At 40.5% G+C, this 72089-nt stretch overlaps 1 protein-coding gene and 1 pseudogene across 2 annotated transcripts; one reads left to right on the top strand and one right to left on the bottom strand.

Annotated features, from left to right (window-relative positions):
• Window positions 1–225: 225 nt before the first annotated feature.
• Window positions 226–26282, bottom strand: HPGDS (hematopoietic prostaglandin D synthase). Of its 2 annotated transcripts, none has more exons than XM_036281006.1 (6): window positions 26238–26282; window positions 16670–16811; window positions 13784–13876; window positions 10280–10389; window positions 4427–4525; window positions 226–526 (listed from the first exon to the last, which is right to left on the bottom strand). In XM_036281006.1, the coding sequence occupies exons 2-6, from the start codon at window positions 16800–16802 to the stop codon at window positions 362–364; spliced, it is 600 nt and encodes a 199-aa protein (XP_036136899.1). In that variant the 5' UTR covers window positions 16803–16811; window positions 26238–26282; the 3' UTR covers window positions 226–361. The 2 variants fall into 2 exon arrangements, with proteins under 2 accessions (XP_036136899.1, XP_036136890.1); XM_036280997.1 differs by lacking the exon at window positions 26238–26282 and adding an exon at window positions 25098–25177.
• Window positions 26283–57610: 31328 nt separating this feature from the next.
• On the top strand, window positions 57611–58547 carry LOC118640498 (annotated as a pseudogene).
• Window positions 58548–72089: the final 13542 nt, after the last annotated feature.

The following is a 72089-nucleotide window of genomic DNA, read 5'->3' on the forward strand; positions in this document are numbered from 1 at the left end:
TTTATACTTTAAGCAATAACAGTTAATACACCATGGTAACTGAAGTTCAAACCATTTTGGGGGGAAATGTGTTATTTAATAAGCTATCATGATTGAAATTCATATATGTCAGAAGCAGTGAAAGGCGAGGCCTGCCTAAAACTGTTTTTCCTCAGTTGTAAATGATGTGAAACTATTCTGGGAAAAGAAAAAAAAAGGATACTGGCCGACTAAATGCTCTTTTTTTATTTTCAAGAAGAATATGGCAGAAGTGGAAGTCCCGATGGAGCAGGGAGGGTGTACCCAGGAGGCAGGCTGATGTAGCTAATCTGATGGTTGTGTTGCTGTGAAGAACAGCATTGCTGGAGGCAGCAGGCATCACCTAGAGTCTGGTTTGGGGCCTTAGTTGCATCCAGTCAGCAATGGCAGGGATGGCTTGGACTTTCTTCCGTAGCATCACCAGCCTGGGATGGATGTCCAACAAGTCAGGTTTAAAGACCAAAAGTGTGGTGCTGCAAATTTCCCAGTAGAAATCTGCCCACGTTACCTAGTTTAAAGGAAACAAAAATTTCAACTTAAACATAAAAGGCATAACTTCTTAATCTAAAAATCACTTCTTTTTAATTCAAAGTAATATTTTGTTATTACAAAAGTGAGATGTTAGTGAGTCACATCTGGACTCCATCTTGACCAGAACTCCATCTTAGAGACCTTTCTGACCCCTTGCTTACAGTAAAATTTTGTAATTGAAATTAACCTAACCACATCCTTAAAGGAAAGATTGTACAATGGTAACATCCTTTCTTAACATCATATTCTGCAAAGTTGTTTTTTTCAAATAGTGGTAACTGGAATGTTTGCCCAAGCATTATCACAGGCCCATTGAGTGGTCCACTGACTGAACACGTCTGTGACTTCCCCAGGATCAACCACCACCAGATGACGGTCGTGGGACAACTGGCCTCATCCTCACTCCCAAGCCCTACACCCACGCCAAGGCCCCTGGTAAGCCATCCGCAAGAACCCCTCGTGGAGCTCAACTCCCTTGTGCACAAGCTCTTTCCATGACATTGAGAAGAATCTGGCATTCAAGGTCCAGTACGTGTGTGATAGAAAATGACAGCACCATACTCTCAACACCTAGAGGTTACTAATATTAACACGTCTGTGTACAAGGTATTCTGCGAGTGTGTGCATTTTTACTAAGATGAGACCTTAAAGAATATACTCTTGTAACTTGACTAATCTCCACCTCTCTGGCTATATTTTCATGTTATCTAATACCTGGTCAATACTTTTCCATCTGTTCCAAAAATGTTCTTCATAGGACAAAGCAGATTCCATTCCAGGACCATGCATTTCATCTCTCTAATTCAGAACAGTGCCCGCCCCCCCTGTTTCATGTCACTGAAGATTCCAAACTAGTCCTGTCCAATGTCTTCAGCAACTGTGGTATTCTCTCGTGTCTTGTTTACCCTGTTCTTCACACTGCAGGCTGTGAAGGGATAGGGTACAGACTGTCCCCAGAGAGCTCATAGTTTCAAGTTAGTATTTCTGGCTAACACATTATATTGCATCACATCAGAAGACAATATAAAAGTGTCTGGCTGTATGTGGAACCCTAAGATGGACCAAAATGATGGCCAGGTTTTACCTTTGTACACTTTTTGATCCCTTCGTGACTAGAAATTAATCTGGATGACGTTACTTTGGCTCAAAGAATGAAGTTTAAATGTGTACTAGTAGCTTGCTTTTTGTGTGGAATTTAACAATGCTTACTGTTAGTATTTTATGACCTTGCTTGCTGAACACCTGGCAGCAGGAGAGTGTTGGTGAGAGCATTCAGACTTCAGTGAACACACATTTCTGGAGCACCTACTGCATGCTCCGTATTGTTCTAGGTGACTAGAGCCCCTTCTCTGATGCAGCTCTTATTTTAGAAGCAGGAAGACAACTGTGATGATAGGGTGATGAAGAACTGAAGTAGGAGAGGGACTCTCACATGGTCGGGGAGGGGAGACCATCAAGAGGTGACATGGAAGCCACGGCTTGAACGATACAAAGGATCAGAATGTGCAGCCATCTGGGGATGAAACCAGGCAGAGGGAACAGCACATGCAGAGGCCCTTAGGTGGGAGTGGGTTTGTGTCTGAGGAATAAACAGAGCGCCAGTGTGTTTGGAACACTGTGAGGAAGGGAGAGGGTGCAAAGAGATGGGCTCAGGAGAAAGTCCCTAAAGGAACTTGAAGGCAAAACAGAAAAAACATTTCAAGTCCTTGGAAATGGTCCGATCAATAGGGCCGGCAGAGGAACATTTCAGGAAAGGCTGTTGAGGAGGGCTGTGTGGTGAGGTGGGAAGCTGTGTCAGACGAGGAAAGTTTGCTTCTCACCCCCGAAGGACCCAGCACACCGTGATCAGAGCAGTCACAAGAGCGCCACAAACAGAGTCTGTCTTATCTTCTAGTCCCTAAAGGCAGGGACCCTGACCTACCACAGCATGTAAATCAGATGTAGATTTGATTTTTTTCCCCACATAATTACTTCATAGATGGTGGTGTGTTCTTCTATCAGTCTATCCGTAATATCTGGTTGTCTCACTTTTTATGATATTAAAAATTATTGATACTCAAAGCCTTGATACATTAATTCACCAGGGGTTGGGAAATGAAGATATTTTAATCTCTCCTAACTTATTAACAAATGTTTTTATGAAGACAAAGTTTAGCCATCAATTTTTGTTATCTTGAGGTACAACTGGCTTTATTCAAACTCCCCCATTTTTATGTTCATTTTTAAGTTTTCAGAATAATAAATGTGTTCTGTAGCATCTTCTAAAAGTAACCAGTGAGCCCTGGCTGGTTTGGCTCAGAGGTTAGAGCGTTGACCCGCCGACCAGAGTCCTGGCTTCGGTTTCCGCTAAGGGCACGTACCTCAGTTGCAGTTTGTCCCCAGCCCCGGTTGGGGTCGTGTGGGTGGCAACCAGTCAATGTGTCTCTCTCACATCGATGTTTCTCCCTCTCTCTTCCTCCCTCTCTCCCTCTTGCTCTGAAAGTAAATGCAAAAGAATGTCCTCGGGTGAGGATAAAAAATTTTTAAAAATAAATAAAAGTAACCAGTGAAATTTTGGTCTTGGGTTTGTATGTGTGTTTGGTTGTGGTAGTGGTGGTTGTCATATTCATATATTCATTCATTTTGATTTGTTTCAATCCATTGCAGTTAACATTCTTATTATAGCTTGAATTATCTTTGGCCAGTTGGGGCATCATCAAGTTGACTTCTGAGACCTTTTGACACAACCCCAGTTGTCTTTGATGATTTATTTCCTGCTGGTATGACAAGGCAATCCCAGTTCATCTTTTACATTTCCTGCCCCAAATTGAGAGCGAGTCGCTCTATAAGAAGCCGTGATTCTATCTGAAGCCTAGAATCTAGGTCTTAGGGGTGCCCAGGACTACCGTATTTGTCATTGTTTCGAGAAAAAGAGATACTAAATGCATTTTTCTTGATCCTAAGATAAAGTACATCATGAATTTATACTGTTGCATCCAGGCCACATTCAGAAATAGAATGTTTACTTGACCTCACTGATCTTACATGTCATCTTTCTCCCACACTGAAGACCCTGCTTCTCAATGATATCCACGCAATTTCTTATTCCTTCCCCCCACAATACAGGTATAATAATGTCAGAAAAATAATACCACTGTACCAGTACCACCAAAAAATACAATCACTGAAAATAATGTACAACTTTTATTTATTTTTGTCCTGAGAGTATGTCTGTGAGATGTATAGTCACATTACCATGTTTTACATGTGATGCTATTTCTTAAAGTAGTTCTTCACTAATTGGATATGTAAGTACTTCTTTATATACTCTATGCATCAATTTGACATAGATTTGTTTCATTGTGCTTTGCAGTGAGAGCTTTCTAAAATGTTTTTGTGATTGTTGTTATATAATTATATAAAATATTTTAGTTTATGGTTTCAAAGTTAAGTCCACCAAAAATGGTTTAGTCACATAATTTTAGCTTTTATCTCTGCTCTCTTATTCCCGCCCTATGGGTAATGTTTTTTGTTTTTGTTTTTTTTTTTTTATCCTCACCCGAGAACATTTTTCCATTTTTCATTCAGGTAGAGTGGGAGGGAGAGAGAGGAAGGAGAGAGAGAGAGAAACATCGATGTGAAAGCGACACATCGAGTGGCTGCCACCCGCACGACTGACCAGGGCCGGGGACAAACTGCAACCGAGGTACGCGCCCTTAGCGGGAACCGAACCAGGGTCTCTCAGGACCGCAGGCCGACGCTCTAACCGCTGAGCCAAACTGGCCAGGGCTGGGTAACGTTTTTTTTTTTCATTACATGTTTATGTCTTTGGTTTATCTTCATATATATGAAGATATATATATTTACTTGAGTTTTTTAAGATGTACAACACACTCACGGAGTTACCAGTGAACCACTCTTTTTCCCCTAAGTACGCGTCCAAATCTCGCAGAAGGGGAGGTCCGTCGTGTGTAAGCAGCTCATGAAACATCTGCTCCTAAGGGGGAGGAAAAGACCACTTTAAGAATAAGAATAAGAAAAATACATAACATGATTTAAAAAGGAAGTACATTTTTTCTTTATTTTTCCACGTGAGTTCAGAGAGGACGAGATATAGTGATGTGTTAGTGTTTTTGTTTTGTTTTTTAATGTATGACGTCATGGAGATTCAGGTCTGATTCTCTGTAGATCTCAGTCATCCCTTTATCACTCATGGATCAAACAATAAATACTTTTGTCACCAGTTCTTATTTCTTGTTATATAATGACCAAACATCTCACCCATAAAATCTTTTCATGATTTTTACCTTACTTGTTGTTCATAGAAATGATTCTATTACGTTTTTACATTTCTAAAATTAATTTTATTCTGTAAGGCTAGATTCCTCCAGTTTGTCGGCCTTTCATTTCGCCTTTGCACCCACCAGAGGTAATCCGTAGTGACCCACGTGCTCCGGGCCTTCATGGATACTTTCTCTTTGGCTTGGTATTGGGCCTTAGTATGAGATTTGTCTGCCTTGAGTATTATCTACAAAACCCATCCTCTAGAGTACCCCTTTTGCTGCATTCTGTAAGGTAATATACAAACCAAATAAAATCCTTAGAAAAAAATTAACAGATATATCCATTAAAAAAAATATATCTTTGTGTTTTTACTTGAATCTTTGAAGACCAAATAATTTATGCATGGCCTATTTCTTGGTGTTTGTTTATATGTGAACATTTTGATTGGTTTGTATCCTGGATATGAAATATAAGTCAAACTAAAGAAATATTATTAAAAGTATATAATTGATTAATATTCACACACGACCTATGCAAGCACTTCCCTGGGGTGCCCTCTGCAGAGCGTGTTTTTAACAATTAGAAGGCATGTGGCGGCCGTGTTGGAAAAGTCTGTGGTGTCATTTTTCCAGCAGCATTTGCTTACTTCATATCTCTGCGTCACATTTGGTCATTCTTGCAACATTTTAAGCTTTTTCATTTTTATTATATTTGATATGGTGACCCGTGATCAGTGATCCTTGATGTTACTATTGTACTTGTTTTGGGGAGTCCCGAACTGCACCCATATAAAAGGGCAAACTTAATTTATAAAGTATGTCCTGACTGCTCCACCCGTCTTGCTCCCTCTTCCCAGGCCTCCCTATTTTCTGAGATACAACAGTATTGAAACTAGGCCAATTAGTAAGCCTACAGTGGCCTGTAAAAGTTCAAGTGAAGAGTTAGTCCAGCCCTAGCCGGTTTGGCTCAGCGGTTAGAGCGTCAGCCCGCGGTCTGGAGAGACCAGGGTGCAGTTCCCGCTAAGGGCATGTACCTCGGTTGCAGTTTGTCCCCGGCCCCGGTTGGGTCGTGCGGGTGGCGCCTACTCGATGTGTCCCTTTCACGTCGATGTTTCTCTCTCTCTCTCTCTCTCTCTCCCACTCTATCTGAACAAAATATCAAAAATATTCTCAGGTGAGGATAAAATTTTTAAAAAAGAGTTAATCCATGTGGCAAACTTCATTGTTCTTTTTTTAAATTTTATTTTTTTATGTTTTTACTGATTTTAGAGAAAGAGAGAGAGAGAGACATCAATCAGTTGCCTCCCATAAACACCCTGACTGGGGTCCGAACCCGCAATCTGGGCATGTGCCCTGACCGAAAATGAAACCACGACCTTGTGGTATCCGGGACAACACTCAACCAGGGTCAGTCACACCGGCCAGGGCTCACTGTTGTTTTATTCTAAGAAAATGACACAGCCACCCCAACCTTCGGCAGCCACTGCCCTGGTCAGTCAACAGCCATCAGCATCAAGGTAAGATCCTCCCCCAGCAAAAGATTATTTCTCACTGAAGGCTCAGATGAAGGTTTTTTGTTTGTTTGTTTGTTTTTAAGAGATAGAGAGATAGAAACATCAACATGAGCGAGAAACATCCATCAACTGCCTCCTGCACAACCTACTGGGGATGGAGCCCACAACCCGGGCATGTGCTCTAACTGACAATCGAACCAGGACTTCTCAGACCATGGGACGACCCTCGGTCCACTGAGCCACACCAGCCAGGCTCAGATGAAGCATTTTTTAATCAAGGTATGTACTTTTTTTTAAAGATATAATGCTATTACACATTTAATAGACTACAGTATAATGTAAACAGAATTTTATGCTCTGGAAAACCAAAATATTTGTGATTCACTTTATTGAGATACTCATTTTATTACAGTGGTCTGGAACCAAACCTACAATATCTCTGAAGTATGCCTGTAATAAAATCCAGCCTTTATTGAGGTAAGTTGGATAGTGGATAACTATCTCATCAATTTGTTGATTTGCTTCCTGTTATTATTATGACTCAGCAAGGTAATATAGGTTACTGTAACAATGCCTTATAGTTGTAGAGTACCATTTGCAAGAGCATCATTATATATTTATATATATTTGCCAGATTTTACAAACTCAAGCTGGAAATCTCGCTATTTTTTTTTACTTTATATTCTTTCCACTGGTCTATACCACTTGGTACATAAATTTCTCTCTGCCTGGTTAATATATTTGTAGTTTTAAATAAAACAGTATGAGTTCTTCTGCCCCTTACACAGACTTTCTGAGCTAACACAATGGGCCCAGAGCTGTGTGGCACCTGCCACAGCTCCGCTCCGCTCCGCTCAGCATTCGTGGGAAAGGAAATGCCAGCTTGGCTGCCCAGCACAGCCAGAACAGAAAGGGATGTCACCGCTGGACAGCTTTCCAAAAACTCCTGTGCGCTCACCTGGGTAATTCTGTTACTTTTTCTTTTCTTTTTATTTTTATTCTCACCCAAGGACACTTTTGCATTTATCTTCAGACAGAGTGGGAGGGAGAGAGTGGGGAAGAGAGAGAGAAACATCACCATGAGAGAGACACATCGACTGGCTGCCACCCACATGACCTCAACCGGGAGCCGGTGCAACTGAGGTACATGCCCTTAGCAGGAACGGAACCCGGGTCTCTCCAGACCGCAGGCTGACGCTCTAACCGCTGAGCCAAACCGGCCAGGGCCAAAGCATTGTTTTTAAACCCACACTACCAAAATCAGTACTGGAAATGGACATTCCTTTAATCCTGCTCATCCTCCATCCCACCCCCACCCCTCTTCTTCAGATGAGGAAACTGAAACAGAGACATTGTATAACCAAAGAAATGCTAGTGGTAAGATCAAAGATTATCAGGGTGACCAAAGTCCAGAGACATATTTTGCCTTTGAAATTAAATTTAAATTAATTTTTAATTCAAAATGGAATTATTAGTAATCAATACTAAAACATTTATAATTATGTATATTTGATAGATTTTTAAAGCACATGTAATAAGAGAACTATTATTATTCATTTTTACTGCATCAATATCCTGCTGTTGAAAATTTTACCTGACCACAAGGTGGCAGCAATGCAACCCATTACAAGGAGGCCAGGGGACCAAATACAAAAACCTACGCCGTTTCATTGTATACAGTACTAGCCAGGTTCTGCTTATTAATCAGACAGTCTGTAGTTATTTGCAATATTTCTGAAACAACTTCTCTCTTCATATAATTTACTCATGAGCTTGGATTATGTCCTGTGAAATTTTTTTTGAGGTAGATTTTATGTAAGAGCATTGTTATTCTCATACAAAAGTACGATATTACCCTCATCACAAACACGCAAAGAACTTTTTCCTTTGTGAGGTGGCCACAAAAGGGGACCAAACAGAGAAACAGATAAGGGCAAGCTTATACGTAGACAGACTGCCTATCAGTGGGGTCTCTGGCATGTGGAACAAAAGGCTTTAGAGAGAGCCCTGGCTAGTGTGGCTCAGCCATCAGAGCATCAGCCCACGGACCAAAGGGTCGAGGGTTCAATTCCTGGTCAAGGGCACATACCTGGGTTGCAGATTCAATCCCCAGCCCTGCTCCGGGTCATGCAGGAGACAACCAATCAATGTCTCTCTCTCACATCAATGTTTCTCTTCCTCTCTCCCTTCCACTTTATCTGAAAATCAGTGGAAAAATATCCTTGGGTGAAGATTAACGGGAGGGGAGGAGGGAGCTTTAGAGAGAAAATAATAGGTCACATACAAAAAGTCAGTAATTAGATTGGATTCAGAATTCTTGACAGCTAGCAGACCACAAATGTTTTCCAAATACTAAAGAAATATTACTTTCCACATAGAATTCTATATCCAGCCAAATTATGAACTGAGAATCAAGATGAAATAAAAACATTTTTAGACAAATAAGACCCCAAACTTTTTCCTAGGCTCAGTAAACTCTTAGAGGCTTTCTCCACAAAAACAAGGACCGAAACCAGGAGAATGAGCCCAGGAGAGGATCAAAAGAAGTATCCAAGATGACAACAAAGATTGTAGGAACCAAACCAGAGACACAGAGAGAGACATATCCATACCATCTGCCATCATCATATCCACTGTCATCAAACCTTCACTTAAACTTTTGGAATACTGGAGGGTGTGCCCCAAATAAAGGAGGAAATAAAGACAGAGAATGGCACCCGGGAGACAGGACTGCCCCTCGAGAAAGACACCCCTGGGATGGCAGTGAAGGGAACTGTGATGGCGGAAAACGCAGACAGCCCTGCAGAGGACAGCGGCAGGCTCTGGCCAGAGGCCTCCAAGAGAATGATGGAAATAATAGACTATCATAGCACTGACTCTGTGGAAAACTGGATTGGTAGGTTATTGGATAGTGTGGGAAGGTTTAACAAGAATAAAGCAAGTGCAAAAAGACAATTACTAACTTTGAAGAGGAAAAGTGAGAAAGGAAATATTATACAATGCATCTTTCTGTATAACGTTTGTATGGGGATATTAATATAACCACCAAATACTGATTTAACAAAAAAAAAAATTTGCTTTTTATCCTCACCTGAGGACATTTTTGCATTTATCTTCAGATAGAGTGTGTGTGTGTGTGTGTGGGGGGGAACATTGATGTGAGAGAGACACATTGACTGGCTGCCACCCACACAACCCCCAACCGGGGCCAGAGACAAACTGTAACCGAGGTATGTGCCCTTAGCAGGAACCGAACCCAGGACTCTCTGGTCCGTGGGCTGATGCTCTAACCGCTGAGCCAAACTGGCCAGGGCTAACCAAAAAAATTTAATATAACTATTTGGGGAGTTTGGGGGGAACAGGAAGCAGAGAGTATTACTACATAAGAGTTAAATTTTTATTACTATAATAAGAAGTCCATAGAATCTAAAATTGGTGGATCAAAGTGAGCCATTTTTTACATATTCTATAGAAATACGGAGATGTGAAAATCCTAAAGAAACAGCTAAAAGGGTTAAGAAGAGGGTTGCATTTTAGGGGTTACTGTGTTGAGATTAGGGCAGAGAATCCACTTTGTTGTAAACATTTAATATAATTTGACTTTTTAAAACTATAGGTTTGTCACCTGGCCGGTGTGGCTCAGTGGACTGAGCATCGTCCAGTGGACTGAGAGGTCTTGGTTCGATTCAGGGCACACGCCCAAGTTTCAGGCTCGATCCCCAGTTGGGAGCATGCAGGAGGCGGCCAATCCATGTTTCTCTCTCACATCGATGTTTCTAGCTCTCTCTTCCTTCCTCTCTCTAAAAAATCAATAAAAACATATTTTTTTTAAAAACCCAAAACTATATAGGTTTGTCTAACTTTGATTTTTTTAAAAAGTCCTTAAAAGACACCTAACCTAATGTCTGTCAAGTAGATATGATGGTAACAGTAATAGCAAACTGATCACATTACTTTTTTATCTTGTGTTTTCTCAGACCAAGGAAACCGTGACATGAAATCATCCAAGGTGTCCACAATAGCATCCACTTGACATTGTTCCAGTTCTGTTTTTCCAGCCAAATCTGTGGAATAGAGAGAGGCCATTTTAAGCCCACAAATACGTTCAACTTAATTTACCAAATTAAACTGTTAACTTTTAAATAGGCAATATATTCCTATGGCTTAAAAATACAACACAATATAAAACGATATCCAGTGAAGACTAACTTCCACCTGGACCCTATCCACCTCATTTCGCTCTGTTACCCACTACCATATTTTTTATTCATTTCTTTTGTTTGTTTGTTTTAAACTTATCTTTATTATTATTATTATTATTATTTTATCCTCACCGGAGGACATTTTTTGATATTTTGTTCAGATAGAGTGGGAGGGAGAGAGAAAGAGAAACATCGACGTGAAAGGGACACATCGAGTGGTCGCCACCCACACGACCAACCAGGGCCGGGGACAAACTGCAACCGAGGTACGTGCCCTTAGCGGGAACCGAACCCTGGTCTCTCTGGACCGCAGGCCGACACTCTAACCGCTGAGCCAAACTGGCCAGGGCTATTCATTTCTTTTGTATTCTTTCATTGTGACTTTATGAAAACACGAGTAACATCCCACGCGATATGTGCCTCGCCCCTTTGTCCTGGAGACTTCTCCTTCCGAGTCACTCGACTTCCTCACTGTTTTCAGCTCCATGGGTTCTTCAGTAGAAGTGCCACAATGTATGTACCCTCCGCTCATTAAGTTTGCTTCCAACCTTTTGCTAATACAAGCAATCCCACAATAAATAACCTGTGTATACACTTTCATTTATTAGATAGAAAGAAGTATTTTCACTTTTGCAGTTTTTGTCAAGAGCATTTGTTGCTAGAAACTATAAGTTTAAAATAATAGAGGTGTGTGTTTTCTCTTGCCATTCATTGATCATCATTTTGCTAAGAAATCATTGGTCTTCCTAAATATGTTCTCACTGGTGTCCATTTAAAATTCTTCAGCGTGGAAGCATTCTAAGATAGATTGCTTTTATACAATTGTGTGCATTTACTAAAAATCAAGGAACTGTGTACTGACCATGAATGAACTGTATACAAATCGCATCTCAGCAAAGATGTTAAAGGGAAAGAAATGCTTTGGTGATTTAGAGTCCTTCTGTAAACTTCCTGTATTTTATGTGTGTGATATTCAGAGGTTGATTCTTCTTTCTAACCTTGAAAAGTCCTTCCAGGACATCATAGGTTCTCTTCACTCATTTTCATTCATACTTTTACTTCCACGTTCAAGTTTGGGCTATGAATTTTATTCAGATGACTACTTATCAATACTTTCAGTCCTCAAGTCCAGGCCTACAGGCTCAGCCTCCTTTTGGGTAGTTTGCTGTGTATCCTTTTGGCCTTCAAACTTCTTTCAACACGTCCCCAAATGGTCCTTGCATCCTGCCTTAAACCAGCTCTTCCTTCTTCATTCATTCAACAAATAATTACTGGGCTCCAGCTGTAGATCGGCTGCAGTTGGGGCTACAGCAGTGAACAAAGAGATAAATTCCTTGTCTGCATGTCAGTTATGGCTGACTGGAGAAGACAGACATAGACCGTCAGGAGCCTGCCTGCCTGCCTTCCTTCCTTCCTTCCTTCCTTCCTTCCTTCCTTCCTTCCAGAGGAGGAGGAGAAAAAGGAGCTATGAGAAGGGCAGACCGTGTCCAAGCTGCCGTGTGCCTGGCCCACACCTTCTTGCTCAGATACACAGCCCTCCCCTGACAGTATCTGTCTTCTAGTCCTTCTGATGATTCTATCTCCACATTTCTCGGTTTTTTCTCCTTCTTTCCTGTTACTGTATGAAATATTTTAATGGCATCCAAGTGTGCACCCCCACCCCCAGTTGTGCTCATCAAATGCAAAGTACAGCCAGAACTCATAATAATAGTTATGTAGCTTTCTGGATAAAAACCTATAAAGGAAGTCAGGCAGAGAAAGCTAAATAATGTATGATCTCACTTATATGTAGAATCTTAGGAAAAAAACACACAAAACAAAGCAAAACTAAAAAAACCCGACTCATCAATACAGAGAAGAGATTGGTAAATGCCAAAGGCAGGGGGTGGGGGGAGTGTGGGCTGGTGAAATGGGTAAAAGTAGTCAAAAATTACAAACTTCCAGTTGTAAGATAATAAATCTTGGGGATATAACGTGCAGCATGATGACTATAATTAATAATACTGTATTGTATATTTGAAAGTTGCTAAGGAAATAGATCTTAAAAGTGCTCATCACAAGCCCTGGCCAGGTGGCTCAGTTGGTTGAAGCATCATCATTCTGTACAATGATCAGCACACATACCTCGGTTGCAGGTTTGATCCCCAGTGGGGGCTCTTACAGGAGGCAACCGATCAATGTTTCTCCCTCTCTCTCTTTCCCTCTCCCTCTCCCCCACTCTCTCTAAAATCAATAAACATATCCTCAGGTGAGGATTAAAAATAAAAATCATCTGCCCTGGCTGGTTTGCTCAGTGGTTGCAGGTTCAGTTCCCAGTCAAGGGCACGTAACTGGGTTGCACGTTTGATCCCAGGCCAGGTTGATGTGTCTGTCTCACATCGATGTTTCTCTTTCTCTCCCCTGCCCACTCCCCTACCTTCCACTCTCTAAAAAGCAATGGAAAAAATATTTGGGTGAGGATTGAAAAAAAAATTCTCATCACAAGAAATATTTGTTACTCTGTGGTGATGGATGTTAACTAGACTTATCCCAATGATCATTTATTAATATATAAATATATAGAATTATTATGTTGTACACCTGAAAATAATACAATGTTATTGACAATTATCTCAATTTAAAAAAACCTACAATTGCTTAAAGAATGACATCCATACTCTGAATCTTTCCAACCGGATCCCAATCTATTTTTCAATCTGTTTCCCTTTCTACTGTCCACTTTCCAAATGTCAAGTGCTTCTCTTTTTCTTATGCCATTTTCTCTCTGCCTGGAATGTTCTAGCCCAGGGATTCTCATTGTTGAGGAAACTGTTAGGAATGCAGACGTTTGGGCCCTTCCCCAGGACGACTGAGTTACAGTCTCTGAAATCGAGGCTGAGCATTTGCTGGAATGAGCCTCCGTACTGTCCTGATGCAGGGAAAGTCTGAGGGGCAAGCCCAAGTCCAAGTCTTCCTCTGGAAGTTCTAGGTGTCCTCTCAGCTCAGCTCAGATGTCGTTTTCACTCTAAGTCAAATGTCCGTGGAGTCAGAAGTAATCTCCATCTCGTCTGAACTCCCAAAGAATTTCACTTGTTGAAGTATGCGTTAGTGCAACAGAAATTTTTATATTTTTGACATATTCTCATTACTTTGGTTCAAAAATAAAGTTTTTTTAGTTCAGTCGTGTAAAGAATACTGTAGATAGATAGGTAGATAGATGATATAGATTATTTATTTTTCAGTTATCAAAAATCTTAAAACACACTACACACATCACCTGTGTTTTTGGTCAGATATCTCGCGATTGCCAGGCTCTGGTGAAGGTGAAGTCCGTCAACTTCCAAAACGGGGATTTTGCCAAATGGAAGAGCTTAAAATAAAATGAGCAAAGAATCAACTTTCAGAATAAAATCAAGAGTTATAATGCTTCCACTTTTTACTGATATTTCTGGAATTAAAGCATGATTTTAAAGTCGTGGAATTCTTGACTCTTCTAAAAGGGACATAAGCACCCTCTAGTGGAATCTACATTTTATGTTGTAAAAAGAGTTATTTGTTAGAAGACCTGCTATTAAGTTAATGACAGAACCAGGTCTAAAACCCAGGTTTACACTGGAACTCTATATTATACCATATATAATCTCATATACTTACATATGCTTACCACTTAATAATTTTTTTTTACAAAAAACCTTTCTTTTAAAGCTTAATTTTTAAGACCTTAATCAGGGATCACATTAATTATTTAAAACCATAGTCTGAGTAATATGCAAAGCTTGATTTACATGTTGAGTTATGGTAAGGAATTTAGCCAAAAATTTTTTTGATGAGGGGCATTTTGAAGTAGTACGGCAGCAAGCATATTTGTACCAATAATAGGACAGAGTGATAGCAGATATCATATCAATATTTTATCTGTAAGTACTACTATGTTTTGTTATCTAAACCTATTATATTTTTGTCAGAGAACAATATATATTATGGAAAAATTCTAAAATAAAAATAGTTCTACTACATAGTTATAACCATTTTAGTCTTTTAATTGCTTTCCCATATATGTTAAAAAAACAAAATTTTAGTGTATATAATTGGGCTTTCATGCAAAGGATATAAATTTTTATCCTCTTTATATCATTTTTGTGTTCAATTTCTGTTATTTGAAATTATATCCTAGCTATCACAAATGTTAAGATCCCTTTCAACTCTAGAAATATGTTCAGAAAATGTGCGATTCCATTTCCAATAACATAATGAAAAGGTAACATGAAATACAGCGTAGCACTCAAAAACATGTCTGAAAGGTGAAATTGGTTACATATACTATCTCTACAATTTGCAATCTATCTTGACTTAATTAGTGGATAAAATTAATTTTCACCTATTTTATGTCCACAAAATTAAAAACCCCATATAAAAATTCTGATATCGGAAGAAACATTTGGATATTAATGGCAAAATTTCATGAGAACAAAAAGTAAAATATTCTGTCTCACCAGAGAAGAACTCTCTGATAACAAAAAGGATGACTTTTAAGGAACTTATGCTTCCAAAAGGCAAGTAGCGATATTTATTGTTAATAGGCCATTTATCATGGTATTGTTGTTATTAGCATTATCTAGTGCAAGAAACTTGGGCCATAGTATTAAGCGACCTGTGTTTGAAAATTGCTACTGCTGTGAACTTGGAAAAATTGCCTAAACTCTGTGTGCTTCAGTTACCCCAACTATAAAATAGAAATAGTAATACATTTCATGTAGGCATGCTAGAGAACGTGCATAAAACAGAGTCTGCAGAGTGTCTACCAAGTGCCAGATGGTCTTCAAGGACCCAATAGGTATTTTCTTCAACTTCATCTTTATATGATTTTATAATAAACGAGTCATAAATATGTTGATTTTAGACATATAATTAATATTTAGTTAGTATTTACAGATAACATGGCAAACATCTGGAGGAAGACTTACAGCTCACTGAGAAACACACACTGTTGTCTGTTTAACGTGATGATATTTCCAGTTCTTCCCCATTGTCCGGAACAATAAGTAGCAGGTTTTGATTGGGTTCCTGCCCAGTTTGTCCATTTGCTCTCTGAACAAACAGACCCGTTTTGTTTATGTATCCACCCCTCTCTTACAGAATCCCATGCCTCATAACAACTGATTCCGCCCCCAACTTCACAGAGGGGCTGGATGGTTCCCAGGTTCTTCCCTTTGCCAGCGATTGATTCAGAAATGGACAAGTGACTCCATTTGAGTTAGTGAGACATGAGAAATGTGCTGAGGTCTTCTGGGAAAGTTTTCTTCATTCTTCCAGGAACACTTACGGACGCACTTCTCTCCCTTACTCCTTCCCATTGTATCTCCTCTTAATGTTGCTGTTCAAGGCTGCGAGGCTGGGACTGCAGCAAACACATGGCTACCAGCCTCATGATGCAGCCAACAGAGGAGGAAGGTGGATAGAGCCATCCTTGGAAACCTGTTCTACCTCTGGATTTTCAGTTATGTGATATAGTTTATTTCCTTATCATTCAAGTCATTTTCAGTTTGGTTTTCTGTTAGAGAAGTACATCTGATCCACTGTCAAAACATTATAGAGATCTGTGGCAAGCCCATCCAACTCCACTGGTCAAGAATATTGACTTCAATATCGCCAGTTAGCTCTAATGATAAAACTTCACATTGGGCCCTGGCCAGTTTGGCTCAGAGGTTAGAGCATTGGCCTGCAGACCAGAGAGACCTGGGTCCAATTCCCACTAAGGGCACGTGCCTCCGTTGCAGTTTGTCCCCGCTCTGGTCATGTGGGTGGCAACCACTCAGTGTGTCTCTCTCACATTGATGTTTCTCTCTCTCTTCCTCCCTCTCGCCCTCCTGCTCTATCTGAGGATAAATGCAAAAATGTCCTTGGTCCTCGGGGAAGGATAAAAAATAAAACAAAACTTCACATCGGTTTATCTTTGTATTCTCTTTCTGTGGTGTTTGTATTTTTACCTCAAATAGAAAATTTTCTGGGTCACTGCATTTATTTAACTTTTCGGAACTGCTGTTTCTCAATATAAAGCTTTGTAAAATTAAAATCTTATATTTTTTTATTATCCTGAAGAAAGAAAGCATTCTAGAAACATATTTTTCCTACGTGTTCATCAACTATCATTTGTGCTACTTACTTGGTTTGATTTCAGGCCAATCAGCTAGTTCTATTCTGTGATCTTCATACTTTATGTCCAAATATGCAAATATGTAACGAATAATTTCTGCTCTCCCCCTCATATTAAAATAAGTGAGTTTGTAGCTTGGCATTGTGTGATTCTGGAAAGAGAAAAATGGAGGAATTATTTTTAAAGCCCTCTAGAGATGTTTCAACATTTTTCTTTGGGACATTTTGAAAACTTTATGGCATCTTTTAAGATAACTAGAGACATTAGAAGATATTTCAAAACCAGAATTGTAAATCACTATCCTAATAACATATGGGAATGACTTGAAATAACATCATGACTCTTTTTAAGAACTTGCTGGAACATTCCAGTGAAATACCCAAATTCAAATTTTATTATAAAAAGACTTCCGAGTAAAAGGCTATCTGCACACCAACCTCCAGAGGACGGAGTCAGAGCTTTTCATTTGAAGATGCCTTTGCTCTGCCTTTAGTCACGTGTGATGGATGGTGTCTGACACGTGGTTTGTTGTTTGCTTTGCTGACACAGCTGGGTTTGTGAGGACAGTTGGGTACGGGTTGCAAGGGCAGGGCACCTGCAACAGGAACGTGAGCCACCAAGCCAACCTGCCATGCCCTCTCTTCCCTCGCCCCTGGCTTTTCCCTGCAGGAATAAAAGGCTGAGGAAACATTGCCCTCCTTTCTTTCTTACTGATCCATGCTGCTTGGCTTTCTTGGGTTGCTTGCACCACACAAACATACCCCATCTTGGGGACCTCTGTTGAGATGGGACAATGGTGAGTGTGTTCTTCCATTCTCTCTGTAGAGGAGCAAGGGAGAGAGAGCAAACTTTCCTAATATTTCAGGGAGTTTTCTAACTCTAGCTATGTTGGCTAGATGTACATCGTTATAATTTTGTGTTTTTTGTGATTTGTATAATTCCATTTCCATTGTTTTTAAACAATTATTTTACACACTAATTGTAGATTGTTTTACAGTAATTAGGCAACTGAGAAAGAAAAAATTTCATTTGCAATTTAGTTCTTCCATGTAGTTAGTTGTGTATTTTTGACCTAGTCAACAAAATCTCACTGAATTTTAAATCCCACTTTTTATAGATCAAGATACTAATATGGATTTGGGGATTTAAATAGGTGATACATGTAAAGCATTTAGAACAATGCTAAACACTTAATAATTATTAGCTATTAATAATAATAACTTTGAACTGGTTCTATAGTAAAGAATAAACACTGTGAATGGAACACACTAAAATAAATAATTATAGTAATTACGTAAATAAAAATCTTAAGTAACATTTATTTAAACTGGCAAGTTTAAATATTTTATTCCCTGCTAAGAAAGTCTTTCAAAGATATTATTGGAATATTAGATAAAAAGAAAAGTTGGGCTCAAGCCTCAAAATTTCATCTGAAATCACATCACAAAAAAGGTCAAACATAAATCATAAAAGCCTAGATTTCTGCATGGCTGGTGTGGCTCAGGGGTTGAGCATCGACCTATGCACCAAGAGGTCGCTGGCTCAATTCCCGGTCAGGGCACATGCTGGGTTGTGGCCTCCATCCTTGTTGGGGGACTTGCAAGAGGCAGCTGATCAATGTTGATGCTTCTCTCTCTCTTATCAATGTTTCTATTTCTCTCTCCCTCTCCCTTTCTCTTTGTCTAAAAAATCTGAAAAAAATAAAACAACCCTAGATTACCAAACTCATATTTCAAGTCCATGCATTCATGCTATCTATCTGTGGAGAGAGGATGCCTGAAAACCACTGTCTGGTCGCCTATCTAGAACCCTTCTGGATCCAGAAAATGGTGGTGATGGTGCTTCCTAAGGTGTCTGCCTCTGGGCCCAGGTTTGCCATGTCCAGCTGTGGAGTGGAGACGGTGCTCCTTGCTAGAAGCAGTCACCCTAATAGGTCTGTGCACTGTCCCTCTCGCTCGCCAGTCCAGACGCCACCCAAGTGAAATGTGGTACATGTCACACATAGCAATGCGTGAGGGAATGGTCTCTGTAGAGAAAAGAATTCACTGGAGTAAACGAATAAATATTCCAAGATTAACAGCCCTAAATTTCTTTGGGAAAGAAGTGTGCATACAGGAAGTTCAAAGTTGGGGAACTAAATGAATTGCCCATCAGAACAATGAGACTATTCTCAAGTCCCTTAGAAATGCAGAGCGTAGAAATAACTAGTGGGACAGACAGGAGAGCACAAAAATGTAAATTAAAAATGTGAAGTAGTAGATTTCCTTCTGAAAACGGAAACATTGTATGTGATCATAAAGGAAAATATTTTATCTAAGAAATAAAAAGTGTAATTTTATACCTTAATCTATTTGTTTAAAATCTCAAACCGAAATAAAAATAAAAACTTCAGAGTAGGAAAAGTGTCATTCCTTGTTACAGTTTCTATTTGAAAGTACTTTACACAATTTTTTTTTTTTTTTTTTTTTTGGTACGTGCCCCTAGCAGGAACTGAACCCAGGACTCTCTGGTCCGCAGACCGACACTCCAACCGCTGAGCCAAACCAGCCAGGGCAGATTTTACATGGTTTTTTAAATTGATTTTTGTTGTCATAAGTCTGTGGTTCCACGGCAATAAAGAAATGATATATTTTTCTTATAAACAGTATTTGTATAAATAGATTCCTATATATCCATTATGATCAACATTAAAATGTAAACATATAACCTCTCATTTGGTCAAATGACACACTCCTCAATTCTGCATGAAAACAAAGGGTTGTTTGTTGTTAATTTGCAACATTATGCTATTTTATATTGCATTTCACTCAAGTAAAGAAGATATTTAAAAACTCTTGGCATAAGTTGGTAGTTATCTACATTTCTCTGCAAATATATCTTTAAATCTAAGACTTGGCAAAGGTCTGTGAACATCTGACAAATGCTTATCTTTCCTCCCAGAACATCCTTTCAACAGTCAGAGCTCACTGATGAAGCTGTGCTGGCACATCGTATTCCTGTAGTGACTGCATAATTATGTTTTCTACTGGACGAGGGTCTGTTTTCTTGATTTCTGCAGCTACAAATCCCAAACTTGAAGACTTTTGTCTTTCAGGATGTATGTGCTCTTTTTTTATAGCCAAAAATAAAAAAGAGTAAAGGTAAATGCAGTTGGAAACATTTACTAATTCTAAAAATCCTTTCTATATTTTGTAAAGCTTTTGCTCAAAGACTAACATTAGGAATTTCAAGTCAATGTTTCTAGATGGCCAGTGAAAATAGATAAGGACATTTACCAAAGAGGCTGAAGATAAATAGAGGATAGTGTCTAGAATAATATATATTTTCCCCTCTTCCTGCGTTTAGCACTATATCTCTGTCACAAGAATCTCACTTTATTATTATTTTTACAATATTTTTTCTTTATTGATTTTAGAGAGAGAGGAAGGCAGAGGGAGAGAGACAGAAACATCAATGAGAAAGAACATGGATTGGCCGCCCCCTGCATGCCCCCCACTGGGGATTTGGCCCACAACCTGGGCCTGGGCCCTGACCGGGAATCGAACTGGCAATCTCTTGGTGAATCGGTGAGCTACACCAGCTGGGCCAATAATCTCACTTTATTAAAGACTTTATTTCATGAGGATGATGGACGAAAAGGACAAAGGTAAAACATATCTCAGCCCCCACCAAGGGATGCAGTGAGGAAGGTGCGGCTTCGGAGTCAGCCCCGACACTACCTGAATGGTCTTGGGCAAGTCGCCTGTTCTTAGCTTTAGTCTCCTTACCTGTAAAATGGTAATGAAAGTATTATGTGTAAAATACAGTGCTTTGCACATAGTACGAGTTGAGAAAAAAGAAAATAAAAAGGGAGAGAGGGGAAGAGGAAGAAAGGGAGGTACTATTCCCGCCCTAGGAGAGGTGAGCGTCCAGCTTTGTGTGATTGGACCGAACTCAAACCCTCAAGATCGTGTTCTTTGATAAACCCATCCTGCTGCAAGCACATAAAAATAAAAAATGAAGTAAAAAAAAGAAAATATATACCTAGGATTAAAAGCAAGATAAACTTTGCAGCCCAAGTGAACAGAAACAAATGCAGTGAGCAAGAGTCCAGATTCTAAGAGAGGTGGGCCAGCCTGGAGTTTAGTTCCTTCAGGATGAAGGAGAATAAAATCCTTACACAAGATGGGAGACTGGAGGGATGTCGTGCTTGAAACTAGGGTCTAGCAGCTAGTTCTATACATTTTTATTTTTTTAAGGTCAAATTGCAAATCTCCGGTATAACTGATAAAGGGAGAAATATGTGAAAAGTCACAAATAATATTACAAATAAAAAGAGGTCATAGCAGCAGATAGAGCAGATCATTAGCAATTTATAAGCTACCACGACAAATAACTTTATGACACTGAATCTAAGCCCTTAAATGGGAAGTTTTTGAGAGGTATATAAACTAGCACAATCAAATGAAAAAGAAACTGAGAGCCTGCATTTAACAATAATCAGCGAAGAAACCCAATTGGTAATTAGTTACATTCATGAAAGTTAGAGGACCCAGATAATTTTACAGGTGAATTTTACTTAATTCAAGGGAGAGGTAATTCTTGGCTTTTACAAGTAGTTTCAGAGAACTGAAAAATGAATAAAGTTGGTAGATATTAAAAGAGGAAGTTTATAGATTAATTTTACTTATAAACTTAGATATAAATACCCTAAATAACTTATTAGCTATTCAAATTTAGTAGTGTATGAAAAGAAATAAAATACAATGACAAGATACGGTTTATCCCAGGAATGGAAGATGTTTCAACACAAAATATCTATCTGTATAATCTGTATAATAGTAATAGATTAAAAAAGAAAAATAATAAATCATATTACCTTCTCAGTAGATGCAAATAAACACCTTTTAAAAAGTGTATAAAATTAACCACTCATTTGTGATGAAAAATCTTAAAAAATAAAAAAACTCTTAGCCAACTGGAAATACAGAAAAACTTCCTAAATGTACTAGTCTCTACAAAAAACTCAGCGTAAATATCATCCATAATGGAAAACCAACAGCAGCATTTTCTTTAATGTCAGGAATAACAAGAACCCCACTGTTACCCTTACTATTCAGCATAGTCCTGGATGCCTAGTTAATTCATTAAGATACGAAAACAGTAAATAACATATGTAAGGAACGGAAAAGAAGAGACAAAACTATCCTTATTTGCAATCAAAATGATTTTCTGTATTCAAAATCCAGGAGAGTCTACAGATACAACGGGTCCTAAATTTCAAACGGAAACGCTGAGGACCAAGCTAGCCAAGACAAATGCAAAGAACCAAGGAAAGGACTGGACCGACCAGATAGCAAGACATATAGAAAACCTTGCAATTCAGGGAATGTGACCCTTTGTTCAGAACTAGACATACCGAGGAGCATAACATCTCAAAACAGAACCTCCGACACACACAGTAGACATGACCTTACAGTGGGACATGAAGGGACCAAACTAAAGTGGTTCTGAGACCAAAGAGTTAAATTAGACACAGTTAGATTCCAACTTTACATAATACGTGGAAGTAACATCCAGGTGGATTAGAGAGCTAAGCATGATTTGACTGGCCTAGGCAAATTCTAGGGTCCCGCTGGCTCGTGTTTCCCGCTGGCCCGGTTTCCGAGCCCTCCGGCTGTCATTCTGTGTTAAGACCCCGTGTGGACAGGGACAGTGGCACACATTTCCTGAAATGATACAGAAACGGGAAGTTTCAAAGTTGATGGTGCTTAAAGATCTCCTTTACTCCTGAAACTAACCACGGCCTGCCTTCCGCTGCAGAGAAAGTCATGTCAAGTTCCTGAGTCAGCAGGCAAATAAAAGGCCCTCTTAGCATTCTGTTTGAAAAATAAGATATATAGTGTCTCAAAACAAAAAACATGAATAAGGACTAATAAATACCCTGGAAAGAAACTTTCACGTATGAACTCATATGAATTTAGTCATTGAATGCAAAAGAAGAGTTAGCTTTAATATATGCTAACCTAGTTTAGAAAGTAAACCTTTTACATGGAACAAAACAGTGTTTTTGAAAAGTTCTGTCTTAGGTATTTTCTTTCTTTCTCCTAGGTTTGTAGCTCTTTTTACTTCATATAACAATGGTATATTTCAGTGCAGTAGTTTGATAGTTTATTGTAGTCATAGTTTGATAAAATACAAACTATCATAATAAAACCATTTTATTTTAACTAAGGCAATATTTTATTCTGCACATTGTTGTAAGAGTAGAGTGAAACGGTCTCAGAAATTCTAGTGTTTATGTTAGAAAGGTGACAGCAATCCAAACGTAACTCTCTAGCGAAGGAGGCTAATATTCAATTATTTTGTTACGCGCCTTAAAGATTTCAGCAGGTAACTGAAGAAAGGGATGGAGAGTAATTTTGATAGATAGAAAATTTACAAGTAAGGAATTCTTAACCATTTTACAGTTCAATCCAGAAGCTAACTGCTACTTATCCTAATTTATTTTATTCATGAAAGTGTTGGCCTACACAAGCAAGCTCTTATTCTTAAATAAAAGGAACTTCAGACATACTCAGGAATTCTAGATATAGTTTTATATATGCCTGTGGAGTTTATTTTCTTTTTTTAATGCCTATGAGTTTTAAGTATGAAAACAAAGATGGCTTGTGAATTTGCCAACAGTTCTTTGTTACAACTTAACTTGACTGTAATAATGAGAGTACAATCTGCGTGCTCTCATTGCACAGACTGCAGTGTTTTGAAATGCAACAATTAGATTCAGAAAGCAATCACATGAGAGGTTATTCTCCAGGCGAGAATTTCTTGAACATACTGACATTAAATAACAGCAGTGTACTACCCACTAACAGTTGGTGGTAAAGTATGCTCATTTCCCTCATTCTCAGTGTGCCTGAGCATTTCCAGTTCAGTTCTGGATAAGTTGCCAAGTTGGAGTTAAATTGTAGGACAATAAAGAAACATAAGAATTTTTGTTAACTGAGTAAGTTACGAATTTTAATCAAACACTAGATGTTTAACTTTGAATTAGCAAGGCAAGATATCTATTTTCCTATCAAAGACCAAGTGAATAATCATATTAAATGGTTGCCTCAGCCCTGGTCAGTTTGGCTCAGCGGGTTGGATTCCCAGTCAAGGGCACATACCTGGGTTGCAGGTTCGATCCTCTGGAGGCAACCAATCAATATGTCTCTTTCACATCTCTCTCTCCCTCTCTCTTTCTCTCTCTTTCTCCCCCCGTCCCTCCCTCCCTCCATTATACTCTATCTAAAAAAATCAGTGGAAATATCCTTGGGTGAGGATTAACAAAACAAACAAACAAACAAAATGATTGCCTCATATTAAATCCAAAGCAAGAGGAATAATTAAAATATCCTTTGGGAGCTGTGAGTTCAAATTTCTGAGCTGGAGTAAACACCTTAAATGATCTTTGAAACCAAATGACAATAGAATGCAATTCTTGGCAAAACATGGGGACACATCAACAAAATGAGCTTTAAAGTGATAGAAAATATTATAAATAGAGTACTTTTTTTTTTTTGCTTGACTAAAAGAGGCCCTTCCTCTCAAGGAGTACTCAAAATCTCCCACAGGTGCAGGATCAGCATTTGCTGCCCTGAGAGTAAGTGTCCCCTTAAACTGTGCCCTGGGTGCCTCGCTTAGCCCCAGTCCTGGCCCTGGAGGAGAGGACTTATAACAACGGCAATGGCCAAGATTTACTAAGAGTCACTATGTGCTAGTCACTGTGCTAAGAAAGAGCATTTGATGTGTTAAAGAAAGTGGAAAACTATGACATTCTCTACTGCCTCACACACTGAAAACATCACTTGGGAAAATTCTGGAACAATTCACAAAACTGATTAGGACAGGATTTTCCCTCTGGTATTGACTGTATTTTCTAGGTTAATATCCACTTGAAGGGTCTTTTAGAAATCTCTTAAAATTGCCCTAGCCGGTTTGGCTCAGTGGTTAGAGCATCGGCCTGTGGTCCAGAGAGACCTGGGTTCGGTTCCCGCTAAGGGCACGTACCTTGTGTGCGGTTTGTCCCCGGCCCTGGTTGGGTCGTGCGGGTGGCAACCACTCGATGTGTCCCTTTCACATCAATGTCTCTCTCTCTCTCTCTCTCTCTCCCTCCCTCCCACTCTATCTGAACAAAAAATGGAAAAATGTCCTCTGGTGAGGATTAAAAAAAAAAAGAAATCTCTTAAAATCTCCTGTACCTATATTTCACTTAGAAACTACCCTTTGACTTAAACTTGGCCACCAACATAGAGAGGCTCCGAATGAGGCCAGGTGCACGTGAGTGAAATGACATGAGTCAGGACAGCAGCTCAGTCACACACAGACTAGGAAAGTAATAAAAATAAAGCCCTAGAGTCAAGAGTAAAGACTATCTCGTTTCTTATCTTTGTAGAGGGCAATCATTATCACTTACTTGTGCTATGTCTCTCTGGAGTCTCTAGTTTCTTCTACGCCCTCGTGTGTGACTGCACTTTGAGTTTATATGATGAGTAACTGAGGGTGACAAGCCAATGAGAGAAGAGGTGACTTCCTTCCACCTAAGTCTCTTCCTCCATTTCTTAGATGAAATAATGCCTGCCAAACAGTTCAAGCCTGCAAAGACTTCTGGTTATTCTTGGCATTTTATAGGATCTCTGTGTATGCATAACCTGACCTATTTGCATACAGTGGGTAAAGTCAAATTTAATGGTGTTGAGTGTGCCCATTGCTACTCGTGCATTTATTTTTAAAGTCTCACACGTAGGCTCCTGGAGAGTGAGCAAATGTTAGTATGAGTGAACCCTCTTTATAGAGATGCACATGGTTTACCTCCGTGCTTCACTGGGTCTGTTTGGGGAAATCTTGGCTCACCACCTCCTCACCAGAATCCTCCTCCCGCAGTCTCATCCTTTACCTGCTGTATGTTCCTTCATCACTGTGTCTGACAACAGGGGGCATTTTATTTGTCTGCCCCAGTAAAATGTAAGCTCCTTAGAGCAGGCACTTCATTGTTTAGTTTACTGTGCCATCCTCTGAATCTAGAGGAGAGCAGGGACATCATCAGCACTAATATATATCTGATGAATGGATGGTCTCAACTTATATTTCTTTTATTTTCTTTATTGATTTTAGAGAGAGAGGCAGGGAGAGGGAGAGATGGAAACATTGATGAGAGAGAACATCGATTGGCTGCCTCCTGCATGCCCCCAACTGGGGATTTGGCCCACAATCTGGGCATGTGTCCTGCCCCGGAATTGAACTGGTGACCTCTTGGTGTATGGGTCAACGCTCAACCACTGAGCCACACCGGCCAGGCTCAGTTTATATTTCCCCACAATTTTTACAAGGACTCTGAATTCACATTGCTGCTGGTGTATTTTACTCACGCTCACGTCTCAGAAGGGCCGTATCGTTTAAAGTAAACCTGGAGGGGAAGATTCCAGTACAGCTTGTTGATCATCTTTATACTGATTGGTAACCAGTGCGTAAATGTTTTTTAAAAATATATTTTCATTCCTTACTGCAGAAATTAATTCCAGTTAGGACAGCTCAGTGAACAGATCCAGTAACATACCTGCCTGTGCACTGCTGGGCTTGTAGATTATCCATGAAACTTTTCATCACAGGCTGGCTCTCAGCTTCCAGGAAGTTATACTCATGGGCAGCAATAGCAACCGATCAGTCATGTAATTTTTCCTTTTTCCAAGCACTTTAAACTTTAAAAAATGTGCTTGCACCCATTTACTGTAAACCTAAGAAATAGAAGTAAATATAAATGTTAGTCTGTACAAAGTTTAATTGCAAAGGCATAGTTAACTCCTTACCTGCCAAAGAGATGTATGTAAGTCAAAATCAAGTGCCAACGAAATGGGAGCTATACAAAATCAACACACTATATTTATGATCTTTCACTGAGATTTAACTTACATTTAAAAAAAAAACTTCTTGCCCTGGCCGGTTTGGCTCAGCGGTTAGAGCATTGGACTGCCGTCCAGAGAGACCCGGGTTCGGTTCCCGCTAAGGGCATGTACCTCGGCTGCAGTTGGTCCCCGGCCCTGGTTGGGTCATACAGGTGGCAGCCACTCGATGTGTCCCTTTCATGTTAATGTTTCTCTCTCTCTTCCTCCCGCTCTGTCTGAACAAAAAATGGAAAAATGTCCTCGGCTGAAGATAAAAAAACAAAAACAAAACTTCTTGCCCTTACCGGAATCATTTTGTAAAAAATATGTTTGTATTGATTTTTAGAGAGAGAGACAACAATGTGATGGAGGAACATCGACCAGTTGCCTCCTGCACGCCCCGCGACCCACACCTGGGCAAGTGCCCTGACTGGGACTCGAACTGGCGACATTGCAGCGCACGGGAAGGTGCTCACCCAATGGAGCCACACCAGCCACGGCCCAGCATCATTCTTCATCCCCATCTTATAGATGCGGAAACAGAGATATGGGGAAATTAGGTAAGTTGCCCAGGAATTTGGGGTGGACGAGCTAGTGCCCTCAGTGCCTTGCTTGGCGGGTAGTTACTGCTTGATAAGTATCAGTGGCTATTTCCTATCTCTTTAATAATGGAAAGCTAAATATATATATTTTTAAATAGCCTACATGTAGTTCCTCTTTATTTGTTTATTTTGGTAAAGGGGAGTGTTCAAAGGACCCACTGCTACTTCGTCTGGCTGCTCCCGTGCAAGCCGGAGCTCCCTCCCTCAGCTTGTCCGCCTCCAGCCAGTTCTTCTGACACTTTTAAACCAAAGTGTTTAAACCGGGGTAGAGGAGGCAGGAAATGAAGGGTGTGTTTCTCTTTCTGCTTCTAACCTACCTGGGTAACTGAAATGTATTTGTAAATCTTTAGTGTCTTTGTTCTCCCCGATTTCAATAGTGATAAGGCTATTTTCCTTATTTTCAGATGCTGTGAAGAATGATACAGTGTCTCCAAAGTCGTGAGTAAATATTTTTTTCTGCTCAGCTCTTTGGCTAAAAGAGGATTCCCAGATGTAAGCAAATAATGGTCATATAAATAGCTAATATTTGTTAACTGCTTCCTGTGGGCCAGACATTGAACCAAGTGCGTGCCATACTTTATCTCATTTAATTCCCACAAAACAACATTCCAGATGGTGTGCACAGTCTTGAATACAGGTATGTCACCGACTGGGGCACGCCAGGAGAGCCTTTCTGGATGCGCAAATTCTTAAACATTCGAATCGTATTCATGAGATTTCATTTTCGCTCTTCTGTTAAGAATGGGGAAAGTAAGCATTCAAGTTAAATTGTTTGTCAAGAGTGTTCCAGAATCAGTGACTGTTGCCTCTGGGTCATTCTAACATCCTTGGTCGGAGAATCCCGCCTCTGCCTTTCCCTGTCCTAGAACCCGAGGAGTCTTGTTTCCTCTCGGTCCTTGGAAAATAAAAGAGTTGGCCTAGTTACCTCTGAAGTCACTCTCTGTTCTACTACTCAATGATATAATCCCCCTCCCCATGCCCAGGACATTTCTTTGTCTTCCATGAAAACAAAGTCCAAAGACACACAGAGTTCTTGTCCCCAGACCTAGCAACAAGGACCAGATACTCAGATCGATGGAAGGCCCCCCTCTCTGATAATCCCAGGTCACAGCATAGACTTACTTTTTACAGGCTAAAGTAATGCAGACAAAAGTGTAATTCAGGAAAATTTTTTTTTGGTGAGGTTAAAGTACTTTCCTAGAAGTTATCAAGAAGGCAAGCAGCCCTGGCCGGTTTGGTTCAGCGGTTAGAGCATCAGCCTGCGGTCCTGAGAGACCCAGGTTCGGTTCCCGCTAAGGGCGCGTACCTCGGTTGCAGTTTGTCCCCGGCCCTGGTCGGTTGTGTGGGTGGCAGCCACTCGATGTGTCCCTTCGCGTCGATGTTTCTCTCTCTCTCTCCTTCCTCTCTCTCCCTCCCACTCTACCTGAACAAAAAATGGAAGAATGTCCTCGGGTGAGGATTAAAAAAAAAAAAAAGAAGGCAAGCAACCCAAATGTATCTTATAGAATGATTTGTGCATCTGTATTTTTTATGTATTTGGAAAATATGTTAATCTAAAGAGGTGTGTTTTCCTCATGAAATCTAGAGAGAGAAGGTATTGGAGAATAAAAATGTATTACAAAACTTCCAGGACAACAGGGGACTAATAATAGCAAACCCTGGTATTTGTGCTGCTCGTGTACCCGGTGCTCAATGCTTTCATTTGCCAAGGTCTCAAACTCACCAGGCAGCAGATCCAATATTTGAGTGTGAGCGATATTTACATGTACGTGTAGCTTTCTTTAGCCTGACAATACATATCAAGCAAATTTCTGATCTAAATCCTTTCTTCTAAGCAGGTTTTTTTTTTCACCATCTATTCTAGAAATTGATTTTGCATGCCTTCATATCAAACACGTAGGATTTCTGGCAAAATTATTTCAAACAGGCCTGTAATGCAAAGAGAGGAAATTGCTTCGAACAAAGGCAATCTTGTTTCGCCGACTCCAGTAACATCTGCTGCCCCTGCCTGCAGGGGAAACAGCCTAGTGACAGGAGAGTTCTAAGATGACCGCATAAGTTGGATGAAGCTTCAATCCTTTACAGAACAGACTTCTACAAGAATATTTTTAAAAATAGTTTGTTTAAGCAAAGAAGAAATAGTTTTCATTTATACCCAAGTAACAAAAATTTCCAGAAAATAATGAACACAGTTATACTAAAAATATTTTTCTGGCCTCTACGATACATTTTTGTTACATGAGTACTTTGGTTCTTCGTGAGTCTGAGCCATATGGATAGAAAATATCAGCTGTTTCCAAAATTCTGGGACCTAGTCCACGAAGGCTGGAAATGGTGTTTCCTGGCAGTGCGTACATTTTGTTGATGGAAACAGTTTCGATAGCTCATAGGAAGCCACAACCTCAATTAGGATGAACCGCCATAGTCCCGGGAAACGATCCAGGCTTGTCACTAGGCCTGGGGTTTAAAGAATTTATATAAATGATTAAAAATTTGTCATCTGTGAACATCAACTGAAAGATTATGTGTAAATGTGAGTCTGTAAAGAGCCGAGTGCTTCCTAAATGTTAATATGGTTTCTATGGCCCATGGCGCGTGTGTCAGGCAGACAGGTGTGGTGATCACGGCAGTCTGCCGTTCCCTAATGTGGTTTTGAGCATTTGACCATTCACTTCCTTCCTCAAAATCCGTTTGATTTCTTCTCCAAGTTTTATGTCCTTTCAAAGAGCAACCTGCCTCCACCAAATACTTCTGTTTAATCAAGGAATGAAAAGTATACACATACGTGCGAAATTAACATGAGATTGTCACTCAGTTAACATTCATAGCAACCAACATGTACTGAACACTGGTACCATCACGGCAAGGTGTCTCCTGTACAGATTTGTTTTTATGACATGTGCTTTGGGTATTGGGTAATTCTTAAAAGAAAAGAAAAAACTCGGTAAGACCATTTTCGGGTTCCCATCACTACGATAGAAGGTGCTGTAACAGGTGAAAGTATTCCCTTTCCGTGAAGACTTATTCTTCTGTTGATTATGCTCTTTGTTAACATGACCCAGTTCTCTATAATTTGATGCAACACTTGGAAAGACAATTTGCTAAGAATTTTGTGATTTATTTCTTAGTACATTCTAATACATTTTCACTTTGGTTTTTTTAGTGGTTCACGAAATATTGAGTGACCTCATTCAATTTCCAAAATGGCCAGACCAAGGAGAGCATACCTTAGCTTAATGAAAGTTTACTAATTGCAGACTTCCTGTTAGTCCCAATTTGAAAACACAGGCTTTCTTTTGCACAAATAATAGAAATTCATATGAAACTGTATATTATATTGACCTAAACTTTATATTAATATGCTACTATGTTTTATAAATGTCCAGAATCAAATCTTTGTCTTCCATTTCTTTGGATGTCGTGATAATCCTATTTGATTTAAAATTTCTTTATTTCCTGTTTTAATTAATTAATTTATTTTTGTTACAGATGTTTCTCCTTTTTCCCCCACTGATTCTCCTCTCCCCCCCACTCTGTCCCCAGCTTTGTTGTCCATGTCCATTGTTCATGCATACATGCATATAAGTTCTGTGGTTTATCTCTCCCTCACCACCCCCTCTTCGGGGGATTGTCAGTCTGTACCCTACTTCCACGTCTCTGGGACTATCCCATTCCTCAGACTGTTATGTTCATTATATTCCACAAATAAGTGAGATCATATGATACTTGTCTTTCTCTGTTTGGCTTGTTTTGCTTAGGATAATGCTTTCCAGGTCCCTCCATGTCGTCTCAAAGGATAAGAGATCTTTCTTTCTTACAGCTGCATAGTACTCCATTGTGTACATATACCACAGCTTTTTTAGCCATTCGTCTACTGATGGACATTTGGGCTGTTTCCAGATCTTAGCTATTGTAAATAGTGCTGATACAAACATGGGGGTACATATATTCTTTCTGATTGGTGTTTCAGGCTTTTTAGGGTATATTCCTAGAAGTGGGATCACTGGGTCAAATGGAAGTACAATTTTTAAATTTTTGAAGTAACACTATATTGTTTTCCATAGTGGCTGCACCAGTCTGCATTCCCACCAGCAGTGAACTAGAGTCCCCTTTTCTCCACACCCTCGGCAACACTTGTTGTTGGATGATTTGTTGATGGTGGCCATTGTGACAGGTGTGAGGTGATACCTCATTGTTGTTTTAATTTGCATCTCTCTGATGATTAGTGATGCTGAGCATTTCTTCATATGTCTGTTAGCCATTTGTATGTCCTGTTTGGAGAGGTGTCTATTTAGTTCCTCTGCCCATTTTTTTTTTTTTCCCCCTCACCCGAGGATATTTTTCCATTTTTTGTACAGATAGAGTGGGAGGGAGAGAGAGGAAGGGAGAGAGAGAGAGAAACATCGACGTGAAGGGACACATCGAGTGGCTGCCACCCACACAACCAACCAGGGCCGGGGACAAACTGCAACCGAAGTACGTGCCCTTAGCGGGAACCGAACCCGGGTCTCTCCGGACCGCAGGCCGACGCTCTAACCGCTGAGCCAAACCGGCCAGGGCCCTCTGCCCATTTTTTAATTGGGTTCTTTGTTTTCCTTTTGTTGAGTTGTATGTTGAAACAGCAGGCTAGAGAGCAGAGCGCTGTTCAGGGACACAGCTCAAGTAACAGGGTTCTGCTGCACATTAGCTACCAAGCTTAAGCTGCTGTTCATGGTTCATTTTTTTTTAGTTTTAGCAAATGCAAAGTATTACATTCTTTTTTTAAAAAATCAAAGGCATCTTTTATCTTTTATCAAAGCCAAAGGCATCTTTTAGCACCCCTTGAACTTCAAAAAGGAAAGTTTGAACTTAAGCCAGTTGACTGTTTAGTCTTAGTTTCCATTCTTTGGATCTTATTTATTAAGCCCTGTTTATAAATTCAACAGATAAGGATAACAAAATTCCGTTAAAAATGTGCTTTAAAAAATAAGTATTTAAGATTTTTCCTGCATTGTCTTAAAGATCATATGAAGGAAATGATCAAAGTAAATGTATGGATTGATCTCCAGAAACTGAAAGGTTACAATTCTTATACATCTTTTACTTGACATTTTTAAGATTCTGTGCTCTTTCTTACTATTCATATCTTGTTTAGATCCTATTGTTTAAATTTCCAAATTTCCAACCTGGTTAAACATGGCATATTCATAATACAGGATAATGTCTTCAAGCCCCACTAAGAAAAAGAGTAAAAGTATGCACGAGGTACAGTCAGCAAGGATAAAGAAACAAGGGAGGCATCAAGAGTGTAAGAAGCATTTCAAAAAATAATTTGGCGCCTGGCCGGTGTGGCTCACTGGTTGAGCATCAGCCCATGCACCAAGAGGCCACTGGTTTGATTCCTGCCCGGCCAGGGCACATGCCCAGGTTGTTGGCCAAACCCCCAGTGGGGGGCATACAGGAGGTGGCCAATCAATGTTCTCTCTCATCAATGTTTCTATCTCTCTTTCCCTCTCCTTTCCTCTCTCTCTAAAAATCAATAAAGAAAAAGAGAGAGAGAGAGAGAATAAATCTTAAAAAAATTTGGCAAGTGGAGGAGTGGCATTTGATGGAACTCATATAGTCAAAGTTATGACCCAAGTTTTCCTGAAGGTGGGGAAGAAGTCATACATAGAGGAGAAGCCATCCCAATAACCCTAAAGAACCCATGTGGTACCAGGTCCCCAAGACCCACAAAAGTGTACTTGAGATTCAAGACCAAAATCAAGGGGGGTGGATAAGAGTCAGCAGAGAAGTCACTGGACCCCTGTTGCTCTGCCCTTTCTCAAACCCCCCTGCAGACTCACCAACCCCGCAGTCAAAAGCAAAGGAGGGGGAGAATCTTGGGGAAACAGAGACCATGCAGGATAGAAGATATACAATTGAGAATTCTAATTATTGAATATGCTTCTTATAAATATGTAGTTTTGGAGAATAATTTCCATAAAAATTTAAATAAAGTGAGAAAATTACAGTCAATTCAAATATTTGCGGTGCTTATTTCATAATAGTGATCGTTGGGGGGCTCTTTAAGGCACACAGCACATCTGTAATGCAGACACTATCAGACCCAGAAGAGAAAATGAGGGCTTAGAGTGATTAAGCAGCGCACCCAAGGTCATACAGCTGTCAGTGATTCGAGTGCTCAGATTCAGCTCTGCTACTTCACAAAGACTCGGTTTCTAACCACTCTGCCGGATGAAGTTTCTTCCGGATGAAGAAAGACACGCTGTGGAACATTCCTTACAAGTTTAGAACTTCTAATTACTTCATTGTTTAATTAGACTGATAAACTTGAAATTTAATGGCTGGTATAAATACTTCCAAATATCACTTTTTTCCTTGTGCTGCAAATGCACAAAATTAAATTTAGAAATACAAATTAAATTGAACAATGTTGGACAATCTTACCAAGAGTTGCTTATCTTTTTTCCGTTAGTCATTTCCTCTGAGACTGTTTCTCTCTGAGCCTAATGTGTCCTGAACTTGTCCCCTTATCAAAGTTTTGCTCTGGCTAGTGTTGGGACCAAAGGAGTTAGTATGATTTCTACCCATTTAAATAGGAGCTTGATATTTTTCGTATTTTTTACCAACCTCTGTCGGGTAGTAGAAATAGAAATTTACATAGTCACATATGAAAAGTTCTTGTTTTCTCTTTATGAATACTTGGGCAGAGCCATCCCTTAGGAAAGTTGGGCTGAGGCTGGGGAGAGGGGGTGGAGAATTGTAGGATGGATGGGGGCATGCATTTGTGGGAAGATCTAGAAGGAAAACTTTACACCAACTCTTTTGTTCATCTGCCACATCTAGCATTCTTTTAAGGAAGATTAAATAAAATAAAAAAAGATATCAAAAATACAAGTACAAAGGGAACAAATTCTGCATGGCAAAAGGTTTTGTGAAGATAATATGAAAATGGGGGAGGGGCAGTGTTACCTGGTACAACTCGGATGATTCTTGACACATTCCAGCCTCAGTTGCCTGTTAGCAGCAACTGGGAAGCTGTTCCTTCACCACCCTTCAACATGTTTGCCCAGCTGGGAAGACCCTCAACCTGGACTGATCACCGCAAGTCACTTCTTTCTCTAAACTGCTTAAAAATGCTCTACATCTGCCCTGGCCGGTTTGGCTCAGCGGTTAGAGCATCGGCCTGCGGTCCTGAGAGACTCGGGTTCAGTTCCCGCTAAGGGCACGTACCTCCGTTGCAGTTTGTCCCCGGCCCTGGTCGGTTGTGCGGGTGGCAGCCACTCGATGTGTCCCTTCACATCGATGTTTCTCTCTCTCTCTGTTCCTCTCTCTCCCTCCCACTCTACCTGAACAAAAAATGGAAAAATGTCCTCCGCTGAGGATAAAAATAAATAAAAAATAAAAATGCTCTACATCAATTATTTCTTCCATTCCAGCTTCAAAATATCTACTACACAGATTCCTCACCACATGTGTTAGGTGCTAAGGTTTGCAAATCTATATGAAATGCTGTAAAATGCAACCTTTTCAAAGGCCCACGATGAAACCCAGAAAGCATTTTAAAACGAATTTCCTGATAACCTTTCTCTTTTCATTTTTTTCTGTTTTATCTTTCTTTTTCTATCTTATTTTCTCCTTCACGTAGAGATATTTTTTAATGTTTCTCAGTGAAAGCATATTTTTTTTAGTGCGGGGAAAAAAATTTAATTATGTTGGTGGTGATTAATTTGTTACTTTATTGGTAAATTCAATCTACTGTGTCACTGTGCAAAATTTGTGGGGGAAAAAAATCAATTTGGCTCTGTGTGCATATAATGATAACGTTCAGGCAAAAGCAAGAGAACAAAGAACTTCAATTCCTTTGGCCATTTTTCCTTTCTCCCGATAGTAAATATTTTAAACATAAATCTTTGTGTGATTTTTTTAAAAGTGTACTTTCCCACCGTTTGATTTAGGACTTGGCTGTGTGATTTCCTGTGCCCAGGGTAATGCTAGCAGACGTGAGGGTTTAAGTATGCTTGCGGTTTGACTTTCCCTTTTGAATTCCTGTGCTTTGCCATGAGAAGAACACGCTCTGGGTAGCCAGTGGTCCCAGAATGAAAATACAGAAAGCCTGAAGCGAGCTGGCCCGGTTGCCCTCTAGTCTACTCATGAATGAGGATACGAAAGTGCCTGTTGTCGGCCGCTGCGGATTTGTTACATGGCAGTTTGGCAGCAATAGCTGACAAATAGTTTAGTGAGGGATTTCTCCAGATATCACTGTGATTCTGTCAGCTAAGTGCAAGAAGGAGAGAGAGCACAGAGAAAATATACTGGTTCTTTTCAAGAAAGGAGGCGTCCTAGGAACACTTTGCCCATAAATATTTGCCAAGATTGGCAAAAGAAGAGCTTCCGGCAAACCAGCCAACGTAGCAGAGTGGATGAGAGGCCGTCGGAACAATCAATGTGGCGGGCTGGCAGGGCGGAGGCCAGGAAGTGCCAATGCTGCAGATAAGTCCAAGCCATCTGCTAGAGAATTCGTTCTTGCTCAAAGAAGCCAGTCTTTTTGCTCCATTCAGACTTTTTTTTATCCTCACCCAAGGACATTTTTGCATTCATCTTCAGATAGAGCAGGAGGAAGGGAGGGAGGAAGAGAGAGAGAGACATCGACGTGAGAGAGACACATTGAGTGGCTGCCACCCACGCGATCCCAACCGGGGCCGGGGACAAACTGCAACCGAGGTACCTGCCCTTAGCGGGAACAGAACCCGGGGCTCTCTGGTCCGTGGGCCGACGCTCTAACCGCTGAGCCAAACCGGCCAGGGCTCCATTCAGACTTTTAATTGACTTGATGAGCCACCCACATTCAATGGGGTAATATCCTTTACTCAAAGTCCACCGATTTAAACGTTAACACCATCCAAAACCAACCTCACAGAAACACTTGTAATAATGACTGGCCAAATATCTAGGCACCCAGTCAAACTGACACATAGATTAGTCATCACAGTAATTTGAGATTAATAGTGATCATAAACCTAAACTTGGTGTAAGCAGGGTATGTAGCAAGACAAGCATTATAGCCCAACCAGTGTGGCTCAGTGGTTTAGCGTCAACCCCTGCACCAAGAAGTCACCAGTTCAATTCCCAGTCAGGGCACATGCCCAGGTCAGTGGGGTGCATGCATGAGGCAGCCAACTGATGTTCTCTTCTGTCGATGTTTCTACCTCTTTCTCCCTTTCTAAAATCAATAAAGGAAAAATATTTTTTATAAAAAGACAAGCATGATAGAAGGGTATTGAAGTCATTGATATGGAGAAGACTGGGTTCTGGGTCAGTCAGTGTCCAATAGGAGACTACATGCCAGTTATATTAACAGAGAAAACTTAAGAAAAAAAATACTACCTGGGTACTGAAGGACTAAAAAGGCATAGATTACCTTAAGGGACCAAAGGAGATGGCAGTGGAGCAGGTAGATGTTATATTCACCTCCTCCGAGGACCAAACTGGAATTATAACTAAATTACAGAATAATAAACCTGGATAACCAACTGAAGAGTAGCTGAACAGAAGTCCTATAACCAAGGATTTACATTGAGACTGGGAGGAAGGACAGATATATATATAGGGGTGGGGGGTGGGGGGTAGTACCTGACATCCCTGAAGGATATCTAAGCTGCAGAGTTTCTCTCTGAAGAGCGAGGGGTCTCGATCCCATGCTGGCCTCCCCAGCCCAGAGCACCAATGTCAGGAGGAGGAATCCACGTAACATCTGGCTGTGAAAATCAGTGGCGATTTCATCCTCCAGGGAGAGAGAGGCATCTGCAAGAAACCCAGGTGCCCTCTTTATTTTTTAATTATTTCTTTTTTCAGTATGTTTTTATTGATTTTTTGGAGAGAGAAGAAGACAGAGAGAGAGAGAGATGGAAACATTGATGTGAGAGATATATTGATCGGCTGCCTCCTGCACACCCCCTACTAGAGATCGAATCTGCAACCTGGGCATGTGCCCTGACTGGGAATCGAACCCAGATCTCTCAGTCCATGGGATGTCACTCAATCCACTGAGCCACACCGGCCAGGTCCAGGTGCTCTCTTTAAGGGCCAGCACACAAAATCTCGTTTGTGGCCATTCACCCTGGGATCTGGCAGGAGGGAAGGTGGGAGCAGACTGGAATCATGTGAGGGTAGACTGAGTCGTGTAGCTCCAGGGAGAGAGCGGAAGGGACAGCCATCAGGGTCCCTGTGCTGAGTCTCTTTCCTGCATGGCCCACAGACATGATCTTTTCTGGGTCAAGAACTTTCCTCCAAACTGTATCAGCCTGGGGGGACTGCACACCCCACCATCCAGACTTTCTGTTGCTGTGCCCTGCGGAGGAGTCATGCCTGAACCTGAGGTGTAGACTTCCTTTTTTTTTTTTTTTTTTTTTAACTTAGCTTTATTGTTGAATGTATTACAGATGTTCCTCATCTTTCCCCCATTGACCTCCTCCTCCCCACTCCCGCCCCCCTCCTGCTTTTCCCCCACACTGTTGTCTGTGTCCATTGGTTATGCATATATGCATATAAGTTTTTTGGATTATTTCTTTCCACCCCCCAAACTCCCTTCCCTTTGAGGTTTGTCAGTCTAGCAACCAATTTGTACTTCTTAATCCCTTCACCTTTTTCATGCATTTCCCCAATCCCCCTCTCATCTGGCAACCAACAAAATGTTCTCTGGATCTATGAGAATGTATCTGTTCTGCTTGTTCATTTTGTTTCTAGATTTCATTGTCGATAGATATTTATTCATTGCCATTTTGTTTGTTCATATTTTTTATCTTTTTCTTCAAGAAGACCCTTCAACATTTCATATAATACTGGTTTGGTGGTGATGAAATCCTTTAGCTTTTCCTTGTCTGGGAAACTCTTTATATGGCCATCAAGTCTAAACAACAGCTTTGCAGGATAGAGTAATCTTGGTTGTAGGTTTTTGCTTTTCATCACTCTAAATATTTCTTGCCACTCCCTTCTGGCCTGCAAAATTTCTTTTGAGAAATCAGCTGACAGTCTTATGGGAACTCCCTTGTAGGTAACTAACTGCTTTTCTTTTGCTGCTTTTTTTTTTTAATCCTTACTCGAGGACATTTTTCCATTTTTTTTGTTCAGATAGAGTGGAAAGAGAGGAAGAGAGAGAGAGACATTGATGTGAAAGGGACACATCGAGTGGCTGCCACCCGCACGACCCAACCAGGGCCGGGGACAAACTGCAACCAAGGTACATGCCCTTAGCAGGAACCGAAACCGGGTCTCTCGGGACCACAGGCCAACACTCTAACCGCTGAGCCAAACCAGCCAGGGCTGGACTTTCTTCTTAAGTCAAGTTGTTGCTGTCATCATCTCTCTCTTACTGGCATACTTTCTGAATTCTTGTAAATTCTTTAAGTGACAAAATCTGATGAACTGAGCTAATGCAAGACTTTATGAGTTTCTGAAACATTTCAAACTGGCCAGGGCTTCTCTTGCGGCTTTAAAGATTCTCTCTTTGTCTTGAACCTTTTGCATTTTGATGATGATGTGTCTTGGTGTGGGCCTCTTGGGGTTCATCTTGTTTGAGACCTCTGTGCTTCCTGGACTTGTATGTCTGTTTTCTTCACCAAGTTAGGGAAGTTTTCTGCCATTATTGTTTCAAACAGGTTTTTGATTTCTTGTTCTCTCTCTTCTCCTTCTGGCACCCCCAAGTTGTGAATGTTGATATGCTTGAAGTTGTCCCAGAGGCTCCTTACACTCTCCTCATTTTTTTTATATTCTTTCTTCTTTGTGCTGTTCTGATTGAGTGTTTTGTTTGTTTTGTTTTGTTTTTGCGTCCTTATATTCCAAATCTATGGTTGGCTTCTTGGCTTTACCTACTCTACTATTGAGTCTGTGTAAATTATTCTTTATTTCAGTTAGCGACTCCTTCATTTCTGATTGGGCACTCTTCATTTCTGACTGGTTCTTTTTTATGCTTTTGATGCCCTCACTAAGTTCATTGAGCATCCTTATAAGCAGTATTTTGAACTCAGCATCTGTTAGGTTGCTTATCTTCATTTCGCTGAGTTCTTTTCCTGGGGTTTTGTTCTGTTCTTTCATTTGGGACCTGTTTCTTTGTCTCCTCATTTTGGCGGCCTCCCTGTGTTTGTTTCTGTGTATTACTTAACAAGAGGTATGGGGCTAGCTGAGACCAGATGCTGCTTGTTTGAAAGAATTTAGGAAAACCTGTGGCAGGATCCAAGACAGGCCAATCTTATGGTAAAGCAACTGGCAACAGCTTGGGTGGGCCTGAAAGTTGAGTGGGAATCACCAGGGCGGGGCATCGGGGAATCACGAGGGCGGGGCTACCAGAGTGAGCCAGGTTGCTGGAGTCCCAGGTATGGGGCTGTCTGCAGCCCCAGGGAAGGGCTCACCAAAGGAACAAAGGCCTCTGACAGCACGTCTGTCCTGGAGAAAGCCCTTTCTCCAGCCCTCTCTCCAATGCCAAACAGCTGAGTTCTTTCCTGTATGTCTCTGGCGCCCCTCAAGCTGCCTCCCTTTCGAGCTTAGAGGAAGCAAGTTCGAGTAAATTTGTGCGTGGGCCCTTTAAGTGGAGCTGCCTGGGGCTCCAGCTGCCTCAGCCTCCCTGAGCCTCAGTTCCTGCTGCTTTTCCAGCCAGAAGTGATGGGGATTCTCTTCTTGGCACTGGAACCCTGAGCAGGGCTTCTGGTATGGGACGGGGACCCCTCAGTCCTCAGGGAGGACCTTCCCACCGAGGTACCCTCCTGATTTTTATCTGCCACACGTGAGTGTGGGACCAGCCCATCAACCTCTACCCTTCTTACCAGTCTCAATGCAGCTTCTTCTTTAATTTTGTGGTTGTAGGACTTCCATTCAGCTTGATTTCAGGTGGCTTTGAATGATGGTTGTTCTGTAGTTTAGTTGTAACTTTGATTTGGTTGTGGGAGAACATGATACTGCATTTACCTATGCCCCCATCTTGACCGGAAGTCAGTGTAGACTTTCTTGAAGGCATCTTGAGGGCAAACTTGTGAGGAGTCTGAGACTAAATTGTGTGGCTAAGGGGCAGGGGCCATTTCTCCTGCCACCTCAAATATGAACAGCAGCACTCTACCCTCCCACAGGAGACCCATTGGCTCCACCCTCCTGACTCCCAGTGGCAACACTCTTCTGAGATTTTGCTCTGTAATGTTTTCAGTGGGTTGTGGCCATCCTGGTGCCAATGATGCAGAAGATTTTCCACGAGGTCTGGGCAGACATTGAGAGAAACTGACCTGTATGGCTCTTGGGAGGGGCCATTTTCCCCTGGAACACTCAACCAGCATCACCATTCCTGTGAAGAGCCCTCCCTTCACATGGCCAAATCTTGGTCTGTTTGGGCCTGATGAATTGTGCTGGTCTCACCCTGATGACTTCCTGAAACCGTACCCCACCACAAATGTCTACAAGCCCTTGGTAGGTGCCAGCTGACCTTGGTGTACCCTGACACTGTTGTTGGATGGCCTCGGACCCAGCATTAGCACTAGATTTGGATCTGAATCTCATAAATACCATTCACCTCTACCTGGCGACTCACTGAGAAACTACCTCACACAACTCGTATGCTGACAGAGACTCTGCCAATGACTGAGCCTAACAGGCAGCAGGCAAGGAGAGGTGGATCTCAGAATTCCCTGAGTCTTTTGCTGACCTGTCCCCAAGGTTTGGTACTAGTGGAAACTGGCCTAGGTGCACAGCTTGGCCCCTCCCATGTACACCCAAGCCCAGCAGAGGCAGCCACAAGCTGTGGATCATTATGTAGCTCCAAACAGGATCATAGGGCCAGTAATAGGTAGAACCTGACATTGACCTCTACTGGAGTCCCTCAAGTGGCCCTAAATCAACAAAACCAGTAGCAAGATTCATATGACATCAGAGTGTGACCCAATTAGCTCCACAAGTGACATACCCAAAGGGAGATCTCAGCAAACACCAGACCCTATTGGGGAAAATTCCAATTTGTGGAGTCAGCCCCTGAATAGCAGTTCATACATTATGGTCTTGGTCATTCCTGATAACCCACCATAAGGGCAACCCCACCCACATTCAAGTGAACAGCAAACAAGACTCAACTATAACAGGAAGGCTTACATTTCCCACACAAGGGACATTCCTGGAGCACCTAGCTCAGATGATCTGAGCCCCACAAGACACTTACTATATAAGGCCATGATACTAAGACTGGAAGGCATAGCAGATATATCTAGTACATAGAAACAAATGCAGAGAGGCAATCAAAATGGGGAGAGAAAGAAATATGCCCAAAATGAAGAGCAGGACCTCCCCCGCTTCAAAGAACTAAATGAAATGGAGGCAAACAAGCTATGAGATACAAAGTTATAAGGATGCTCAAGGAACTTAGTGAGAACTTCATAAAAAAGTTAGCAAACATAAAAAAAAAATTAAAAATCACGTAGAAACCACAATAAAGAACCAGTCAGAAATGAAGAATTCAATATCTGAAATGAAGAATACACTAGAAAGAATCAACAGCAGGCTAGATGGAGCAGAGAATCAAATCAGTTATTTGGAAGACAGGTAGCAGAAAATAACCAATCAGAGCAGCAAAAAGAAAAATAAAAAATTTTTATCTTCACCTGAGGACATTTTTGCATTTATCTTCAGATAGAATGGAAGGGAGAGAGAGAGAAACATCGATGTGAGAGAGACACATCGAGTGGTTGCCACCCACTCTACCCCAACCGGGGCTGGGGAAAACTGCAATTGAGGTATGTTCCCTTAGCGGGAACTAAACCCAGGACTCTCCAGTCCATGGGCCAATACTCTAACTGCTGAGCCAAACCAGCCAGGACAGAAAAATAATAATTTTTTAAAAATGAGGATAGTGTACAGATCTCTGACAATATGAAGCATAACAACACTCATAGCATAGGGGTATCAGGAGGAGAAGGGAGAAAGCAAGGGATTTAAAGAAACAATAGTTGAAAACTTCCCTAACCTGGTGAAGGAGAAGACCAGTTACAACCAATGAAATCAAAACAGTAATTTAAAAAACTCCCAGCAAAAAAAGGTCCTGGTCCAGATAGCTTCAAAGGTGAATTTTACCAAACATTCAAAGAAGAACTAAAATCTATCCTTCTCAAACTATTCCAAAAAATTCAAGAGGAAGGATGACTCTCAAGCTCATTTTTTAATTAGGCCAGCATTATCCTAATTCTAAAACCAGATAAAAACACTACAAAGAAACAAATTTGTAGGTAAATATCCCTGATGAACTTAGATGCAAAAATCCTCAACAAAATATTAGCATACCAAATCCAGCAATACATTAAAAAGATCATACACCATGATCAAGTAGGATTTGTTTCTGGGATGCAAGGTCGGTAAAATATCCACAAATCAAGTAACATGATACACCACATAAACAAAATGAAAGATAAAAGTCATATGATCATATCAACAGATGCTAAAAAAGCATTTGACAAAATCCAGCGTGCATTTATGATAAAAACTCTCAGCAAAGTGAGAACAGAGGGAACATACTTCAACACAATAGGAGCCATATATGATAAACCCAGATCACACTCAATGGGGAAAAACTATAAGTGTTTTCCTTAAGATCAGAAACATGGCAGGGATGTCTACTTTTCATCACTCTTGTTCAACATACACTGAAAATCCTAGCCACAGCAATCAGACAAGAATGAGAAAAAGAAGCATCTAGATTGGAAAGGAAAAATTAAAACTATCATTTGCAGATAACATGGTACTGTATATAGAGAATCTTAAAGATTCCACCAAAACCTGCTAGAACTGATAAATGAATTCAGGATAGTAGTAGGATATAAAATTAATATTCAGAAATCAGTTGCATTTTTTACACTGATGGTGAACTATCCAAAAAGGAAATTAAGAAACTGATCCCATTTACAACTGCATCAAAATATAAAATAAAATACCTAGGAATAAATTTAACCAAGGAGGCTAAACACCTCAGAAAATGATAAGACACTGAAGAAAGAAATTGAAGAAGATACAAATAAGTGAAAGCATATACCATGTTCATGGCTAGAAGGACTTAATATCATTACAATGTCTTTACTACCCAAAGCACAATTCCAATCAAGATACCAATGCTGTATTTCATAGAACTAGAACAAATATTTTGAAAATTTATATGAAACCACAAAAGACCCTGAATACCCACAGCTATCTTGAGAAAGAAGAACAAAGTTGGAGAAATCACAATACCTGATATCAGACTATAGTCAAAACAGCTTGGTATTTGTACAAAAATAGACATATTGATCAAAGAAACAGAATATTGAGCCCAGAAATAAACCCATACCTAAATGGCCAACTAATATTTGGGAAAAAAAGGCAAGAACATACAATGGGGTAAAGACAGTCTGTTCAATTAATGATATGGGGAAAATTGGATAGATACATGCAAAAAACGAAAGTTAGACCACTTTTTAAAAAATAATTAATTAATTAATTTTGTTACAGATGTTTCTCCTTTTCCCCCACTGATTCCCCCCTCCTCCTCCCTCCCTGCCCTGTCCCCAGCTTTGTTGTCCATGTCCATTGTTCATGCATACATGCATATAAGTTCTGTGGTTTATCTCTCCCCCACCACCCTCTCTTCTGGGGATTATCAGTCTGTACCCCACTTCCACATCTCTGGGACTACCCCATTTCTCAGACTGTTATGTTCATTATATTCCACAAATAAGTGAGATCATATAATACTTGTCTTTCTCTGTTTGGCTTATTTCGCTTAGGATAATACTTTCCAGGTCCCTCCATGTCATCTCAAAGGATAAGAGATCTTTCTTTTTTACAGCTGCATAGTACTCCAATGTGTATATTTACTATAGCTTTTGTATCCATTCTAGACTACCTTCTTACATTATGTACAAGAATAAACTCAAAATGAATTAAATATTAAATGTGAGATTCCCAAATTATAAAACTCCTAGAAGAAAACATAGGCAGTAGAATTTCAGACATTTCTCTTAGCAATGTTTTTTCTGATATATCTCCTTGGGCAAAGAAAACAAAAGAAAAAAATAAACAAGTGGGACTACATCCAAGTAAAAAGTTTTGGCATAGCAAAGGAAACCATCAACAAAACAAAAAGTCAATTTCTGAATGGGAGAACATATTCGCCAATGATACATCTTCTAAAAGGGGTTAATGTCCAAAATTTGAAAGAAACTCACACTACTCAACACCAAAAAACAAAACAATTCAATTAAAAAATGGGTAGAGGATCTGAATAGACACTTCTCCAAAAAGGACATACAGATGGTCAATAGACATGAAAAGATGCTCAACATCACAATCATCAGAGAAATGCAAATTAAAACCACAATAAGTTATCACCTTATACCTGTCAGATGACTGTCATCAATAAATCCACAAATGACAAGTTCATATACCATGTTCATGGATAGAACTGGCAAGGGTGTGGAGAAAAGGGAACCCTCATGCACCATTGGTGGGAATGCAGATTGGTGCAGCCACTACTGAAAACAGTATAGAGGTTCCTTAAAAAATTAAAAATGAAACTGCCTTATGACTCAGTGATTCCACTTCTGGGTATTTATCAAAGAAACCCAAAACACTAATTTGAAAGAATATATGCACCCTTGTTTTATTATTTACAATAGTCAAGACATGGAAGCAAAACAAGTGCTCATTAATAGACAGTTGGTGATGAAGATGTGATATATATATGAATATTAATTGGCCACTATAAAGAATAAAATCTTGCCCTGGCCAGTTTGGCTCAGCGGTTAGAGCATCGGCCTGCGGTCCGGAGAGACCCGGGTTCGGTTCCCGTTAAGGGCACGTACTTCGGTTGCAGTTTGTCCCCGGCCCTTGTTGGTCGTGCGGGTGGCAGCCACTCGATGTGTCCCTTCACGTCGATGTTTCTCTCTCTCTCTCCCTTCCTTTCTCTCCCTCCCACTCTATCTGTACAAAAAATGGAAAAATATCCTCGGGTGAGGATAAAAAAAAAAAAAAGAATAAAATCTTATCATTTGCAACAGTATGGATGGACATAGAGGGTATTGTGCTCTGTGAAATAAGTCAGAGAAAGACAAATAATACATGATTTCACTTATATGTGGAATTTAAAGAATAAAAGTAAAAGAACAAATAAAATTAAAACAGACTCATAGACACAGACAGTGGACTGGTGTTGCCAGAGAGGAGGGGTGTTGGGGGACTGAGTGAAAGTTGACAGGATTAAGAAGTATAAATTGGCAGTTACAAAATATTCACAGGATGTAGAGTACAGCATAAGGAATGTAGTCAATAATATAGTGATAACTACGTATGGTGACAGATGAGTGCTGGAAATATCAGGATGGGGGAGGCACCTTGTAACGTATACGATTGTCTTAGCACTATTTTGTATACCTGAAGCCAATACAGAAGAGTAAATCCCTTTCTTCCTCCACTGTGAAGTCTCTCCCTAGCACCCTCTCTTGGTAGAGCCTAATAGACTGCTAGCTGGCCAAAGAGAAAGATGGTTCTCAGAACCCCAGCCCAATTCCCACTGGGTTTGTAGCTGGACAGTCATTAGCTTAATAAGAGGCACAGAATCCCTTGTCGCCATAATCCCCAAAGTGTGGCACATGCATCTGGGGATGCATAAAACAGTCCCCAAGGAAATGGAAAGAAATCTACTTTATGTTTTTTATCTAAAAAAGCAAATAAGAAAGAAAACTTCATTAATATTTAAAATGCAGATTGAAAGTGAAAGCTCTCTCTGGGAACATGAAGAAGGGGAAAATGAAAATAAATAATTAAGCCAAGAGGGGGGAAAATCTAAACAATACAGCAAGAGAAAACTGTTCTCGCTAAAATGCAACACTTACCATGTGAAATGGCAAAGGAGAGGAACAAAGAGCAGGAACCGAGGACTTTTTGTACAAGTAGGACACGTTTGTACTAGTGGACACTAAAGCATTCAATTAGAGTCTTTGAATTATTTTTTGGATTTGAGAATCATATGGTCTTCTCCAGACTCAAATTTGCTAGTTATGTCTACAGTATGGTATAGTATCTATAACAGTAGCAGTTATTTAAAAATAAAAGGATAACAGAGATAAAGGTGATTGGCTGCTGAGGATGGAGGAAAGTCTTCCTTAAGAAAAACACCTGAGCCCTGGTTGGGTTGGCTCAGCGGTTAGAGCGTTGGACTGCGGTCCAGAGAAACCCAGGTTCGGTTCCCGCTAAGGGCGCGTATCTCGGTTGCAGTTTGTCCCTGGCCCTGGATAGATTGTGTGGGTGGCAGCCACTCAATGTGTCCCTTTCACGTCGATGTTTCTCTCTCTTTCTCTCTTCTTCTCTCTCCCTCCCACTCTATCTGAACAAAAAATTGAAAAATGTCCTTAGATAGGATTTAAAAAAAAAAAGACACCTGTGCATTCAGTTAGTCTTCTTGATCAGGGTTAGCCTCTTAGAGATAATCATCAGTAGATAAGCTTGAAGGTGGGGGGCAGAGGCCAGCCCATAATAGGTCTTAAATGACTTGATGGAAAAAAATGAAAGACACCGGGAAAAACTCTATACAGCCCTTTCTCTTTGAGAACGCCATCAAACCCATGCTTCACCACTGCTTCTTGGGTGTGATTAAGCATTGGTTCTATATTTAAACATAATCATGGGGACAAGAACGCTCACATCTGCAGTGCATTAGTGGTCATTTAGAGCAACCCAGAGACGCTTTAGATTCTCTCTTTTTGAGTTTAGACATAATCTAAGTTGATAACCCTTTTTTGAACACAACTACCCAAACTTCAAGTTGAGAAGGTATAGTGAAAAGGAAAATCATTCCAGGCACAGGGAAAGTTTGAATAAATACACTGACATAAGATCAAAGAAGACATTTAAGACGTAAACCACCGGAGCCTGTTGGGCTGGGGTTGGGGGCTGGAGACACCTGTCTGAGAGGGTCTAACCCACCAGACCGAATGCTAGAGAGTTTATGCCCCAAGGCAGTGAGGAGTCACTGAAGGATTTTAAGTAAGGAAGTGACAGGAGTACTTTTTTTTCTTTCCCAGCCAATCACAGTATGGATTAGAGAAATAAGAAAACGAATTCAAGGTAACCAGTGCAATTGCAAAGGCTAAAAAGAATTATGGAGCCTCTTCCATAACACTCTGTGTCTAAGTGACTCTATCTGGGCCTAGAGTAACAGCCTGAGCAAAATATTTGTTTCTCTTTTTAAGTTTTTAATCAAGCAGTTTGATTTCAGTGAGCATCCTCTTTAACAAAAACCCTAAATTATACAGGCTTATGCGGGGGAAAAGGGGTGTTGTATAGGCCCATGAGAGGCTATTAGATCCAGTGCTGAGATCAGGTCCCCCAGCTCTGCTTTCTCTAGGTTAGCTCATTCTCAGGCTCCCAGATGCTCCCAGATTCCCCTTCTGGCTCAAATTATTCGGGCAGGTGTAATCCAAAAGGTCTTTTGCCACCAAAGCTTTTACTAGGTTTCCCAGAAGCCTGGCAAACACCACCTAGAATCTAATGGGCTGACTGTAGGGCCAATAATTCTATTAGGCACAGTAAGTTCCAGTGTCTAGGGCCCACACACTTTTAGGTACCCAAGAAAATGTTTTCATTTCTCTTAAAATCAGATGAAAATAAGGTAAACTTCTAAAGTAAACTTCCTTACTAAAAATTATTTGATAAAGTGAAATACTGATCATTCATCTGCATAAATGCTATCACTATTTTTTATTTTTAAATTGTTTTAAATCCAATGAAAATATAATTTAAGGTAGCTTTCTGCTCATCAGTACTGTTTTATGTCTTATTCTTAGTAGGGCTATTTTCTAGTGCTTCCAAGCAGAGAATTAAAAAACAGAAATAGCAAAATTTGCATTTGAACTCATTGAACTTGTGCGGTGAACTCAGATACACTTTCTTTTAAGGAACTGTGAACTAATCAAAAGTTCCTCCCAAAAGATATTTTTAGGGAATGTATCTGAGAAAAGCCAAACCTATATATATTCCAAAACTACTCACCCACTGGGGACATTGACAGATTTCTGGAGATAGATGGTGGCGAGGCTGCACAATGGGAATGCACCATGTGTGACAGACACTGAACTGTACAATTAAAAACGGCTAAAATGGTAACTTTTATGTTATACACGTTCTACCACAATAAACAGTTTTTTAAAATACAGCTCAGCCTGGCCAGTGTGTCTCAGTGGTAGAGCATTGACCCATGAACCAAGAGGTCACCAATTTGATTCCCGGTCAGGGTACGTGCCTAGTTTGTAGGTTTAATCCCCAGTGAGGGGCACACATGAGGCGGCTGATTGATTTTTCTCTCTTATCGATGTTTCTGTCTGTCTGTCTCTCTCTCCCCCTTCCTCTCTTGAAGGAAGGAAGGAAGGAAGAAAAAGGAAGGAAGGAAGGAAGGAAGGAAGGAAGGAAGGAAGGAAGGAAGGAAGGAAGGAAGGAAGGAAGGAAGGAAAAAGAATAGTTCACCCTGAATAAAATCAAACTTGAAAACATTCCCCAACTTGGGATGGTGAACACATAATACAATATACAGATAATGTATTATAGAATTGTACACCTGAAACTTATATAATTTTATTAATCAATGTAATCCAAATAAATTCAATAAAAAGTAAAGTTAAATAGAAAGGAAACAAATAAATGTATTTTTTTAAAAAAAGGAAAATATTCTCCAAATTGAGCTTGAACTTCACTATATGTTATTTAGTTTGAGCCTTGAGTGACTACCAAACCAGTGGTTCTTAAGTCCCTGCCAAAATCTTTCTCAGTGCATTTGGCTTGGTTTTGAAGGATAACATTTATTGGATACATAAGATGTAACTCATGTTCTTACTGATTCATTAAAATAAGTAAATAAATACACAGTCCAAATTGAGCTCAGTTTTTAATTAAAAGTTATATCCCTAGATCCAAGAAAATGCCTACAGCCTTTCTAGCATATGTGTTCAATACTTGTGCTTGTATTTGCCAGACAATCATTCCTCCAGAGATACCCTATGACTGCTTTTAATTGAAACATGTTGAACTGCTTTATCTGATGTCCAAATCAAACAAAAATATTTGTATGGAAAACTGGCTAATGATTCACTGTCCATCTGTAGGCCAAGGTATGTACACAGCTCAAGTTATGCTCAGTTCTAGTCCATTGGGATTAATGCAATGCTCAATACAGAGTTGTTGGTCCTGTAATTCAGGAGATTATTGTCAAATATCTCAAGTAGGGTTTCCAAGCCAAGTGGTTATGTGTTTTTAATGTAAAACTCAGGTTTATATCTGTCATAAGCTCAGGGTGTTTTTTTTTCAAGAATTTTTCATGATAGTAGATAAGCTGTTCTGCAGTAAGTCTAGGTACACATTACTAAAATTTTTTGTTTCATTTTGCTTTCATTTGAACAATTTTATATAACCCCATCTGATTATAGGTATTTTTATTAATTTAAATGTGTTTAATTCTGCTCATTTATGAAGTGATTACTATCCAACCAAATTCAAATGGCTCGTTGAAAATTATTCTTCAGTGATGCTTAAGGATTTTTCCCCCAAAGAAAAACCCTATATTCTTCTCCAGTCTAGATTACAACATGTATATAATTAATGGCATACCATGCAGATAATTCTAGTTAATAGTTTAATCAGTTATTATGGAATGATTTCTGATCAAATAGATTAATTTTTTAGAATATCATGTTTGAAATTTTTTGAAATACAGTGGCCACAATTTATAGTTGATTATGTTATTATCCTTTCTTTCCTTTTAATAATATTCATAGCTTACATAACTTACTGGCACCAGGCATTTTATAAGTATTTATATTAATTAATTTATTTAATACTCACAAAACCACTATGGGATATGCATTATTATTATTATCCCTATTTAATAGTAAGGAGAATGAGACTCAGACTTGCCCACGTTTATATAGCTAATAATTGAAAGAGTCAGGATTTAAACCCAGTCGGTCTATCTCTAAAAGTATGTTTTTAATCCCCAAACAATAACACAGGTAAAACCTGAAAAATTTCCTACTTGTATCTACTTCCTCTTTTGGGTTTGGCCCTTATACCCTATATTCATGCATTACAAGACTCTTGGTTGTTTTGTTTGTTAATAGCCTTTATAGTATTTATTTTAGTTAATGAAAATTATATAGCAGAAGGCAGAAGAATGTTCTTGATTCAGTTGCTTTGCTCTGAGTTACTGGGTATCAGTCTCCTTGTCAGTTATGACTAGCAATCAGTAAGAATTGCTAAAGTGACTTTGTCACATAGAAATCAGCTTTTGCAGAAATGGAATAGAATAAAAATATTGCAAATATATTTTAAAGCTTTTTCTATAGAGTTATTGAGAGTACAGCTAAATATAATCTAGGTGAGCACTGTAATAAAGAAAATCAACCTGAGGTCCAGCATCATTCCTAATTTGTCTCTGGTGGGACTGAGGTTGACAGGAAGGCTGAGAACAGAGGCTGCATCTCCCGATTCCCCAGTTAGTGCTCGTTCCTCTCTCCCCTCAAGAACTCATAGTCTCACAGTGGGTGTTAGGAAATAAAACAGACAGTGATACTTTGCCAAATTCATTTATTAAATGTAGTAGTTTTTTGGTGGAGACTTTAGGGTTTTTTTATGTACAATATCATGTCATCTGCGAATAATGTCAGTTTCACTTCCTCCTTTCCAATTTGGATACCTTTTATTCCTGTTTTCTTCTTGTCTGATCCCGGTGGCTAAGACTTCCAGCACTGTGTTGAATAAGAGTGGCAAGAGTGGGCATCCCTGCCTGGTTCCTGTTCTTAAGGGAAATGCTTTTAGTTTTTGCCTATTGAGTACGATATTGGCTGTAGGTTTGTTATATATGATCCTTCTATTCCCGCTTTGCTAAGAGCTTTTATAAAAAATGGGTGCTTGGATTTTGTCAAATGCTTTTTCAGCATCTATTAATATGATTATATACTTTTTTTAACTCCTCACCAGAGGATATTTTTCCATTTATCTTCAGATAGAGTGGGAGGGGGAGAGAGAGAAAGAGAAACATCAATGTCAGAGAGACACATTGATTGGTTGCCTCCCACAAGACCCTGACCAGGACTGGGGACTGAACCACAAGTGAGGTATGTGCCCTTGACCAGAATCAAACACTCGACTCTTTCATCTTCTGGCCAATGTTCCAACTGCTGAGCCAAACTGGTCAGAGCTGATCATATGATTTTTATCTTTCATTTTGTTTATGTGGTATATCACATTTATTGATTTGCGAATATTGTACCAGCCTTGCATCCCTGGGATAAATCCTACTTGGTCGCAGTGAATAATTTTTTAATATATTGCTGGATCCAATTTGCTAATATTTTGTTGAGAATTTTGGTGTCTATGTTCACCAGGGATATTGACCTGTAATTTTTTTTCTTTGTAGTGTCTTAACCTGGTTTGGGGATTGGGGTTATGCTGGCCTCATAAAAAGAGCTTGGAAGTTTTCCTTAGATTTTTTTGGAATAGTTTGAGGAGAATAGGTGTTAGTTCTTCTTCAAATACTCCAAAGTTTATATGTTCCAAATAGCCACAGCAGTCTTGGAAAATAAGAACAAAATTGGAGGGATCACAATTTCAGATACCAGGTTATACTACAAATTCATCATAATCAAAACAGCCTGGTACAGGCACAAGAACAGGCAGATAGATCAATGGAACAGAACAGAGAACCCAAAAATTAACCAAAGACATTAAGCCCAATTAATATTTGACAAAGGAGGCAAGAGCATACAATGGAGTAAAGACAGTCTCTTCAATGAATGTTGTGTGGAAAATTTAACAGGTACAGGCATGAAAATGAAACTAGAAAACCAACTTACACCATATACAATGGATAAAATACTTAAATGTGCCTGGTCAGTGTGGCTCAATGGTTGAGCATCAATCCATGCAACTAAGAGGTCACTGGTTCGATTCTTGGTCAGGGCACATGCCCAGGTTGTGGGCCATATCCCTAGTAGGGGGTCATGTAGGAGGTGGCCAGTTGATGTTCCCTCTCATCAATGTTTCTATCTCTCTCTTCTTCTCCTTTCTTCTCTCTCTAAAATCAATAAAGAAAAAATAATATTTTTAAATACTTAAATGTAAGTCATGAAACCATAAAAATCCTAGAAGTAAATGTAGGCAGCAAAATCTCAGACATCATACATAGCAGAATTTTCACCAATACATTGCCTAGGGAAAGAGAAACAAAGGAAAAATTTAATAAATGGGACTACATCAAAGTAAAAAGCTTCTGCACAGCAAAAAAGAAAAGAAAAGAAGAAAAAAAAAAACCATCAAAATGGAAAGGGAACCCCCTCTTTGGGAGAACATATTTGCCAAGGATACATCAGATAAGGGGTTAATTCCCAAAATATATAGCGTACTCATACAACTCAACAAAAGGAAGACAAACAATCCAATTAAAAAATGGGCAGAGGACCTGAATAGACAATTCTCCAAACAGGACATACAGATGGCCAAGAGACATATGAAGAAATGCTCACTCACTAATCATCAGAGAGATGCAAATTAAAATGACTATGAGGTATCACCTCACACCTGTCAGAATGGCTGCCACGAACAAATCATCAAACAAGTGCTGACGAGGGTGTGGAGAAAAGGGGACTCTGGTGCACTGCTGGTGGGAATGCAGACTGGTGCAGCCACTATGGAAAACAATATGGTGTTACCTCAAAAAATTAAAAATTGAACTTCCATTTGATCCAGTGATCCCACTTCTTGGAATATATCTTAAGAAGCCTGAAAAACCAGTCAGGATGAATATATGCATCACTATGTTCACATCAGCATTATTTACAATAGATATGATCAGAAAACAACCAAAGTGTCCATCAGTAGATGAATGGATAAAAAAACTGTGGTACATATACACAATGGAGTACTATGTAGCTGTAAGAAAGAAAGATTTCTTACCCTTTGGTTTGGCTCAGCGGTTAGAGCATCGGCCTGCGGCCCAGAGAGACCCGGGTTTGGTTCCCGCTAAAGGCGCGTACCTCAGTTGCAATTTGTCCCTGGCCCTGGATGGTTGCGTGGGTGGCAGCCACTCAATGTGTCCCTTTCACATCAATGTCTCTCTCTCTCTCTCTCTCTCTCTCTCTCTCTCTCCCTCTCTCTCCCTCTCTCTCCCTCCCACTCTATCTGAACAAAAAATGGAAAAATGTCATCAGGTGAGGATAAAAAAAGGAGAGAGAGAGACGACATGGAGGGACCTGGAGAGTATTATGGTAAGCAAAATAAGCCATTCAGGCCCTGGCCAGTTTGGTTCAGCTGTTAGAGCGTTGGCCTGCAGTCCAGAGAGGCCTGGGTTCGGTTCCCGCTAAGGGCACGTACCTCGGTTGCAGTTTGTCACCAGCCCTGGTTGGGTTGTTCAGGAGGCAGCCACTCGATGTGTCCCTTTCACATCGATGTTTCTATTTCTCTCTCTCTTCCTCCTCCTCCCTCCCACTCTGTCTGAACAAAAAATGGAAAAATGTCCTCAGGAGAGGATTAAAACAAACAAACAAACAAAAACACCAAATCAAAATAAGCCAGTAAGAAAAAGACAAGTATCCCATGAACTCACTTATTTGTGGAATATAATGAACAAAATAAGCTGATGAACAAAATAGATCCAGAGACATGGAAGTAGGGAACAGACTGACAAAACTCAGAGGGGAAAGATGGGTAGGGGTGAGGTGGGAAGAGATGAACCAAAGAATTTATGTGCACATATGCATAACCGACAGACAGACAATAGTGTGGGGAAGGCGGTAGGGAGGGTGGCTGGAGCGGGGAGGAGGCTGTCAAGGGGGGGGGGAGGGAGGGACATCTATAATAAAAAATAAATTAAAAACTAAAAAAACAGTGATAAAACTGGGATTGTGTTGAGAGCACAAAATGGAAACTGGAATCCAAATGTAGAGACTAGAAAATGTTTCCGAAAGGAGATGATACAAAACTTTAGAGCCGACTAGGTAAAGAGAAGGAAAAATGTCCCAAGCAGAGAGAGCAGCAGATTTAAAAGTCCCAGATCTGTGAGAGCAGAAGACCTGGTCAGAGATGGCAACTAGGCCACGACATCTGGGTAAACTGGAGCATGGCAAAGAGGAGGCTGGATATAGACAGAAGGAAAAATCAGTGCCTACTATGCCATACTGAAGAATTAAAATTCAAGTAAACGTTTTTGGCATGACATCAGAGGGTTTTACACAAAGAAGCATTGTGATTAGATTTGCATTTTATTAAGAGTGCTCTGGCAGAATGTACTGGATTCTGGAGAAGGGGGAGGATGTAAAGACTGAAGGAAGGATGCAGAGACAAGAGGAAAGTTGCAATGCGAGGGAGGGAGCAAAGTCCGGAGATGGTACAAAAACAGTGATGTTATGAAAACACATGTCATAGACGTCTGTGGTATGACATCTAGTCAAATGCAGAAGGAGGAGACACTAGGGGGTTCATTGTGAGGTGACTATGAGGCATCCAAGTGGAGTCATCTAGTTGGTGTAAGTTCTGTGGTTCTGATGCTCAGGAGACTATTCAAAAGAGAGATAGAAATGTGGTAATTGTCAATTGTCCATTCAGTAAACATCTAGTGAGCATTTATGAAGTGCCAGGTACTGTGACAGACTCTGGGAATTAGGAGGTGAATGAAAGCAGAGCCCATCCTTGTCTTACAGGTGTTTACAGTCTAACAGAGGAGATGAGGGACATGAAAAGAGTTAAGGGAAGACCATAGGTTTTATTATGTGGTTGTGCATGGTGGGGTAGTCAGTTCTCGCTGGGAAAAGTTAATTTGATGCATGCTCTCAAGTTATATTTTCAGTGTCCTTGAAAAAATAATTTGTATAAATGATAAAGTGCTAACATGCTCAGAAGTTTTCTTTGGCATTTGATTCTAATGAATAACATGTTCATGAGTGTTTCAGGAATAAAAGTAGTAGCTAACATTTATTAATTGGTTACTACACGTCAAATAATATTCTAAACATTTTAAATGTATTTTCTCATTTGATCCTCCCAATGACCTCAGGAAATGAGTACTTTTTTATTTACTTTTTTGTAGTTAATGTTATTTATTTCTCAATAACAATTATGATACATAGTCACTTAATATAAATTATGTAATCAGATTATTAAACACAAAATAGCACTTTGACTTTTTATCACAATAACTAGAATTCAAAGACATTGAGATAACATACTTTATTTAGTTGCCTTACTTTCTTTCATAGAAGCAAAACCTTTCATGCTGATTTTCACATATAATCCCTAATTTATGCATGAGAGAATCAAAAGCACAGAAAGAATAAGTAATTTATCTAAGGTCACTGGTAAGAAAATGGCTGATCTAGAATTCAGGCTTGTGGAGTAACTCCAAATCTTGTATCTCCCTCTGGGAAAAATAGGAATAAGTGGCATTAGCAAAGATAATAAAATTCTTGTTCCATCATCTGTCGTGTATGAATGTTGGTTTTTGTCATTTCTTTCTTTTTAAAAATTATTCTGGGATTTTTTTTTCAGGAGTTCATTGTTGTTTGGGGTGAAGAGGCACAGCAGACCCCCTCCTTTGACACGTGTGAACCGCCAGGACGCAGCCAGTTGCTTGTCTCAGGTCTGCATAGAGACCGAAGGACCTCTCCTTTGCAAGGATACTTAATTTCTGTGAGGAATTAATTAGCATACTATAGCTATTGAATGATCATTTTGGCTGAGAGAAATATAATGGAGAAAGTTATAATTCATTAAAGAAAATTTATCAAACACTTCTTTATGCCAGGCACCCTGACAATCTCTAGAGATAAAAACAAATGAAATAAGGTTTCTGCCACATGTTAGAAGGAAATACTATTTAAAGCCTTCATTTCTGTTTCCCTGTAAAGAAAACCCACCCCCAGAACATACAAGGGCATCTTAGTGGATGGTATGGGGCAAAATCAGATAGCTGCATAAATAGTCTTAGCTAATACATTACGATACAACGATCACTTAGTTTGGTTTCTAAAGTAAGGGCCATTATTAGATCCTTGTACTTTCATCAATAATTTTCTGGGTAATCCAGTGTTTTATTTTACAGCCTCATGCTTTTGCAGAACTAACACAACCTTTATGCCCTGGATCTACATGTTTGGATGTGTTTTAATTGACTGAGAATCACTGATATTTTGTCAATGCATGTATGTGTGTGTGTGTGTGTGTGTGTGTGTGTGTGCACGCATGCGTACCATACAGGGAGTAAATTATCTTCTTGATTTCCTTAGTTGGTTATATTTGCCTTTGTTCATTTTTAGCTTTCTGAAATAATTAATGACTAACCAAGAATGTGACCACCCTTGTTGTTATCACGTTAAACAGTTTCAGTTAAGCCAACGCCTCTTTCACTGGCTCCTTTATCCTCTATGCTTAAAAAAAAAGAAAATCAATTCTAGACACGTTTCCTTTTAGTATCATTATTCTATCTTATCTCTCCATCTCTAAGCTTTTAATCAATTGTTTCAGAGAAATGACAGAGATCCTTAGCAACATAATCAGTCTTTGAACACTGAGGTGATAAAAAACAGTGTAACCTCAGACCTCCCGTGGGCCGCTCCGAAGAACAGCAGCATAATGTGGACATTGCACACGTGTCTGTTTACCTCCCTGCAGTGCTGTACCGGCAAATACCGTCAACTTGTCCTTCATCTCCTGACTTCTGTCTCCTCTAAAGAAAGGAATAGGAATAGGAACTGAAAATTTTGTGAATGAATATGAAACGTTCCATACGGAAACAACAACAAAAAAAGTTACTAAACTTTCTGCCTGAAGTTTTATTTATTCCTTCAGTCTGGACCACTGGCCGCAGCAGTTATAATCTGAAAGTAAAATTAATATTCCGGTTAGTTAGAATGTACTGTGCTTCAGGCCTGTTGATAACACTTTTTTTGAAGTTGCGTTTGAACTTTAAAATATTTGATCTGTTGTTTTTGTTCATGATTATGAGTTTAATATTCTGGATCATGATTTTAAAAGCCTACTTAGCTGGCCGGTGTAGCTCAGTGGTTGAGCATCGACCCATGCACCAAGAGATCACCTGTTCGATTCCCGGTCAGGGCACATGCCCAGGTTGTGGGCCAAATCCCCAGTGTGGGGCATGCAGGAGGTGGCCAATCGATGTTCTCTTTCATCGATATTTCTATTTCTCTCTCCCTTCCTCTCTCTCTAAAATCAACAGAGAAAGGGCGGCGGCGGCGGCCGGCCGCTGGTTCCTGGGGGCTGCTCCGTGCGCTGGTTCCCCGCAGGTTCCCTCCGCCCCGCAGGCCCGCTGTGGCGCCCTCGTTCCCCGGGCGACCCCACGTGGCCAGACCGCCCGCCGGTAGGCGCCCCTGGCCTGGTTCCGCGGCCTCCCCCGGGTTCGCACTAGGAGAGGATGAAACATGACTGAGGATTCTCAGAGAAACTTTCGTTCAGTGTATTATGAGAAAGTGGGGTTTCGTGGAGTTGAAGAAATCATTAGAAATTCTCCTAAAAGATGACCGTTTGGATATTGAGAAACTTTGTACTTTTAGTCAAAGATTCCCTCTCCCATCCATGTACCGTGCATTGGTGTGGAAGGTGCTTCTAGGAATCCTGCCTCTACACCATGAGTCCCAAGCCCAGGTGATGATGTATCGCAAGGGGCAGTACTCGGATGTCCTTCATGCCCTGAAAGTCGTTCGCTTTGTCAATGATGCCACACCTCAGGTTGAAGTCTTTCTCGCATGTATCAGCTGGAGTCTGGAAAGTTGCCTCGGAGTCCCTCCTTCCCACTGAAGCCAGAAGATGAAGTATTTCTTGCCATTGCTAAGGCCATGGAAGAGATGGTGGAAGATAGTGTCGACTGTTACTGGATCATCCGCTGCTTTGTGAACCAATTGAATAGCAAGTACCGGGACTCCTTACCCCAGCTGCCAAAGGCTTTTGAACAGTACTTGAATCTGGAGGATAGCCGGCTGCTGAGTCATCTGAAGATGTGTTCTGCAGTGTCCAGACTTCCTTATGATCTCTGGTTCAACAGGTGCTTCGCAGGGTGCTTGCCTGAATCCAGTTTACAGAGGGTTTGGGATAAAGTTGTTAAGTGGATCCTGTAAGATCCTAGTTTTTGTAGCAGTGGAGATTTTATTAACCTTTAAAATAAAAGTAATGGCACTGAACAACTCAGAGAAGATAACAAAGTTTCTGGAAAATATTCCCCAGGACAGCTCGGATGCAATTGTGAGCAAGGCCATCGACTTATGGCACAAGCACTGTGGGACCCCGGTGCATTCAGCCTGAACACTGTGGCCAGTCTGCCAGGCCCGCCCTAAACAGTTGGTTGTGGAGACACGATCTGCTCAACTGACTGGAAACAGGGTTCTTGTTTTGTCAAAGTGTAATTTCTTTTCCAGTAAAATGATTTAATTACGATACCTGGCATTGCTGTGTTGTGGAGCAGTATCCTTTGATTAGCAGAGGCACAAAGTTCCACTCTGAATACAATTTAGAAGGGCTGTTGGAGTTTCTAAAGTAGTTCGGTCTGGGTGGGTAGGTGCTTAAATAAGCAGTGCATGACCATGCCCCGCCCTGCTCCTCTCTAATTAGCACCAAGCTAGTGACTTGTTGAGGTCTATTTCTGGAATAAAGAATAACTTCCTTTTGTCGAAAAAAAAATTTAAAAAAATAAAATCAACAGAGAAAATAATAATAATAATAATAAATAAATAAAATAAAAGCCTAGTTCGGGAAGCCACCACACTGACATACCATAACGGATGTTAATTCCGATTGAACAGCCAGTCTGACTTTTCAGGTTTGATAGAAACTGCCATCAAACTGTATTTGAGGATACAGAAAGAGGAAGATGTCCTGAGCATTAAGTTAGACCACTAGAAATCAATCGGCTGTCTTGGTCCTTCAGATTCATCATGAATTTTACAATTAGATTGATCTTGTAAATCGAAATATAATCATGTTACTCTTTGCCTCAGAACCTTCAGTAACTCTTTATTATCTACAAAAAGATAAGGTGGTTGATTACAGCGTGGTCTCCAAAAAAATTAAGTTATGCAAATATGTATTTCCTCTCTATGAAATTATATGTATATTACTATAATCCCTAATATCTTAAAGTATAATTCTCTCTTAGCACAGACCTTGTTGCTAATCATCCTGGTTCAAATTCATGTCTCAGATGGCCTTCTTGATTGTTTGACTCATTTTATTAGACTACTTCCTCCTCTCATATCCTATTAGATTATCATCTGCTTAACATGGTTGTCACAGAAGGGCCAGGGGAAAGTCAGCTTTGCAATTTTCTTTTGTGTGTCTGTGCTTGCATTTTAATTTTTTCCATTTATGTTTCCTTTGCAGGGATCTTTTCATGGATTATCCATTTGTAATTGCCTAAAATATCAAGTCCACCAGTTCACATCTGCAGGTTGTACAGCATACAGCATGCAGAGACTTGATGTTCTGATCCCTGCTGAGATATCCAGTCTTAACTTCTGTTTCTGGAAATGTGGCAGCTTGATGTTTCGAGAAATCCTTCCTAGTAGGACACACCTAACAACATTGTATAAAATATTTTTCAAAAGGATTACTGATTAATCCTGGCAAAGGAATTAAGGAAACTTCAGAGGCCAAAAACAACAAGAAAGTAGAAAGTAAGTGCTGGGTTTTCATGGACCACCCATGTGTAAGGAGACAGAGCTGGGGCCCTACCAGGCCGGGAGTTTAGACCTGAGACTTTGGCTTAAAGTCTAGACACTTAAAGGACAATATTCTTATTAGATGAATTAGGAAAAAAGAAAATTAACCATCCTTACAGATGGAAATGCCTGCCACATTTTAGAAAGAGTGAAACAAAAAACAAAAAAAGAAGAAAAGAAAAATTCCCTAATTTTAAATCTGCAACTCACATGGATTTGTTGACTAAAATTCACACTATCTTTTTACCCCCCCCCACCCCCCCACCCCCCAAAAAAAACAGAGCAAAAATTTATTTTAAAGCAGTTCTAGGTGGTAGTGCTCCCTGGAAGAAAGCACATTAAACTTAGTTGCAAAGAATTCTCACAGATCAACTTCCAAGAAAAATTAGCTCAAAGTAAAAAATGACCAAATGCAAGAGAAAACAGGACACTGTGAGACTCAACAGAAACAACAAACTATATTCACATCTTAAAAACTACAGGTATTAGAATTGACAACAAAGAAGACTGTGCAATAAGTATGTTTAAAGATACAAAACAATTTAATAAAACTATAATGGGCCCTGGCCAGTTTGGCTCAGCAGTTAGAGTGTTGGCCCTCGGACCAAAGGGTCACGGGTTTGATTCCCACTCAAGGGTACGTACCTGAGTTGCAGGTTCAATTCCTGGCCCTGGGAGGCAGCCAATCGATGTGTCTCTCTCACATTGATGTTTCTCTCTCTCTCCATCCTTCCTCCCTTCCAGTCTCTCTAAAAATCAATGGAAAAATATCCTCTGGTGAAAATTAAAAACAAAACAAAAAGAAACTATAATGCAAGAACAAATTATTATCAAAATCAACTAAGAATTTTTGTAAAAACTACCAAAATGAATTTCAAAAAATGTAAAATATAATATTGACATTAAAAACGCAATGTTTTGGCTAAATAGCAGATTGGAAATGTCTAAAAAGGTAACCAATACACTAAAAGGTAACAGAGCTAAAGAAATTACCAAAATGTAAACTACAGACTTAAGGATATGAAAGAAAAGGTCAGGAAATACAGGATAGAGGGAGAAAACCCCATTACACATAATGGAAGTTTTACTGAGAGAAAATACAGAGAATGGGAGAGGAAATTTAAAGAGATAATAGCTAATAAAAAAGAATAATACCTTGCTGCTTATGACAACATGAATGGACCTAGAGGGTATTATTCTAAGTGAAATATGTCAGACAAAGAAAGACAAATGCCATATGATTTCACTTATATGTGGAATCTATAAAACAAAATAAATGAACAAACAAAACAGAAATAAACTCATAGATACAGAGAATAAACTGATGGTTTCCAGATGGGGGGGTTGCGGGAATGAGTGAAAAGGGGGAAGGGATTAAGATGTGCAAATTGACAGTTATATAAACAGTCACAGGAATGTAAAGTACAGCATAGGGAATACAGCCAATAACACTGTAATAACTATGTATGGTGCCAGATGGGTATTAGACTTACCGGGGCGATCATTTCATAAGGTATATAAATGTCTCATCACTATGTTATACACCTGAAACTAATATAACATTGTATGTCAAGTGTAACTGAAAAATAAAAAATCATTTAAAGACAAAAGAAATACACTCTTTATCACACTGTAGTGAAATTTCAAAATACCAGAGGGAAGGACTCAGAAGTAACCAGCTCATCTTAATATACGGATCAACTGAGTACTCAACTGCAGTAATGAAAGCCAGATGACAGTGGAATGATGTTTAATTGTTAACCAACTTAGTTCTCTATCCTTGTGTGGCATCTGGAAATGTGGGAGAGTGTTTTTACTGTCACAATGACTGAAAGTGTGACTGGTAAGTTACTTAACTTCTCTGTATCTGTTTCCTTTATGGGAATAATAATATTTATCTCCTGAAATTGTAGTGAAGACGACAAGCTATGCGAAATGCACAGAAAGCATTCCCAACAGTGCACGGCACAATAAGAATTGCAGTGTGCCTGTAATTACTATAGTAACCTGCAGCCACGTCTGGTAATGCAAACAGGAGTTTAGACAGGGAAGAATTGTCTAACTCAAATTTCCAAGTCCCCCACTGAAAAACACTAAAAACCTATCCAACTTCTTTTTACACTGGCTCATTACTTTTCTCCATCTCACCTCATCACACCCTATCCGACAAACACTTACAGAAAGCAGTAGCAGGTGCCAGGATCTCATCTTTGCATGGTCTTATGATGACATTATTGCTCATTCCTAGAGGGCATGTGTGCAGACACCAGCTAGTCTCTGGGAATCCCACTTCCTCTTCCAGTTTGCCCTCACCCATCTCTTGCCATAGACTCTGTGCTAAAGTAGTGCAGGGAGGATAGGTATGAAGAGCTAATGGAGGGCAGGAGGGGTATGAGGGAGAGGAGGAAGAGATGTCCCAAGATCAGCAGCTGGAGGGAAATGAGAATCTCTGTTCTCTGTGGCAGGTTTTCCTGTGTAAGCTACTTGTTAAGTTAAGCTTAGATACTTTATGGACTATTGTATATGTTTTAACACTAATACACGTGATTAAATGTTCCTTTTAATTTTTACAATGAAAATCATTGTGAAGGTGTTAAGAAAGGAAGACTAAAGGAAGCCCTTCGGTTGATGTTAAGTCTCTCTACATTGGTAAAATACCCATGTGTGTGTTTTGCTTACTGTTATTTGTCTTATATTTCTCCAATATTCCTTTGGAAATAAGCACTGTCGTAAGTGCACTGGTGTATCCAGGGAAATCGTTAGAAGCCTAGTTTTAAACATATGGCAAAACAAATCCATAAAAGCATTTGGAAATGAATTTTTCCAGTCACGAACATTCTTACCGATGCTGGGATAAGCACAAAAGAAATTTTTATAGCTCTCTGGTGGTGCTTTGATTTAAGACGAGAAAATGCTGGTAATCATTTTTTCCTTCAGTGCTTTATTTTTACCTTTGCTCTTTTCGATGAAGGAAAACATTTTTAGGAGACTATAGCTTTAACTGAAAAATACCTATTTTTATATATTATGACATACAAACTAATTTATGTTCTGAATTTTTAAAGTGCTCTGATTTTCAGAGTAATCTTTATCATTTTCTTTGACACTCCCAACAGAATGCTTTCTAATTCACAGAGACTGAAACGTTTCATAGAATTATGTTTTCATAAATTTTATATTGTCCCTTTCTGAAATAAAAACTTCAGACTGAGTTTATAAAGGAGCCTATGAGCTTGCTACTGCATTTCAGGATATGTAGAGATGGCTTCCTCTTAATTCTCCTAGGAACCCCAGTTTTAGAATCATGAATATAGATGACATATATCAAGACTGACCATTGGAGAATGGGCTTACTTGTAGCAAGATAACACAAGAAGTAGGAAGGAGCCCTGGCTGGTGTTGCTCAGCGGTTAGAGCATCAGCCCACACACCAAAGGGTCACAGGTTCAATTCCTGGTCAAGGGCATGTACCTAGGTTATAGGTTTGATCCCTGGCCCTGGTTGGGATGCATGCAGAAGCAACCAATTGACCTCTCTCTTTCTCTTCCTCTCTCCCTCCCTCCCTTCCTCTCTCTAAAAGTCAATGGAAAAAAAATGTCTTCGGGTAAGCATTCACAAATAAAAAAAAAAAAAGATGTGGGAAATAATTGGATTAGAACAGTGGCTTTCAGTCTCTAGTCCATAAGACCATTGGAGGTTTGAAACTAAGTAAAAAGTTTATATGCCCATTAAACACTAACTTTATTCAGAATGAATAAAATGTCTTGCAAATATATGTATTAATAATTCTCATATTTATGTAGATGCTCTTAAAAGTAATAAAATGTCAAGATGGCTGTTGTCACTTTCTGTTCCCCATCAATTATTTTTTTAATGTTTTTTAAAATTTATTTTATAGGGAAAGGAAGGAAGAGAGAGAGAGAAACATTAATTAGTTGCCTCCTGTATACCCAGACCGGGGATTGAAACTGCAACCTAGGTATGTGCCCTGACAGGGAATTTAACCCAAAACCTTTTGGTGTAAAGGATGATGCTCTAAACCTACTGAGCCACATGGCCAGGGCCCCATCAGTAACTTTATTAAAAAAAAAAACAACTTTTTTTCTTTACTGATGTTAGAAAGAAAGGAAAGGAGAAGGAGAGAGAGATAGAAACATCGATAAGAGAGAACATAGATTGGCCGCTTCCTGCATGCCCCCCACTGGGGATCGGGCCCACAACCTGGGCATATGCCCTGACCAGGAATCGAACCGCCGACCTCTTGGTGCATGGGTTAATGCTCAACCACTGAGCCACACCGGCCAGACTCTGGTGGGTGAATTTATTGCCATTCCTGGATCTATTGTCCAGGCCAGTCCAGGGCCATACAGTGTCATAAAAGTTCAAGAATAAAAATGTTCTCTAAAGGGTAACACAATTCTTCACTTAGAAAAAGAATACCCCTTTCTTTATGGAGAGCTCCAAATGTTTTTTTGTTGTATTTGCCCTCTGTTTGAATTGACCTAAATATTCATCTTGAATATGTTGAGTGGTGATAGGTTTTTTTCCAGACAGAATGTTAATGACCAGGTTTTAAATTTTCAACCATCAATATCAGCAGTCTGCAAACTAAGGCATACAAAGGCTTTTCGTGAGGAATGTGAACATGGAAAGTTTTAAGGGAATCAATTTCCTTATTCTCCGCTTTCATATGTGCTTTTTCTTAAAACTGATCTGCCTGAAAATATGACCATTCTCAAGGAGTCGTGCCAATTTTCCTCTCCCACCTTCCCTTTCACTGCATAAAAGAGAGGCGAACGGTTCAGCCACTCTGAATTTTACTATGTATATTGTATCAGGGTGTAAAAGTCTCTAAAAGTGCCAAATGTAGGAAAGCTCAAAATCTGCTGTCAGCGAAGCCTCGTTCAAGCAAGGCGCCATAAAGCTACAATAGGACTTTATATATTTCCCTGTCTTAAAGATATTTCCATGCAGGGTGTTAGAAATGAGGTGTTTTGGGCCCATGTTGGAATGCTCTGGATTTAGATATATTGTAGAGGAGGGGTAGCAAGAATGATGACTATTTTTATTCAATGATCATTTCTTTTTCTGTCCCCTAAGGACAGGCAACAACACGCGGTTCATCTGTCAGAGAGTACGATGGGCAAAGCAAGGAGGGCATCAGTAATGCATACCAAAGGCGGCACTTCATAGTCAGCAGATTCAGGTTCTTGAACTCTTCCACGGTGATCCTGGGCTTCCCCCTTGCTCAGCCATTAACTTCCAGGATCGTGAACTAGACCTTGTCCTTTCCAATCACTCGGGTCTCCGCAGTCTCCCACCACCACAGATATCTCCTTCCCCCAAAATGTGACCACATACTCCGCTTCCCCCCGTTAGCACAGACGGCTGCCATGCTGGGGAGGAGCCGCTGCCTCTACTTGAATGAAGATCCCACCCTCTCCCTACTCCAGCTCTGAGAACAGCAGTTTTCCACCCCTTTCCACATCGTGAGTTTTCGAAAACTTTGTCTTTATTGTTGAAAGTATTACAGATGTCCCTCCTTTTTCACTCCCATTGACACCCTCCTCCCCGCTCCCCGCACCCGGTCCCCACGCTCTCTGTCCCTTGGTGATGTGTATATGCATATCAGTTCTTGGGTGAACCTCATCCCTCCCCTCCCGCACCACCCTTCTCTCTGAGGTTTGTCAGTCTGTTCCCTACTTCCATGTCTCTGGATCTTTTTGTTCATCAGCTTATTTGTTCATTATATTTCACAAATAAGTGAGATCATACATCATCAATTTTTAAATCTCTACCAAATATTTCCTATCAGTATACAAACATGCTGTTATTTTTTTCTATCTTGAAAATACCCCCCTTTTAACCTTACTCCCTCCAAAAACTACCATCCTTTTTTGGCTCTCATTTCTAATAAAACTTCCCAAAAAGTGTCCATACTTGTTTCTCTGACTCCTCCTCTTCTCTCCTTAATCCATTAAATGCTACAGAATTAGACTTTCACCCATCATTATATCACAAGTTTATTGTAGAGTTTATTAATGACTTTCAGAGTTACTAAATCCAACGATCAAATCATACTTGATCTATCAACAGATTTCATATAGTTGACTAATCTTTTCTCCTTGATATAAATATTTATACAAAATTTTTCACTCATGGTGTTTCTCTTCCCTCACAAGGCTTTCTCAGTCTCCTTTGTGGTTTTATTTGGGGGGAGGGTGTTGTTTTTAATTTATCTTTATTGCTGAAAGTATTACAGATATCCCTCCTTTTTCTCCCTTGACACCCTCCTCCCCCCACTTCACCACACTGTTGTTTTTAATTCCTCTTTCACTGTTTCTAATTTCCATTTCCTTTGTTTTTAATTCCTCTTCACCCCGACCTCAAAATGTTGGTTTACCACATGGCTCATCTTTGATCCTCCAACATTCTCAACTCATTCCCTTTGTGATCTCATTCAGCCCAATGGCCTTAAACAACACAGTTCACAACTCTCAGATGGGTATTTCCATCCCAGTCTACTTTTCTGAACTTCAGGCTTGTCTGTCTATCTATCTATCTATCTATCTATCTATCTATCTATCTATCTATCTATCTATTCCTGAGTCATCCTTTACTCTTCCTTCCCTCATGTTGCATATCCAATGCATCCAGATAGTGTATCTCACCTTCAAAAATCCGTTATCAGACCACTTAGCCTGTTCTGAGACACCATATTTTTTTTACTTGAATTATTCAATAGCCTTCTTAGATGTCTCCATCTTTACTGCCATATAGTCTTTTCTCAACAAAGCAACCCAACTAATCCTTCAAAAATGTAGTTCAGCTCTGGCTGGTTTGGCTCAGTGGTTAGAGCGCTGGCCTGTGGTCCCAAGAGGCCCGGGTTCAGTTCCTGCTAAGGGCACGTACCTTGGTTGCAGTTTGTCCCCGGCCCTGGTTGGGTCATGTGGGTGGCAACCACTCGATGTGTCCCTTTCATGTTAATGTTTCTCTCTCTCTCTCTCTTTCTCTCTCTCCCTCCCACTCTATTTGAACAAAAAAATGGAAAAATGTCCTAGGGTGAGGATAAAAAAAAAAAATGTACTTCAGACCATATTATTTCTCTGCTTAAAATCCTCCAGTGCCTCTCATCTTACTCAGAGTTAAAACCAAAGTCTGTTAATAGTTGCTAGGTCCCCTCGGGATCTGGGCCCCCGTTGCCTCTCTGAATTCCCATTCTACTAAACCCAGCCCCAGTCCTTTACCCTCCTTCAGAAACACTGGCTTGCAGGAGCATGCCTGGCAAGCTCCCACATTAGGGTCTTTGCGTAGGCTGTTCCCTTTGTCTGGAATGCTCTTCCCCCACTTGGCCATCTCTCTGTTCTGTAAAGGTATTGCTCACATCTTATTAATACTACAAACTTCCCAGTTCTTTCTTTCTCCTTTTGTATTCCTGACCTCCCGTTTTCTCTTCTATTTTTTTTATTTTTATGACACATATCACTTTCTAACATATTATTTAATTTAGTTATGTTTATTATCTGTTTCTAAGTGGTAAGCTGCTTGAGAATCTTGGTTTATTTTATTTACTGATGTATCCCAAAAACATAGAATAAATAGCACCTGTCCATAGCTGCTCAAAACAATATTTTTTCCTGAAACATCAATCAGAAAGAATCGATGCACCCCTATGTTCATAGCAGTGCTATTTACAATAGCTAAGATCTGGAAACAACCAAAGTGTCCATCAGTAGATGAGTGGATAAAAAAGCTGTGGTACATATACATGGTGGAATACTATGCAGCTGTAAGAAAGAAAGATCTCTTACCCTTTGAGACGATATGGAGGGACCTGGAGAGTATTATGCTGAGTGAAATAAACCAGTCAGAGAAAGACAAGTACCACGTGATCTCACTTATTTATGGTTTATCATGAATAAAATAAACTGTCAATCAAAATAGATCCAGAGTCATGGAAGTAGGGAACAGACTGAGAAACATCAGAGGGATGGGGGGTAGGGGAGTGGGAAGAAATAAACCAAAGAGCTTATTTGCATATATGCACAACCAGTGCACAAAGACATTAGTTTGGGAAAAGCAGGAAGGGGGTGGGAGCGGGGAGGAGGGGGGCAATGGAGGAGAAAGGGGAGGACATCTGTAATACTTTCAACAGTGAAAAAGTATTTCTTGAATAAATGAATGAAAAGTCCTTTGGGGACTATGCAAGCAAACAATTTTGAAAACCATTGATATGAATAATTTCCAATTTTATAAGGAAACTTTAAGTTCAAATGAGACACATCTAAGTGAAAACCTTTCAACTTTAAATCATGGTTTCAGTTTTTTAATTCAGCAGGGTTAAATTAGAAACTTTAAAGTCATTTTGTGACATGTAGTTCTGAATGAACACTAAAAGACACAGATTTTTTTCAACTCAGAGCAACGAGGAAGTATTACCTAATTCTTAAAACAGGACATTCTCTGTAAGTCTTCTTTTGAAAAAGAATGGAGAATTACCCTGGAAAGTTTCATACTATGTGGCTATATGTTTTTTAAAAAGACAAAATCAAGAACTGATTCATTACCTTAGTTATTTAAATGTCACCTTTAGTATTTTGTTGGTAATGTAAATTCTATTAGTAAGAGTCAATGCATTGCCTCTTTTCTTTTTTTAAAGGGGCCCTTTAGAAACTATAAATGTCAGAGTTAATGTCTCTTCCTTCCAAATGCCTCTTAGAAATTGCAGGCTCAAAAGTTCAACAACTATTCCCTCCAAATAGTTCAATTTAATCTTTACAAAATAATTTGGCAAATACTCTAGGAAAAAAAACAGAATAATAACTACATGTCTCTGTGAAATAATATCCCATAGGACCAATCTAACGCTTTCGCAGAATGACAGAACTGGTTAGAATCAATATAATTTATCTTGACTTGAATAGGATCACTTCAAGAATGGAAATCATGATGCTAGAAAACACAATCTGGCGGAGTATCCGGCTTTTCTTTCAGTCACTTTCCAGTCGGACTATCAGTGAGCTTTCTGCACAGACTGCTTTTTGTGGTTATGGTAAGAATTTTGTGGCTCACAGCCACAGTTCGGTGGCACACAAAAGGAGTGAGATATTCTGATCAAACCATGCTGCAGAACAGGCCCGCACACACGACAGCCAAATGGCGATAGTGGACGTAAGTCGCTATTTTAGAAAAAGCAAGCCCCCAGGAGATAACCAGACCCTTTTGCTTCCTAGAGACAACCAGACCTTTTCGCTTCCTGCTTCTGTAAACTGCTTACCGTTTGCGCATCTAAAAAATGTCCCCGCAGCGCGCTATAAAGCTGGGTGCGCCCTGCAACTCGGGGCCCAGAATTTGGAGACTGCCTCCTCTGGTTACTCATGCGTGAATAAAGGAACCTCTTCGCTTCCTCCAGTGTTCGGTCCGAGTCTTTTTCATAACATTTTGGTTCCCTGACCGGGAATTGACGCACACGAGCAGGCGATTGCCATGGGTGAGGTGTCCCCGCGGGCGCTCTGTGGAGCCCTGTGACAGAGAGCAGCTCACGCCCCGGTCATTTTGGGTCCCTGCCTGTTCTGGGCTCCATGGTCAGCTGCCAGCGAGGTTCACGCCCCACCCGGGCTGCCGGGGGAAACAAACGGGTCCAGTTTCAGGCACTGAGCAACTTGAGGACTGGTGAGTGCCCCGGGGACCAGGAGCCCGAGCACAGGCCCACCCTTGAGGTGGAAGGAGACACTGATCACCTCTCAGGCCCCTCAGTAGGGCAAGCCCTAACGGGAGGGAATGTTTACACTCATTTGATTGTTGATGCGAGAGTGAGTGTGAATGTCTGTGTGACTCCACTGGTACAAACCTACGGAGTCTGACTGGGCCCCAACCTGCAGATCCCTGGTGACCTCATACCGCTCGGGGCAGTATCAGGTTCTGGGGGACACAGTCCCTCCCTGCGAACCTGATCCGAGTCAGCGCTTTGTACTGACCTGCCAAAGGTAAGAGGCACCTAAATCCCCGTGAGGGGAGCGGACAGGCAGGCAAACCGAAAATCCCTACCCTTTCTCTGTCTGCGCCATTGTGGGAGGAGAAACCATGGGAGGGGGCCCATCAACAGTACTTGACTACATGTTGCAGAACTTTGACTGGTTCTGGGGCCAGGATCCGAGCATGACCCTGAGCCAATTGGACACCTTCCGTTAAGCCGAATGGCCTACTTTTGGAGTAGACTGGCCCCTGAGGGAGCCCTCAATTTAGGAATGATATCAGCAGTACACCTGATAGTGACAGGGAGGACACCCAGACCAGTCCATCTACATAGATAGATGGCAGGAACTAGCTCAGGACGTGCCGAGTTGGCTCCAACGTTGTGCAGGGCAAAAATCAAAGTTGGCAGGGGTAACTGGAACTAAGAGAAAGACCTCACCTTGCCAAACACAGGCAGTCCCTGCCCACGTCCTCATGGCTCAATCTAAGGAGGTACGCCGGCCACCCATTCTCAAAGGTGACCCAGAGGAAGAACTGCCATTCCACTTACCCCCCCATATGCACCCAAAACAGCTCCCCAGCCCCCCCAAATCGAAACTCCACCACCATCTCTCTTGCCAGCACCTGCACCAGCAGCGCCCCCGGCCTCCCCGGTCTCAACAAGGCGCCGGCAACGGCAGCCACTCCAGATGCCCCTCGGGGAGCAGCAGGAACGCACTGCAGGGGCCACCAGAAGGAAGAGACAGAAGTAGCCCAAGGGAACAGAAGGGCAGATCAGGCAGCAAAGGCAGCAGCTACAGAAAGGGAGGCCCCGACAAATACCCCAGCCATAGAAGGTACCCTGTTAGAACCGGACCTCAATCAGCCAGACTGCACCCCGGAGGAACAGAAATGGGCCATACTAGAGGACTGCCTTCAAACACCTGCCGGCACATGGAAACTGCCAGACGGACGGCTCTACATACCGCAAGGCCAGGCCAGCAGTCTCGTCAGGCGGTGCCTTGCCCGCACACACCCTGGGAAAACATCTCTAGAGGCCTTACTCGGGAGGTATTATTACTTCCCTAACGTGTCTGGACTATGTGCAGCGGCAACGGCTCAGTGCCTGACCTGCACCAGGAACAACGCAGCAGGTCACCCGAAAAGGCTTCCTGGAACATGGCACAGGGGGCAGCAGCCTTTTGAAGATCTGCAGATTGACTCTGCTGAGATCAAGCCAAGCCGGGGATACAGATACTTACTCGTATTAGTCTGTACTTTCTCTGGATGGGTAGAAGCATTCCCACCAGGACAGAAAAAAGCAGAGAGGTAGTCAAGACCCTCCTCAGGGAAATTATCCCCCACTTTGGGTTGCCTATGACCATTGGCAGCAACAACAGGCCGGCTTTTATTGCAAATGTGCTCCGGGAACTAGCAGCACAGTTAAAAATTGCTTGGAAGCTACACACTGCCTATCGCCCTCAGAGCTCAGGAAAGGTAGAACGCATGAACCGGACTCTAAAAAAAACCCTTGCAAAGTTCCATCAGGAGACCGACCTGCCCTGGCCAGACCTGTTACCCTTAGCATTATTCAGGGTATGAAATACCCCTAATGACACAGGGCATACACCATTTGAGTTAGTTTATGGGAGGCTGCCAGCCATACTACCCCTACCTAGAGGAGAGCTTCGGATTATAGGGGAGCAGGGCAGACTAAGTATCTCCAGAAGCTAGGGGAAACACTTAGCCAGATACATCAGGCCGAATTAGGCCAAGTACCCTTACCATGAGGGGGGCAGCCCACTCACATAAACCAGGGAACTATGTATGGATTAAAGACTGGAAAAAGGAACCCCTCCAACCCACATGAACCAGGCCCACCTTGTCATACTAATAACCCCTACCGCACTTAAGGTTGCAGGAATCACCCTCTGGATCCACCACAGCCGAGCCAAGAGAGCAACTGACCCAGCAGATTCCAGGAGGACAGACGGGGACCCAGAGGACCAGCCGCCACGGTTGCCGACCCTGAAGCTGAAAAGGAAACCAGGCATTGACGGAGGCTCAGAGGAGTGGACAATTGCCCAGGATGGTACCTGACTGCAATGGTAAATTTTGCTATAATCTTAGGAATTGGACTGATGACTGTAGCCCCAACACAATGGAACACCTGGGAGCGACTGGCTCTCGGGTGAACATATCTTGGACTTGTCTGTGCTTTTGGATACTTAGTATG

The sequence above is a fragment of the Molossus molossus genome, unplaced genomic scaffold (assembly GCF_014108415.1).
Source record: "Molossus molossus isolate mMolMol1 unplaced genomic scaffold, mMolMol1.p scaffold_m16_p_1, whole genome shotgun sequence".
NCBI classification, from domain to species: Eukaryota; Metazoa; Chordata; class Mammalia; order Chiroptera; family Molossidae; genus Molossus; species Molossus molossus.

Coding starts and splice junctions, on each gene's coding strand:
- HPGDS (XM_036281006.1), bottom strand. CDS start 16,802: ATGCCAAGCTACAAACTCACTTATTTTAATATGAGGGGGAGAGCAGAA. Junction 10,390..13,783: donor ATATCTGACCAAAAACACAG/GTGATGTGTGTA, acceptor TCTATTCCACAG/ATTTGGCTGGAAAAACAGAA. Junction 4,526..10,279: donor AGAAAACACAAGATAAAAAA/GTAATGTGATCA, acceptor CCTCCCCCTTAG/GAGCAGATGTTTCATGAGCT.